The 60948-nt window shown below is 32.3% G+C and overlaps 7 protein-coding genes and 2 pseudogenes across 9 annotated transcripts; 4 read left to right on the top strand and 5 right to left on the bottom strand.

The window, feature by feature from the left end:
- Nucleotides 1-3456: 3456 nt before the first annotated feature.
- On the top strand, nucleotides 3457-8015 carry LOC18099486 (mannose-6-phosphate isomerase 1). Of its 2 annotated transcripts, XM_024588218.2 has the most exons (6): nucleotides 3457-3605; nucleotides 3808-4185; nucleotides 5258-5425; nucleotides 6168-6380; nucleotides 6647-6913; nucleotides 7533-8015. In XM_024588218.2, exons 2-6 carry the CDS (start codon nucleotides 3835-3837, stop codon nucleotides 7845-7847), a joined length of 1314 nt encoding a protein of 437 aa, XP_024443986.1. In that variant the 5' UTR covers nucleotides 3457-3605; nucleotides 3808-3834; the 3' UTR covers nucleotides 7848-8015. The 2 variants fall into 2 exon arrangements, with proteins under 2 accessions (XP_024443986.1, XP_052304337.1); XM_052448377.1 differs by lacking the exons at nucleotides 3457-3605; nucleotides 5258-5425 and having other exon boundaries at nucleotides 3619-4185.
- Nucleotides 8016-9816: 1801 nt separating this feature from the next.
- On the bottom strand, nucleotides 9817-12094 carry LOC18099488 (40S ribosomal protein S7). The gene is made up of 6 exons (XM_006383383.3): nucleotides 11937-12094; nucleotides 11085-11169; nucleotides 10922-10995; nucleotides 10677-10800; nucleotides 10265-10447; nucleotides 9817-10148 (listed from the first exon to the last, which is right to left on the bottom strand). The coding sequence occupies exons 2-6, from the start codon at nucleotides 11157-11159 to the stop codon at nucleotides 10029-10031; spliced, it is 576 nt and encodes a 191-aa protein (XP_006383445.1). The 5' UTR covers nucleotides 11160-11169; nucleotides 11937-12094; the 3' UTR covers nucleotides 9817-10028.
- A 1835-nt stretch (nucleotides 12095-13929) lies between these two features.
- Nucleotides 13930-14836, bottom strand: LOC112324680 (uncharacterized; annotated as a pseudogene).
- Nucleotides 14837-15024: 188 nt separating this feature from the next.
- Nucleotides 15025-17976, top strand: LOC18099489 (transcription factor bHLH75). Its single transcript, XM_006383385.3, has 6 exons — nucleotides 15025-16008; nucleotides 16123-16242; nucleotides 16409-16474; nucleotides 17066-17134; nucleotides 17237-17314; nucleotides 17540-17976. The coding sequence occupies exons 1-6, from the start codon at nucleotides 15637-15639 to the stop codon at nucleotides 17630-17632; spliced, it is 798 nt and encodes a 265-aa protein (XP_006383447.1). The 5' UTR covers nucleotides 15025-15636; the 3' UTR covers nucleotides 17633-17976.
- A 5396-nt stretch (nucleotides 17977-23372) lies between these two features.
- Nucleotides 23373-28132, top strand: LOC18099490 (uncharacterized). The gene is made up of 10 exons (XM_006383386.3): nucleotides 23373-23601; nucleotides 24193-24385; nucleotides 24477-24562; nucleotides 25261-25345; nucleotides 25817-25895; nucleotides 26060-26190; nucleotides 26341-26427; nucleotides 26574-26686; nucleotides 27244-27374; nucleotides 27726-28132. The coding sequence occupies exons 1-10, from the start codon at nucleotides 23543-23545 to the stop codon at nucleotides 27836-27838; spliced, it is 1077 nt and encodes a 358-aa protein (XP_006383448.1). The 5' UTR covers nucleotides 23373-23542; the 3' UTR covers nucleotides 27839-28132.
- Nucleotides 28133-28229: 97 nt separating this feature from the next.
- On the bottom strand, nucleotides 28230-29877 carry LOC18099491 (uncharacterized). Its single transcript, XM_006383387.3, has 4 exons — nucleotides 29587-29877; nucleotides 29145-29460; nucleotides 28905-29064; nucleotides 28230-28761 (listed from the first exon to the last, which is right to left on the bottom strand). The coding sequence occupies exons 1-4, from the start codon at nucleotides 29761-29763 to the stop codon at nucleotides 28293-28295; spliced, it is 1122 nt and encodes a 373-aa protein (XP_006383449.2). The 5' UTR covers nucleotides 29764-29877; the 3' UTR covers nucleotides 28230-28292.
- Nucleotides 29878-33263: 3386 nt separating this feature from the next.
- LOC18099493 (protein ABA DEFICIENT 4, chloroplastic-like) lies at nucleotides 33264-36923 on the bottom strand (annotated as a pseudogene).
- Nucleotides 36924-37022: 99 nt separating this feature from the next.
- LOC18099494 (caffeoylshikimate esterase) lies at nucleotides 37023-41794 on the bottom strand. Its single transcript, XM_006383390.3, has 9 exons — nucleotides 41637-41794; nucleotides 41278-41486; nucleotides 41035-41064; nucleotides 40236-40362; nucleotides 40009-40155; nucleotides 38367-38497; nucleotides 38150-38287; nucleotides 37795-37893; nucleotides 37023-37435 (listed from the first exon to the last, which is right to left on the bottom strand). Exons 1-9 carry the CDS (start codon nucleotides 41683-41685, stop codon nucleotides 37208-37210), a joined length of 1158 nt encoding a protein of 385 aa, XP_006383452.1. The 5' UTR covers nucleotides 41686-41794; the 3' UTR covers nucleotides 37023-37207.
- A 14260-nt stretch (nucleotides 41795-56054) lies between these two features.
- LOC18099495 (uncharacterized) lies at nucleotides 56055-58146 on the top strand. Of its 2 annotated transcripts, none has more exons than XM_006383391.3 (4): nucleotides 56055-56160; nucleotides 56714-56906; nucleotides 57016-57079; nucleotides 57409-58146. In XM_006383391.3, the coding sequence occupies exons 2-4, from the start codon at nucleotides 56746-56748 to the stop codon at nucleotides 57718-57720; spliced, it is 537 nt and encodes a 178-aa protein (XP_006383453.1). In that variant the 5' UTR covers nucleotides 56055-56160; nucleotides 56714-56745; the 3' UTR covers nucleotides 57721-58146. The 2 variants fall into 2 exon arrangements, with proteins under 2 accessions (XP_006383453.1, XP_006383454.1); XM_006383392.3 differs by having other exon boundaries at nucleotides 56085-56246.
- The last annotated feature ends 2802 nt before the right edge of the window (nucleotides 58147-60948 follow it).

Raw genomic sequence — 60948 nt, 5'->3', positions numbered from 1 at the left:
TGAATAAATATTTTTTTATATTTTTTTGTTTGTGTTTAATTTCTAAACTTATAATTCTGACTCATCTATGTATTTTTTGGTTTTGTATAGATGAATTTTATTTTTAAAAATAAAAAATATTTCTAGTATGTTTGTGTGTTTTTTTTTTAAATAATTCCACCAAAAGGCCTTGCATAGTAGTTTTTTTTCATTCAATAAGATTCATGTATGTTTTTATTTATATTATTATTTTTTATTGATTTTAATAAATAAATTTAATAAACATAATCGCGTAAATGTCTCATTTTAAGAGATTAAATATCTCTATCTACATTTATCTCTCAATTTTTCAGTTTTTTTATGATTTTTTTATTTATTTACATAAATAATTATCAATTTATTTAATTAAAGATTTTCAATTTATACCTTGAATAAACACATCAAAATAGCTTATATACTCTCTTTTATATATATATATATATATAAATTAATAAATTAATAAAACTTGATAATAATTGCCCAACAAAAGTGTTATCTCCTTGATTTTTTGCACATAATTTTATTATTTTATTGCTGATTGGTGTCTCGGATGCTCCCTGCTTCCATCATGGCCAATAATAAAACGGTGTAAAGGACAGACTTTTAGAAGAAAAGGAAGGAAAGAGGCATTTTTATAACTTCGTGGGTTCTTTCTCTTCGTTTGGTGGAGTAAACAACACAGAAGTGGATCGATCTTAGCTTCGCTGGCATCAGTGGCACGACGTGTTTGGAATCCATCCACCCGAGTTGCACGTGCGCATTGACAAAAACTTTCTCAGGCGGTATAATTCAAATGGACTAAATTCATTTAAGTCCTCATCTATTGCACAATGTTTCACTTTAGGACACCTTATAATCATAAACTAAATGCTTAGCGCAAGACTTGACTATAAAAGTAAACTTCAAAAAGTTTTTTTTTCTCTAAAATAATGTCATTTGATTTTTTTTTATAAAAATTATATTCAAAACATCGTTATTTTATTTTTAAAATTACAACAAAATTGTTTTAGAGTTGACCCAACAAACCAACAATCTGGTTTTTGAACACATACTAATAACTATGCTCTCCCTTTTGCTTTTGTGAGTAGAAAATAACAAACCCAAAACTTTTAGTTTAAATAAATTAAAAAAATTAATTTAAAGTAAAGAAAAAAAAAATAATTTATTTTTTAAAAAAATAATTTTGAAACGCAAAAATAAATAAAATTTAAGAAAAATCAACAACCCACCTATGAATACTCATGAAAATCAATACTATGGACCAAAAAGTAGACGGGTAGGAATCGGGTTGTCCAACCTGGAGTCATTAGACGGAACACACCAAAGAAATAGTACTAAAGTGAAACATTGCACAATAGAAGGACCTATTTGATCCTTACGAGAATCAAAAAATTAAAAGATTTTCACAAAACACTGTATAATTCAAACCTCATTCGTTTATTAATTAACGTCCAAAGCATCAAAGGATAACTGCAAAATTAATTTAAGAAGAAGAAGAAAACGAGATAAATTGGGGAAGATATATATATATATTCTCATCATAGGAGTCGGAGGGCGGAGCAGTGTCCAATCCACATGGTCCTCCTCCTCCCTCGTCGCTTTTGGTGTCCCCGTGCCCATAAAAGCCGACATAACATAAACCGACGATCTTCACCGACAAATCCTTAATTCTAGCGGTGTGTCCGTCTCCAGCACTTCGAGTGAGTTATCCAATGCTTTGTGGTTTTTTTTTTTACTCTTTTTTTTGTTTTTGTTTTGTAGTCTTCTTTTAGATAAACCATTGAAGTCTACGCTTATGAATGCATGGAACGATAAAATGAAAAATAAAACTTTATATTTATTAGAGAATTACATCATCAATAATTTTAGAATTTGTGAAATTAATCAAGGTATATACAAGTTAGCTCAAACACCCACATTAATAAAAAATTAAAATAAAAAACAAATTTATCTATCAATAAATCGACATCTAAATTTAAGAATGGGATTTGATGGTTAAAAAAGTTTATCAAGATTTCTTTTTTGACTTGTGAGTTCCATCCCGAGTTTAGCATTAACATAAATTTATTTTTCTTGGATGTACTTAGATTTATATAAAAAATGTGTTCATAATTTATTTTAAAAATAAATAAAATCTAGATTTTATAAAAAATACTTCTCATGCCAATTAGTTAACATCTTGATTTTAATTTTTATCGTAAAGAATCTTTTCTAGTTAGTATTTATAGTTCTACCTGAACTACAATTTCTATGATAAGATTAAAACGGTCCCAAGAATTGTATTTTCTTAGATTATACTTGAAGTGGGAAAGTTTTATTTTTATTGTTTTAATTTATAGAAGATCTTGTTTGACATGTGATAAATGTTGTTTTTTTATTTTTTTAAATTTATTTAAACAATAAAAAAATACTAAAAAAGTTTAATTTACAATTAATTTCTTTTTTAAAATCTTCAAAAACACGAAACTGTGCCGAAAACTGCCAATTGTGACGGTAACTACAAGTTTTGCTTCTGGTAAAGGCAGATTTCTTATTAAAGCCTTCTTGCTCTCCTCTTTTCTAAGGTAACTTCGGGCGAGACTTTGAAGGTATAACCTTCAAATTTTGGTGATCTTCAAACAAACTTCCTCGTCAGGTTTACGCATTTGACAGCGCATGCTATCTTGACTAAAAATCTATCACACATTTTTAGACATCGAAATTTGATTTTTCCACATCTCAAATTTTTTTAGTCAAGCATATACTAGGATCAATTTGTATTTTATACGATATTATTTTCTATTAATGATTTTTTTTTATTAACGTGGGTGTTCGGGTCAATTTGCATGCACCTCGATTAATCTCACGGGTCCTGAAGTTAACGACAATATAAGTCTCCAGTAGCCCTGAAGTTTGTGAGACTCGAACTGATAACCTTTAGAAAACAAATCCAAGTTCTCATCAGTTTACCTACACTCTCTCATGATTTTTTTTTGATGATTTTAAACATAGATCTTTACATGATAATATATTTTTTTAAATGTTAACTTCAAAATTTAAATTAAAAGTAAAATCATCCTTGACTACTTTGAGGTTTCGCATTGCTGTTTACCCATGAAATATCAAACCAACAGGAAAAAAAAATGAAAAAGAAAGATATAGAAATAGAAAAATGCAGTCTACATTATATATTTAAGATCGTACACTCATGAATCCATAATTCTCAATTATATACCGCACAGCATATATTGTTTTTTATGACCAGGCCATGTATTATTATTATAATATTTTTTTTTGCATATTAAAATTAAATTACCTCTTAAATGTAATTGAAAACGAAGTCGATCTAAGAATTTTACATTTGATTTGCAAAAAATTATTATAATTTCTAAAGTTAGATTTTAAGAAACTTCCGTATGAACGTGGATGCCGCAGTGCCAGAGGATTTACCAAGTCACAAGAATTTATCTTCTTTGTTTCTACCCACAGGAATGACAAAACAGAAACTATTCTCAGCAACGACGAAAATCACGAAATATTGGGAGATAAGAACTAATCTGGAAAGGAAAATGAAAACTTCATAGTCAGATCAGACCCCACCACATATAGTTTCGTTGCCTCTTTATCTTTTTTCTCAAGTCTCCTTTTCTTTCTCTCTCAACTTGTTTCCCCCTCTCTTATTACGCTTTCAAACATCCAGCAGTATCTATATATACTTGGTTATATATATATATATAGACGCATTCCCTTTTCTTCATGGCCTTTATTATATTCACATCTCTAAAGTCTTCTTGTTTTTGTTTGATATAGTGTAGTAAAGGTCTCGTCTTTGAGTCAATGGAGACTGAATTGAAGAACAACCACCAGGGAGGAGGACTGAAGAGACTTAGATGTTCAGTTCAAAACTATGATTGGGGTAAGAAAGGGACAGAAGGGTCCGAGGTTGCAAGGCTTTATGAATTGAATTCCGGGTATGATATAGCATTTGAAAAGAAGAAGCCTTTTGCTGAGTTTTGGGTGGGTACACATGGTTCTGGGCCTTCTTTTGTGGTGGAAGGTGGTGTGGAGAATGGGGACTCAAATGGGTCTGGGAGTTTGAGTTTGAAAGAATGGATTTGTAAGAATCCTAATGTGCTTGGTGATAAGGTTTTGGATAAGTGGGGTTGTGATCTTCCTTTCTTGTTCAAGGTACAATCTTTTTCATCATTTTTTCTGTTGTAATGTATGATTTCGCTTGTGATGTGTCTCAATTTATGTTTTGGCTGAGTCATGAGTTTTAATTTTTGTAGTTGGTTCTTTTATGATCGGGCTTAATCATCTGTGAATTATGGTTTCTGCGTCGGTGTATCTGATTAACTTTTTTATTTGTGTTTGATTAAAAAAAAACCCCTTCTTTTTGTGTGTTTTGATTGAATGTTGCCCATCCTTCTTCATGTTTAGGAATTGGGCAATTTATGTTTCTGTAGTAGAATTGGCTGCTCTGGGAATCAAGTCTAAAGCTGCTGAGAATTGGAGGGTCCTAATTTATTGGAAAGTAGTGATTTATTATGGTAGTTTTGTTTTTTCTCAGCAAAATGTCGTTATTTAGTGGCAGTTAAAGCTAATTTTCATTTTTACTAGCCTTGTTTTTATCGAAAAGAAAAAGGGTACTTCCTTTCCACTTGTCATTAGCATATAACATTTCCTTTTATATCATCCTTTCAAAATCTGAATTAGAATTCATGGCGACCAGTGATGTGGGTAGTGAGTCAAATGAGGCTTCAAAGGCAGAAAGTTTTTGTTCAAAATTACAATTGGGAGAATTGGTTTAGAATTATTGTTTGCATTATTGTTAGCATTGAATTCTGTGGCTTAGTTGAAAGAGAAAGGGTTTTGTGCGGAGTCCTGGATCGGCATGATGAAGCCTAAGTTTTTATGTCCTGGATTTTGAATAGCCGTATTGGTGCTTGGAGATAAGATCTTAGACAATTGGGGTTGCTTCTTCTTCTTCTGAGGTTGTTTTTATTGCACCCTGACTAGAGATGAGTGATTTTCCCATTTATATTTATTGTTTTTTACTGTTTAAGATATAGATTTGGACCATTATGTATGGCTAGTTGATTTTTCACCAATTCTTTTCTCAATTCTAGCGGGCTGCTCTTTGATCATACATTCAAGGACTTTTTCGTGATAGCTGTGTTTGAGTTTCATAGACTGCAGAAACTTGGATGTTTGAGTATTGAGAAGTTGTGTTTGATTTTCACAGTTTGGTCTCTGATAGGTGCTTTCTGTGGCAAAAGCATTGTCAATTCAGGCTCATCCAGACAAGGAATTGGCGAAAGTTCTACACAAGTTGCATCCAAATCTTTACAAGGATGACAATCATAAGCCCGAGATGGCTTTGGCTGTTACAGAGTTTGAAGCCCTCTGTAGTTTTATCAGCCTTGAGGTGGTCTATCGATCTCTATCTTTCTTGCATATCTCCATCTTGCAAATTCTATGATTTGATTGTTGTTCGTTGGTAGTTTTGTGAATCTTGGCAAAAGTTGAAGGACATTTCGGGTCATACAGATGCTTGTGAAGCAAATAGGTCTCCTTGATTTTTTTTTTATTCCAAGAGAAATCTAAAGATTCAGTTAAATGAATGTGATTCTACCATACCTTAACCCATATCTCCTGTTAATTTTGTTATTAACATTCCTAATTGGCTAGGACTGTGATTTTCACTTGTAGTAGTTATCAGTTTGGAAAAACTTAATATCATGTGAGCATGATTTATTACGATTGCGTTGTCAAGAGGATGAGAAACTTTGAGTTCCTTATCTTTATTGATGCACTTCTGAGTTGCTTAAATTTCTGAGAGAATTAGCTAACCATCAACGAACTGCTCCCTCTTTCTTATAAAGCTTACATTTTTAAAAGAAGCCTTGAAAAGGAAATGGTTATCCGCAGACTGCAGACATATTTGAAAACCCACTACTTTTCAATGTCACATAGGAATGTATTTAATCAAAAGAAAATGCAGGTAAATCTCTTACGTATTGGTGTTTATTCTCAGTCCATCAAGGTCATGATAACTTTCCTCTAACAACCTTGACTTTGCTTATTGTATCTACAAATTTTTACTGATAAACCTTTTGAAATCATATCCATATTTTCATTTACTTGATGTGAATTGATATATTTTCCAGGAGCTTAAAGCTGTGCTTCGAGATGTTCCTGAGATTGTAGAACTGGTTGGCAGTGCAGAAGTAAACCAACTCTTGCAAATCAACGAGCAAGATCATGAGAAAAAAGTAAAATCTGTTCTGAGATCAGCCTTTACCCATCTCATGTCAGCAAGCAAAGAGATGACAGCTGACGTAATATCCAAATTAAAAAGCAGATTGTATACGGAAAGCGAGGTTAGTTGAGCTTTTCTTTATTAAGGCTGCTGTTTTGTAAGGTGATCTGAATGCTGTGATTAACATGTGTAATAGATTTGCTAGTAGGGTTAAAAGCGTTAATGTCAAGTATTTCTTGATTGAATAAGAAGATAGGTAAGACATCTAATAATATCATTGGCACAAAGATTATTTTTTTAATGACTTCTTAAGCAATATCATACTTGATTTTCTGTCATGCTATTGATTTTGCCTTGATTTTACACCTGAACTTTTTTATCTGTCAGACAAGGCAGTTGACTGGAAAGGAACAGCTGGTCTTGCAGTTAGAAAAGCAATATCCAGCTGATATTGGTGTCATATCAGCCTTCTTTCTTAATTATGTGAAGCTCAATCCTGGTGAAGCTTTGTATCTCGGGGCAAATGAACCCCACGCATATCTACATGGCGAGTGTGTTGAATGCATGGCAACCTCAGACAATGTTGTGCGGGCTGGTCTTACGCCCAAGCACCTGGATATCCAAACTCTTTGTTCCATGCTCACATACAAACAGGTAATTAGTTCATACATGTATGTAATGTAGTTCATTTTTTAAAAAATCTCTATGAGTATGTGTTAATGTTTGTTCAAACTTGATAATCATGTTGGGCTTTTTAAATTAAGCAGTCACCTGTAGGGCATAATACTCCTGAAACCATATGCCTTGCATTTTAAAAAAAATCATCTATTGGGAGGGGCCAAAAGAGCAGGATGACCACATTATCTTGGCATAAGAATTCTAATTCCTGGACATTTTTATACCATAGGAATGAATTTCAATGATTAGCATGGAGAAATACTCTTTTTAGTGGCAAAGGAAAATGATTTAGCCATGGTTGATTAGAACCTGGACCAGTGACACTGTTACATAGAGAAGAAGTACTACCATTGACACCCTCTCTGTGATAGAACCTGGACCTTCTTTTTCAAGTGGGAACTCACTGTTGATTAGCCTATGGAAGGTTAGATCATTGGCCGTTGAGTCGTGAATCCTGACCAAATTGTGATGGACTGCGCATAAATTGACATTTGAAGTTTGATTTCTCAAGCTTTTTGAAGGCAGAGGAGATTTCTCCTAAATTTGCTTTCTTTTTGTTGCAAAATCATTAATGATGATTCCGGTTCTGATCCAGGGCTTTCCTGAAATCTTGAAAGGATTTCCACTGAGTCCATATATAACAAGATACCTTCCACCTTTCGATGAATTTGAGGTTGATCGCTGCATACTTCCAAGAGGGGCATCAACAGTGTTTCCTGCGATTCCAGGCCCTTCCATTTTTCTTGTCGTGGTTGGGGAGGGTACAATGTGCACAGAATCATCCAAAGATGTAGTTATGGAAGGAGATGCCCTTTTCGCACCTGCCAACACTGAGATTAGCGTATCAACTCCATCTGAATTGCATCTGTATAGGGCTGGAGTGAATAGCAGATTCTTTCAAATCTTGTGAGTCGTATACACGACAGCTTTCTGTTCTTGGATTGATTCAGTTATCATGCCTTCTACTATTTATTTTCAAGATTATATTTACTCGTGTATTGCATTATATATAACATGGTATTCTAACTTATCGTGTAAATGCAACTAAAATATAGTATAAGTTATAGTCATAATCATATATACTGTTATTTGAGGTTATATATATATATATCAATGAAAAGTTTTTTTTTTTTTAAAAAAAAAACTCTAAATTCTAAAATTCAACAAACTACATAAAAGTATATTTTTCAAATATATATATATTTTTTTTTTGCAATTATAGTTTATGCGCCACATTCTCAAGTAAAGGGAGTTAATTCTAATTTAAATTGAGTTCTACATATTTATTTGATTTATTTCGTGAATAAATATGTAATTTATGAAAGAAGACCTAGATCAAATGTTTATTTTTGTTTGTGCAATACTGTTGAAAATGTACAAATATAACTTCTATGAAAAATATTCATTACTGAATTTGAATGTTTATTAAATAAACATGTTTGATTTTTAAATAATTCTATATAAATTTTGATAATTATGATTAAATTAATTTGTTTAATTCTTGAACCATATAATATAATCTTTAACTAGACTTTAATAATACTTAAGACATGAATTGATCATTATTAATTTAAATAATCATTTTCTATTATATATGACTTTAATATAAATTTACAATACATACACGAATTAAAAAAAAGTATTTTATATATTTTAGATTTTAGTATTTCATGCTTTCTATTGACTTGTTTTTAATACTATTAGAGTTTAGATAGTCAAAATAGTTAATAGTTTAAATTCATAATAGCTCACAACTTCCAGAAAAAAAAAAAAAAAAACTTTGAATTGGGAGGGCGATCCTCCTCGTAATAATAATAATCACTAAAACATTTCACTTAACCTTATATATATATATATATATATATATATTCAATCTAAACATTTTTTTAAATATGTGACATAAATATAATTTAACAATATGTGTGTGAACAAAATAACATAAACAATTGTTTTTGGCTAGGAGATTCACATAAGCCTACATGTCATTGTCTATGGATGAAAAATGGCTATCAAGTGTATTTTGCGGTTAAAAATATTTTAAAAAATTTTTGAATTTTTTTTAAAATTAATATTTTTGATTTTTTGTGGATTCTTCTACGTCTTTCGGCCCGCCCATAAATGATAAATATAAGAGTACTATGCCGACCTAAGAATGATACAGACTTGAAGAATTTCTTTTCCAAACTTGCTTCTGCCCACTGAAACTCCATCGGCCAATCTCCCACCTGTCTTTGCACAATTGAGAATACCCTGCCATACACTCATCGTAACAGGGCAAGAAAAAAGAAGTGATCTCTACATTCTGAAGAACTGTTACAAAATAGACACTTGTCATCACTCGATCTTCCCCATCTAAGCTGCCTTCGCCTTGTAGCCAATCTATCAAATACTGCAAGCCATGGGATAAAGCTATGTCTTCGAATCATAAAGGATCCGCAAACTAGTTTGATAGCCTCCCAGGTGCTTTTAATAGAAAACATGCCTCTCGAGATGCACACCCCATAGAATCAGCAGCTTTGGTGCTAGGGTAGATAGAAGAACCACAAAGACGCTTAAATTTACAAGACTTCCAGATCTGTCAGCAGGCCAAGTCCAATATTCAAACCCATTGAATTGGAGGAGTCAGAACCAACGCTCTTGCCATATTTGTTAACGAGGGCTCCACGAGGATGCCATAAATCCGACCAAACACAATCACAACATGCTTGATCATTCCTCTAGCCATAGGCCTCGGTAAAACAGACATGCATGCAAGAGGAAAGGGGCATCTCATGCATCCATTAATACCCCAAACACTACACAGCTGTTAAGCCAGACTGCAATGGGATGCAAGAACAGCACGCAAAATCACCTACAACCAAACTTCCGAGGAAGTGACATTTTCCACAACCAACAATCCGCATGAATTTTTTGATAAATCCATAGGACATTCAACCAAATTCAAGTGCATAGTAAAAGAAACATCGAAGAAAGTTTTATCCTATTCAAAATGACATTCAACCAAATTCAAGAGTCAAAATTTGAAGTAGGATCCTATCTGCTGCAATTATAGAACTCTTGAATAAAAAAGAAGTACAAATAATCTTCAACTTCAGGCCTCTGTTACGGGGAAATCAAAAACCACATCTTTTCCTGTAAGCTTCCTGTAAACTCCAGCATACGACTCCAGCTTGTACTCAGTGTTGTTGCGCTCCTTGGGATCCAAGAAGATCTGACACAAACAAGAATATAAAAAGAGAATTCATGTGAAGGGCAGAGGTTATGGTTATTGAGATTACAATACCAACTACAATTTTCAGTTCCTTAGACTTAAATTGTCAAGACTACCTTGCTAATTTTGGACCCATCAATCCTGTATCTGGTGCGTTTTCCAACAATCTCAGCAGGATACACTAAATCCTCAAGCATGGCTTCATGCACGGCAGTTAGGGTGCGGGAACGGGGGCGCTGAACAGCAGAGCCTTTCTTGGGTGGACGCACAATCCTTCGGGTAGCAAGCAGAACAACATCCTGCCGGATTATCAGAGGAGCAATTGAAACATAGCTCGGAATTCAGATTCAAACATGTATTGAGCTGAAACTGGGATTGACTTTATATACTCATCATGATAAGGAACCATAAATGCTGAGCAACCTTCCTATAGGGACTTAAGCCTGCAGCCTTGAGGTTGGACCCTCAAGACTTTATACTGCCCCTCCATTACAGATGTAGAAAACTAAGAGTACAAGATAATGTTACCTTCCCACTGAACTTTTTCTCCAGCTCTCTAACAAGGCGAAGATGAACCTTGCGATAAGACTTCCTCAGTCTATAGGGAACATAAATGACAATAGCTTTACGATTTCCAGCAACATCTATTTGACTGCAAAATTTACAAAGTTTAGATTAGAAAATATACTGGCACCAGAAGGAAAATAGAATATTGAAAGAAAAAGACAGAAAAGTTTCACTAGGAACAAGCAAGCATACAATTATTTACGTACACTGCAGAATTTATGAAGAGATCTTTTAGCTCACTTTTCAGGTCTGAATTGCTATTTTCCAAATCAAATAAAGCCTGCAGAGGAAAAGCATATAGAATACATCATAGACAACTCAGTTAATCCAAGAATCCAAAGTACTTGAATAGAAACCTAAGGATCTAACCTGGGCAACTGTCTCCTCAAACTCGGTGGGTTCAGCATCCTTGTCCTTTTGGATCTTCTTCTTTGTGGTGTACATCTTCGCAGATCTAAATAGTAACAGCAAGAGATTATATTCAATAACGAACAAGAATTGTCAAGTCAAATTCATCACAATTGACATCTGCACATTCTTTTGTGAGTTGTCTACCTAATGGGACCTAATTTCGAGTCATACATCCACAATAAGTTTCCTTCTACATTTTTCAATAAATAAACTACAAGTTGGAGAACAAAACTTCCATGAATGATGAATCCATCAAGTGGTATAACGACAAAAGGTAGACCAAACTCCAAACTTGTCTTCTTTTTTTATCATAATTCCAAACTCGATCAATACAAGTCATTCGCTGTAGAAAAACGACTTCTCTTTTCATCATCCTAACAGCCCACTCACATTTTATCTTCGTTCAATTTATAAACAAAACGATGACATTGCATCAAATCTAAGCACACACATACGCAAATGGCAAGGTTTATGAATCAGCCTAATCTAGGGTTTCTACACAGTAGATGACCACAAAAGTACACACCAGACAGCAGCTTTAAGCTCTCAAATAAGAGCCAAGTAAGAGAAAATAAAAACAACCCATTTCCTTTTGGAGACAAAAGGAGCCATATAACAAAACAGATGTCAAGATTCAATCTTTAACGAGAAAGCAGTTGATGAACAAGAATAAAAAAACAGCCCATATGATCTAGAAGCTAAAATAGTCACAGCAAGCAAATACATAGCAAGTAAAGTCTCTGATTAGAAGGCTTGGCATTTAATAAGAAGGGAATTTAAAGAGAACCCATTAGTGTTTATGAAGTTTACCAAATAGAAGGCGCCCAGGTTGCTGCCGATGCTGCTGGTGAGAGACGACGACAGTGATGAAAGGAAGTGGCTGTCTTTTGGGTTTAATAAGAGGGAGATCTAGGGTTTTAGTTTGGCTATGCTTTGAACGGTTAGGATTAGTTGAGGGAATTTTACATGGCTTCTTATTTTTAATTTGGGCCGGCAAAGTCATACGGCAATGCCCATTGTTACTTTTCTATTATTGTAGATTAGTTTTTCTTGAAATTTATATTGAATTATATATAATAGTTTAATTAAGATCTGATTTATAGGATAGGTAATAGTTTTTAAACCTGGGTTGGTGGCTGGCTTGGTCTAAGACTTGGATTCCAGGTTTTGATCGGGTCACTAGGTTACCCGAGTTATTTTTTTAAAAAATCAAAATGAAGATGTTTTAGTAAAAAAAAATCAATGGGTTGCAACCGGGTTTTTGACCTGGTCAACCGGGTCACCAGGTCAACCCTCCGTGTCACACTGGGTTTTTTCTTCCCCTGTTTTTTTTAACCCGGCTCGGTTTCAGCCCCCGGGTCCCGGATCGACCCGCCGGGCCGGGTTTTAAAAACTATGGGATAGATGAAGTTTAATAATAGTATTTTTTTTTCATTTGCAATATTTTCTTAAGTTTTTTTTATTAATTCAAATATTTAATCGCTGCTCATTCTTTCCTTTTATTTTGTTGGGAAAAATGTTGGCCTAGCTTGGGAAAAAATTATTATTTGCATCAGCATGGCTATCGTTTTTGTAGAATTAAATAAATTATGTAAAACATCTTGAGCTTTCTTTCATTAATTATTGGTGGTTGAAAGAGACAAGAATTATTCATATTTTTTTAAAAAGCAAATCAACTTTTTTTTAATTTTAAATTAATATTTTTATTTTTTTATCATTTTAACATGTTAATATAAAAAATAAAAAAATAATAATTTTAATATATTTTCACATGAAAAAAACTTTTAAAATTAATTTTTTTCATACTTTAAATGGGTGGGTTTCCAAGGTTGGCATCTTGATATTTCGACCCAGTAATTCTTTTGTTCAAAATATGTTTTTAATTGCTTAATATCTGTACTAATCAAACACAAAGTGTAAAGCGTATAGCATAAAAAACTCTAAAAGTTAGTACCTAAGGGCATGACTTTTGATGGGCAATTTTCAAAATTGTATGTATTTTTTATTTATTATAAACTGCCCCAAAAAAATGAATAAATGTTAAATATAGTCATGACTAATGAAATTCTAAATGGTACTTCAGTGTTTTGCTTGTTTAGAAGTGTAATTAAAATTTTATTTTAAATAATTTTTGTTTGAAACTATATTAAAATAATAAAAAATTTTTAAAAAATAGTTTTTAACATCAAACATTAAAAACAAAAACATTAAAAATACTTAATTTAATTTTTTTAACATTTTTTAAAAAATATCCCATTCTAAAACTAGAAATTCCATGGATGAATTTTGAGTTTGCCAACTTTTTGGTACCATATCCACGTCAAAGGGATAATATTGAACATCCTGAAAGGACTTCCAGGAGGAAGTCATTATCTTTAAGGCTAAGTAATTTAGTTTTGAAAAAGAAATAGAAATTCTTGACATAAAGTAAGCTTCCTGCTCTAGCGAGGTCGTGCATGAAGTATTTTTGAACACCAAGGAGCTCAATTCCGGGTCTGATACCATATTTTGTTAGGGCAACATATGCTTAAATCAACAGAGCCATGGACACATGAAACCACATGGATATATATATTGTTCATTGTCCATTTGTCATTTCGAACAACATGAACAGTAAACCAGGTTTTAAGGATATGGAGAAGAACTATATAAACTAACCGTCACCAGATGATCCTCCATCGTTGATGAGAAGAATGTTTCCTTACAGAGTGAAAGATCTGTTTGAAAAGCCTTAATGCAAAGCTGCGCGTCACCTGCTCATGGGTTCAAATAAGATAACTATCACTTGAATAGTCTTGTTTGATCAGCCAATCTTACTCTTTGGGACTAGAAAATTAGAACAAGAAATTCTGATGTCATGTTTTAGATGAAAATGTAAATTGTAAGAACATGAAACCCTTAATACTGAAATCATAACAATAATTAAGAAACCAAGAATTCAAAAATCAAACTTCAGGAAACATAAACGGTCGTGGGTAAGAGAGGGGAATGACAGAGACGTGACCTGACCCAACAAGCTAACAGAATAGCAGTCAAAGCCGAACCATGAAAAGAAAGGCAACCAGTGCTCATCCCAGCACCGAGCAGATGATAACTTCCATGAACAAAAACCAAAGGTGGGTTCTTTTCGCTGCTTCTTGGGTCTCTATTATTTTTTTATCTGCGAAAACAAGACCCTTTTGCTCAATCACTTCCATGTTCAGACCAGAAGGGAGTTGTCGAAAAAGACGTGTCTGCTCCTTCTTCATCTCATAAGGGACCCGCATTTTGTAGGATTTGTTGAGGACAGCAAGGGATTTTACGGTCATTTTGGGGGTGTTGAGGCTTGGTTGGGATAGAAAGAGAGGAGAAAATACAGCCATTGCTATCAAGCTTAGGTAACTAATAGAAAACCTCAGTTTTTCACTCACTGATAAGCGTTTGTAATCACATCTCATTTGACCTATTTTCTTTTCAAATCTTCGTTTACCACATTAAATTTTGAACCTTCACAGCTTTCTCTCAATATTATATGGCTTGTTTAGCCTTTCCGTTAGTCCTTGCCCCTGCAATCCTTGGTTTCTTACAGTTACATGTGAGTGACAGATCAATTAATTAGAAGTTTGTTGTAAATGACAACAGAGATTACAAACAAACAAATCTTCACTGCTGAGTTTTATGATCATTAGCTACAAAAGATTGTTTTATAAAACATGATTTTAGTGCATAACATACAGTAGTTCTATTGTAGACAGAATTGTCATTGGATAGTTTTGTTACTGCTTATGCGTGATATCTGGAAGGCAGTTGTCTTGTGGTGTTTGCTCACTGTTTGTTGTTACCGGGTTGTCTGGTTTTTCAGAAACTTGCAACTCTATCAGCATAAATATATTTTCCTTTGCCAGCTTATATTGCTGTTTTTGCCAGCACATATACTTGTTTGATGCTGAGTTATGTTCTGGAATTATTGATTGCAACAAGTTACTGTCAGCATTACACAGTAGAGCTGGTGGCGGATTGTGTGCTGAAATAGTGCATGCTCCTAATCTGCTGCTCAAAAGATTGCCTATATCACTTCTTTAGTAAATGATGAAGGGTCTCAAGTTGATCTCAAGCTAGCTAGAAAGGAAGTTCTCCTTCTGCTTTAACTTTTTTCTTTTCTTTTCTTTTTTGGCGAAGGAAAAAAGAAGTGTTGTACTTCTATCATAGTTCTTTTAATATTTAAGGCCCACTTTAGAAACATATATGACCTACACTTCTGGATATACATGTGTATATCCTTTGCATGGACCTACCAATAAAATCCAGATTCAGTTTCCACTTGTAATTCTCCTGTGCTTTCAATTTTTACTTGCTTAGCTGTAAAGCAAAACACAATTCCATTGATATCATATTTTAATGGCCAAGATCCAAGTTACTAACAATTATGCACTAATAATACAAACTGTTAAGCTAATAATACACCATGTTGGCATCTTATAAATTCTATTCCAAAACTCTTTTATAAGCAAAATTAGGCCCTTTAAGCTTCATGGCTGAGTTTGCAGAATATCAGCAGAGGTTTAGGCCTTCTCAGCCTTTGACAGAGATGATGGACATGAACATGGAAATGCTCAAGCATCTTCCAGAGATGAATCCAAGCATCTTGGAGAGTTTCAGCATCACTGACTTCTCAGCAGACTCTTTGTTGGCCCGCCAACAACCTGAATTTACAGCAACATATGATCACAACAACCTTTCAAGTACTTTCCATCCTGACATCTTGAGTACAGCAACAGTTGTTCATACTGTTACCTTGAATCAAAATGATTCCCATGACAGCAAGAAGCGAAAATCAATGGAACAATCAACCAGCAGCTACATTTCTCCTACAGCCTCTACAAACGAAACAAAGAAAAAGAACGTATGTATCTGTCTGTTTCTTGAAGTTTTTACCATTTGTTTTCTAATTTCAGCTTTGAACTTCTAGCCTTTGTTTAACATAAAGTTGAGTGGTACCTTTTCTTGGTGTTTTTAGAACCTAGGAGGAAGTAAGAAAGGTGAAAACAAAGAGAAAGAAGGGGACAAAGCAGAGGAAGTTATTCATGTTAGAGCTAAAAGAGGCCAAGCAACAGACAGTCACAGTATAGCAGAAAGGGTAAATTTATATGTTTTTGACTGAATAGATTTTGCTTCGTCAATAAAGCCTCATTGTAACCATTGGTTAGGCTTACTGTTTCTTCTAACAAATAAGAACAGGAATGGACTAATAAAAGTCATGAACTGAAGAATCTGACTGTATATGTTTCTATTTGTTGTCTCAGGTAAGAAGAGAGAAAATCAATAACAAGTTAAGGTGCTTGCAAGATCTTGTTCCTGGATGCCACAGGGTAAGAACCTTTGCACAAGTTTAATTTTGATTATAATTCATGCATGTATTAATATTGAATAACTCTTAAAAACATGTACTCCTGCATATTTGGAGTTCAAGTTTAAATAAGTTTAAATTAGTTGATTAAAATCATAAGTGTTAAAAAATAATATAAATTATATCTTGGAGTGTTACCTAATAACTTGACACGAGGGATGTTAGAATCTCACATTAAATAAGAACACAAATACCAAGATTCTTATAAGCCCTTGGAAAAAAAAGAAAAAGAGAAAGTAAAAAACAGATTTTTAATATCATTTTTCCTACATTAGATTAGCTGAAATTTCAAGAGACTTTTAGATTAAAAAAAAAAGATTAAAAAAGGTTTAATTTCTTAATAACTTTTCAATAATATGTTATGGATTCATTTAGATTAGATAATGAAGATATAGTTTTAGATTATACAGGTCCATTTAATCTGGACTTTTCAATAAAATCTAATATTATTAAAGCTTTAACTAGCTGGTCACGAGTTTGAATCTCATCATTCTATTTTATTCATATCATTTTATTCGGTAAAATTAGCTGATATGAGTCCATGAATGTACAGTCAATGGGGATGGCAGTTATGCTAGAGGAGATAATCAATTATGTACATTCATTGCAGAATCAAGTTGAGGTAATTTCCCACGACAGAATCTGGTACTAATATTTTTACAGTTTCATCTTATAATTCCATACCCTAACATGTTTTGATTAACCTTGTTCTGTCAAAATTCAGTTTCTTTCCATGGAGCTTGCAGCTGCAAGTAGTTCTAATGACCTGAACAATTTAACAGAATCTTCAAAGAGGGCTCAGGTGCTCTTACAATAACTTATTGAATCTTGAGTAGCTAGGAGGCTGCCTTATTTATTTATTTTTACCCGAAGTATTAATATGTTGACCTGCAGTTGATTACATAATTTGGTCGCTATGTGCTGCAAATTCCATCTCAAATAAGTCTGCAATGTATCTCTAACTGTGGTGACCTGAAAGGCTGAGTGCTTGTATAAAATGACTGAAGCTGGAATATTAATTGTGCAGGGAACAGACTCAACTGAAGCACAGAAGACACAGAAATGGTTGAGAGAAAGATATGGAGAAATCACTTGCTTCCACTCTGCATGGTCCATTTGACTGCATTTTTGGCAATTACTCTTTGTCGCTATAAAGCACATGGATATGCTCCCTAGCTATCATCCTTTGCCATAAATCAAATATGTCTGTATTTATGTGGCAGACACGCTAAAGATATTTGCATTACATCACAGAAAATGTCTAGAAATAAAGTACAAAAAAAGAAGATTATATTGCTATTTACTTGTCCAATTTGGGGGCTGATTTTTCTTCTTATTTTTTTTTAATATATCAAATTTGACTTTCTTTAGTGATCTGTGGTGTGTAACATCCTATGTATTGATATGCCCTGTCGGCATGAGCAGTTAAGCATCAATTTGATTCAGGAGGTTCTCTTGGCTTTATGTATTGCTTGTACATTCATTGTCCATTCTGTGACAAAATTATACATGCACCCACTTGATGATTTGAAATTTGGAGTTTGGGCCAGTTGGCGAGTCTGTCACACCCTTTAACCAGACACTTTCATGTGGTTCATGATTCTCTTGGTGTGCAAGAGACAAAGAAACAGGAAGAGAAAGAGTGTATTTTGCACCTGTCAACAGAATCTAATTAATGATCTTAAGGGAACATGCATATCAGATACGCAATCTCTATACTCCTACCATATACCAGGGATATGCAGGCAAATTCACGATCGCAATCATACTTACAGAGCAACATGTGAACGTAATTGGTGTTTGTTTCCCTATGGATCAGATCAAGTAGACTTCCCCTTGACTACCACCTGCATAAATCAATCTTATCCACAAATTACTAGTAGCTAAAGCAAAACCTGCTATGATGATCAAAATCCTTAAGATAAAAACAGTTCCAAGTAGCTAGAGATGATTCAAAGATAAGTCCAATGTAATAAATATACTTTACAAGCAATGTTCCATAATTCTCTTGTTAGCTCTCTGGTGTCTGTTCTTTTAGGTGGCAGGCTTCTGTCATGCCATTGCCCTCCATCATACTTCTTAACCAAGCAACAATCATAGTTGCATGCATTATGTAAACAACAATAGTTCAAAAGCTAATCAATCGGAAATGCATCGCCATATAATCAATTGCTTCATCATCAAGGCTCAATAACATTGAAATCATGGCAACATATAGCGGCCTCTACCCCGGATAAAATGAGAGCACAAGTTCGATCTCCTGGAAATGTATTTGTTGGGAGGGCATAACCTTCGCACTCCCGACCATTAGTCTCAGGCCCAATAGGGCTGGAGATACCCTTGGTAAAGACCGGGAAAAAAAAGAGATTATTAGATAAATCTTTGCAGGAAAACACATGTTATTTGGATAATAATTACTTGACCTTAAGCACTGTTTTCTTCCATTATCGATGAGTTTCTATCAGATGAAAAGCGCGGTTTGCGTTGAAGGGACAAGCAGACTTCAAACAGAATCATACAATAGACTTTGTGACATACAACAATAACGATAAATGGACACAGACAATGTAACGGATTATCAGAATTATAGGTCCTACAAGCATATGGATGAGCAGAATCTCATAGATGTTGCCAATTCATAGAATTGGATGAGTGTAATGAAAAAGTTGGAGAATAATTTTATGGCACTGAAGAAAGCGAATAAATTCACAGATGCATTGCATCCAAAGATATAAGATAGAAGACAGCTTGAATGGGCCATATCATGCTCACAAGATGATACAGCAACATGGGTTCTCAGATTTCTTAAAGGAAAATGACCTTAAGAATCTTAAAAGCTTCTACTATCTGAAATACCCTTGTTTTCTTTGACTCCCTTTTGAAAAAAATTTCATCACTTGGCTTTTTGTTGGTGCATGCACGATGAACACAGGCAAATTGCCTGTGTCGACAACGTGTCCATTGAGCCGAATGAACAAGGATCAGCACAGTAGCATTGATCATCAACGTCTCCCATACCTAACGTACAGCAAACAGAGAAGAAAACTATCTTAAAGAAATCAAGAACAGCAGATAAAACATCTTATCTACACTCTATATAAGTAGATCAACAAAGCAAACCAAACAATCACGAGTCTACTTTATTTCCTTTCTCCGAAACGTGACCCAGAATACCATTCTAAGATGACTTGATAGTTGATAAAGGTGCTGTCTCCAAAGACCAAGAGTCCATATCATAATTTCTTATGAATATTTTAAGGTGTATTGCAATTCAATAATTTAAGGTGCATTATACCAGGGGACAAGAAGATGATATAAATATATCTCCAAAGTTTCCTGATTTGAAATCCCACAGTGCCTCTTGTGAGAGTTACTCTCGGATGTGAAAGAACAAACAACAGTAATTAACCCTGTTTCTATGAATTTGCTAATGCTGCGTGCAAAATCAGAAGTGGAGTGGTGGGACAGTTTCTAGTGAAGGCTACTGATGTTGATTAAAATAGTATCAACACTGTTCTTATTAAGAAGCAAAATAATGATAATAATCACTATTATTAAATTCAATCTGTTCTACCCAGCAGTGGATCAAATTAGGATTCAATTGATTTAATCCTGGTTAAGTCTAAATAAATCAATCCAGAATTGATCCAATTTAATTTGATTAATTTGATGAGTTCAATCTTCAACTAGTTAAAATTTATTTATTTTAATACTGTTTTAATTATTTTTTTTCAAACGAATCTTGTTTTAATGTTTTAATTTTGTTTTATTAGTTTAGATTGATTTGAGCCTTGATATAAAGTGATTATTATTATTATTATTATTTATTAACATGGATATCCAGATCAGTATATCTTAATTAATTTCATATATTTTAAAAATAATAATCATATAAATTTTTTACGAATAAAAAATAATTATCATAGTTAGAGTTAGTAACAACCTTTTTTTAAAAAAAAAAAATCTGAATAATGAGGTACCGAAATCAATAATATATATAAGAAGGAGAAATCTTAATTGCTTGAAACTAGCTGAACCAGAGTCAGCATAGCTCATAGGTCAACAAGGGCCGACTATAAAACAACAATTCTAAGGATAGACATATATTAGATAGGGCCCGCATTATGCCGTTGGCCACAAGCATTTCTAAAAAGTAAGGTAACACAAGCATTTCTAAAAAGTAAAAAATTATTGAGAATCGGGTTATTGATTCACTGAATTTAATAAGTTTGATTAATTTAAATAATATAAATAAAAAAATACAATAATTTCTAATAAAAAGAATTGATAATATAAAAAAGGTAAAAAAAAAAAATTCAGATATGAGTTGATCCATGTTAACATATCAAATATGTGATCTAGTTGTGATATCAAGGTAACCCTATCAAAAGCAAATTCAATAAAACTATGAACATCAATTATAAAAAAACTCAATGTTTAAGGTCGAAACTAAAAAAAATTAAAAAATAAAGCAACAAAAAAAAATCTAAATCAACCAAGTTTAACTCCTTATGTGGGCAAGATAACATCATGGAAAGGAAAATGAAAGAAAAAAAACCACGAAAATCAATTCCTATAAATCAAATGTTGATGGACAAATTTAAAAAAAAGAAATTCAATTAGAAAATGATAAAAAAAAACAATAAAAATAATGAGGATCAAATTTGATATAAAAATAAAATAAAACCAAATGATGAGGGACAAAATTGAAGAAAAAAAACAATAAAAAAGACAAATAACAATCAAAAGAATAAGGACTAAATTGAATAAAAAAACAAACACAAATGACACATTTATATTTTGGCAAGAGAAGAGAAAGAAAAGAGGAAGGAGAAGAAAAGTTCTACAAGAACCCAACCATTGCGGCTTTGCATACTTGTGCCACACCACTATAAAGATCATAACGAGACACTTTCAAAGTCGTCGTGGAAGGCGGTGTTTGGATATGGAATGTCAGCGTATGCGCCGCTCAAAGGTTGCGGATGTCGCCCTCTTGCTGACACGTGTAAGGCACGCACCATCCACTTTTTGTTCAAAAAGTTAATATTTATATTTATAAAAAGATGAAATCACCCCTAAGTCAACTTGTTAATTACTAAAAATCAGTTTGAAAATACCAAAATGTTCATGGTTACAAGTCTGAAAGTTTTAGTTTTTAAGAGTATTATAGTCTTTACACTATGCTTCTGAAATACAAAAAATACCAAATTGCTCTCAATCAATCTTAAACAAAAAAGAGAATTAAAATCAAATGATTAGGGATTAAATTGAAAAATAAAATCAATAAAAAAAAGATTAAAAACAAAATAAATAGGAATAAAAAAATAAAGATTAAATTTGATAAAAAAAACATAAAAAAATCAAATGTTAAGGGATGAAACTAAAAGATAAATAAATAAATAAAATTCGATACAAGTAAATGATTGAGGGCCACTTTGCAATGTCGACATACCTTTTGAGGTGGATGAGAGAGAAAAGAGGGGGTGAAGAAAAATTATCATCAGAACTCCTCCATGCCATGGAGATCAACACGCATGCGACCCATCGTGTAGAGGGCGGCGTGATACCAACAACAATCGGGAGGCATCACACACGTCGCCTAAAGAATACTAGCGTCTCACCTTTGCCAGCGCGTGCTCCGCACATACCAACCACTTTTTTTAATTTTAAAAAGACTAGAACACTCTTGATTCCATGAGATAATTTTAAGAAAACCGAGATTAAAAAACCTAAAATGCATCTTGATTTTAGTTAAAAAAAAGTTGATCATAAGAGCTATGCGGTAATTATTTAATACAAAAAAATAAAAAATAAAAAACACTCCTCAGACGTAGACATTAGATGTGTTTTTTTTTTAAGGAAATGAGAGCAATTACATTGCAATAAATATATGAAAAATATAATTTTATCCCTAAGTGTATATTTATATTTTTTTTTATATAGTTGAAGGATTTATTAGTTGTTTTATTGTGAATTATACTATGCACAATCCACACCAAAGTCCAAAACACTGATAAGACTTGGTTTTATTTGTAACGATGGTGAAGAGTGAACTCACGTTGCCTCTTAAAGTTTTATTTTTATTTTTATTTTTTAATGTGCTTTAACAAGAAAGAGTGATATTGAAGTGACTACCAAGATATGTTTGTGCTCCTTACATCGGATCCCTTTTCAATTGTCCACATTTGTTGTGCATGAAATACCTCTAATTTCTATAGTTATTAAATGTCACACATATATATATATATATATATATAAAGCTTGCCTCCCCCCTTGTAATATGGTTAATTGCTATAGTTATTGGTTAATTTAAAAATACATATATGATACAAATCTAGTAAAACTTTGCACATTAATCCAACGCCTGTTTTAAGTTGGTTTTTAAAAAATAAATTAAATGAGAGTTAACATGACCAAGCGAGCTAACATGTAAATTCAAGATTTTATTTACCAATTAAAATTTAATTTAATTTTTTAAAATAAATTAAGAAAAATCTTAACATGATACTATTTCGTTTTAAATTAATTCGAGTTAATTTATTCAATTCATAACTCGAACCAAGTTTAATATCTTTCATTTCAGCTTCTTACAAAAAAAAAAAAAAAAAAAGTTCATTTTTATACAACATTCCAGTCAACTGCAAAGGCAATGCTCAAATGGGAGAGTTAGTCATAATTTTAATGACTATACTTTATAATACTGTTTGTTTAAGTTTCTTGGATGGAGTCCGCCAAAGTCCATAGAAGCCCTAACTAATTATTGGGCCTATGATAAGTGGGCCAAGAAGAGGAAGAGGTCAAAGCCCAACAACTGATTGAGCCCAAAATTCTCAACTTCAAGAGGAAGAAATCGAAGAGTGAAGACTGGAGAAGAGAGTAGAGACAGATTCAACTTTGGATTTATTTATTTATTTATTTATTTATTTTTGTGAAAAAACACTGACGAGAAGAAAAACACTATTCACCCAGATTCTTTTCCCTGTTAAATTAATTTGGCATTGGATCACATTATCTAGTAATTTGATTAAAAATGATGACCCCAAGACAAATTAGTGAAGATCGAGGAGTAGGATCTTCTCCTCATTTTAGGTATGCAAAATCGCTTTCACTCTCTAAAACCCTAACCCTAATGATGTCTCTCTTTGCCTCTTTATTTTGGTTTTGATTGAATGATTTTTTTTAGTGTAAGCTGCTAAGAAAGATTGTTTGTTTTTTTGAGTTTTCGAGGTTGTTATTAAGGTGGGTTTATTGGGAAATCTTGTAAGGTCAGTTCTGTTTGGGGTTTTAAGGTAATTTTGAGGATAAAGAACAAAGTAATGGTTGTAACAAGTGCTTGATTTAGTGCTGTGATAGCTGTTTGGAGCTTACTTAAGGAAATCTATAGTTTAGTAATAACTGTATTAGGTTTGAATGATGGGATTTTATTGGAGGGACGGCAATTTATGATTTTGGTGCATTTCTGGTGGGGTTGAGATGGTTTCGGTTTCAGTTTCTTGTGAATTGATGCGAAATTGTCTGGCTAATGGGTTGTTTTAAGTTTAACATGGAAGCATGTTTGATTACCCATTGAGTGCTCAAGCTGTTTTGTTTATGCTTTATGCTTTCTTTTTCAATGTGTTTATGCTTGATATAGTGGAAGCGGTTTGTATCAATGATTTTGTTTTTGGTATTTCGGTGTAGTCACACTCCATTGCAGATCATCCATGTTATTGGCAACTTCTTGAGAATATGGTCAGTTTATTCGATGTACCGCTATTTGTCTCAGACTGGAGCTTCGGTGGTACTTTTTATATTCAGTTGTTTGATTCCATCGTCAATCCTATTTTTAGTTTTGCAAAAGCCTTGGAAGGGGAGAGCACTCTCTAATCAGCAGGTGAATGACTAGAAATGTGTCCTTTTCATTTCAGATATTGATGTGGGAGTATGCACTAGCTGATTCTTAAATGGTGTTAACTGTTGTTCAGGTAGTTCCATCTGTTATAAATGGTGTGATAACAGCTTTGTACTTCATCTTGTGGGGAAAGGGACTTAAGTCGTGTGGACCAGTTAGGTATGCTTGTACAACTTGAAGAATCTGAAATTAGTATTCTGGAGTTTCAAGTGGCTTGTTCGATTGTAAATGTTCTTTTTCTCTGCGCTGGGGGGCGGGGGGTGCTCTAGGAGATTCAACTTTGGCAATTTGAGAAATGACCACCTATTTACTGATGATTATAGGTGTATATACACTTGTAAATTGTCTTGAATAGAGCACAAGATACTAGAGGCTTCTGAAAAATTAAGCTTAAATGCCAAATCATTTTAAAACGTGCTCCAAAATTAATTTATGGTTGCCTGGGACTATCTCCTGTCTTGTCAAGGTAGTAAAGAGTCTTCTTACAGGATTTATCTTTAATTGATATGTTGTGAATTTGTTCATTCTTCCAAAGTTTTTTGTAGTTTCACTGACTAGTGGTGTTTTGCTTATTTCTAGGTCTAAAATTACTTGAAACTTGTATATATTTATGCAATCTCTTTCAATAGGACTTGAGGATAATTTTATCCAAATTTTTAGAAGCTCTCTAGCTCACAGATTCCAGGATGCCTAAGGAATTTGCACCTAGAATCTCTTATTAATACCAATTTGAAGGGATAGTGCCCTATTCTTCTGTTTTCTTTGTTTTCTGTGATTGCCTTTTCTTTTTCTGTGTATTCTTCTACTTATTTGTAGTTATAGACTTGTAGTAAATTAATTCTTTGTTATGACTCCAGAGCTATCTTGGCGGAGTATTCTGGTGCTGTTCTGGGAGTATTATCTGCTGCATTATATGGACGGAAGGGCCATATCTGGAAAAAGGTTATGGTCTCTGTGCTTTTGAGCACATCAGTTTTTAAGTGACATGCTTCTCATTTTCCGAGTCAAAATCATTTCCCACTGGTTACTTAAAAAAAGAGGTCATTAACTAGTATGTGATGCCTGATAACATAGATGCTACTGTGGTTCTTTTATATTCATGTATGCTTGAACAGAGCCCATTGAACTTGTAGCGGCGAGAGATTCATTATGGTTGGATTCTAAATGCAATTAATATATACTTGTCAAGGGAGATCTTTATGACATCAGAGAGATTAGATAACTGAGTTGTACTAACTTGGGGGATGCCTTATTCTCCTTATTGTATTCCATCTCCTCTTCTTTCTCAATAGCATCTTCATTTAACATGTGGTTTTGAATTTTATAGCAATCTGATGACCACATGCACTATATCATTTAATTGCAATCAGTGTAAGATCTAGAAGATAATGGGTGCTTCCTCATTTTCTTCAGGTTGGTGGGCTCATTGCGATGTTGGCGTCTTTCTACTTCTTGTCTCAAGGGTGGGCCATGGCCACATATTCACCCTTTAATATCCTTGTGTAGATCCAATTTTTCTCATTGAATTTGTAGTAATAAGGTTTAGTGATTTACTAGCATTAGTTTCCTTGTTTGGGTTTTTTTCCTCTTTCTTTTTATGCCTTCTATTCTTATTGTGAGAATTCTTCAAGCTTGTTTTGTCTTAATGGGAAATACCATTCAAAGATAGTCCTACTACTGAGGATCAGACAGAGGAAGTTTTAGGTATGGGAGAAATGGTAGTTCCAATTCTTGCTGGAATCTTATCAGCTCTAAGAAGGGTTATTGCACGCCGTGTTTCACTCAAGGTGTTAAAATTCATCCATTTACATTATTGTTTGGTACCCTGTTGGCAAATGATTGCAGCTAAGCTTTGTTCTCTTAATTAGCTCTCTGCCTTTTTCCTTTGGGCATTGTGTGAAACTCTAATATTAATTCTGGCCATTCCTTGTTGCCAGAATCAACTTAAAAGGAGGCTTAATGCAATAACCATTACTTCTGCGACCTGTTTTCTTTTTCCTGTGGCCATGTGGGACTTCATCATTGTAAGATATAAATCTGAAATTTTTAGTCCCATTTTTAATTTTACTGTATCAAGCTTTGGAAATTATTTCTTTATTTAAATCCCCATGGAGCTCTGGCCTGATTAAAAATTTTCTGCTTTTTATTTTTTATTTTTTGAGTACTTCAGGGATCAACTTCTGGCAGCAGTGTACAACTGCCGTTTTCAACCTGGGCATTTCTCAGCACTACTCTTTTTGGAGTTATCCTGATATTCTATGTTGACAGTATTGCAGAGGAGAGGTACCTTTTTCTGGGTCAATTCTCAAGTGATGCTGAGCCTTTCAGTATACTCATGTTTTGACTAGCTTTTGTTGAATTAGTTTGTTAAAATATGTTTTAATGCATGCAATAGCTGACTACTTCAGCTTTGGCATAATTACAAGGCCCCTTTGGTAGGGTACATTTACTAAATACACTTGGAGCATTTTTGTTATAAGATTTTAAGCTGGTTCTCATTTTCTTGAGGTCCATGAAGATGAGGCCACTTAGTTATATTACAGTTGCTTATACTAGTGCAGAGGCCTAAATGCATCAATAAAGGGGACCATTTTGTTATTGTGACACGTAAATTTTATCTATCATGCTTATGCTTGTTCATGACTGTGTTCTATGCACTCGCTGATTTCTTTTATGGAATCTGTTGTCTTTTGTATTAAATTCAAGAATTAAGTGGATTTTTTTCATTTTCTTAATGGAACATTTATGTAGATGCTGGTTGTTTGCAAGTAAATGTAAGTTGCATGTTTGACAATTATTTAGAACACTCTTGTGATCAAAAGAACTATATTTGTTTGCAGACTGCACATGGTGTTCTCTTCACCAAGGCACCTAATGGCAGCTGGAGGATGCATCATTGTCATGGAAATTGTCTACAATATGGATTTTTCTCTTCCAGGCTTCATAATATGTTCCTTGATCTTGGGCTTTGGTATGTTTAAAAGTCTTTCATTTATGTTTCTCCATTCATTGTTTATGGGAAATTCCTTGCAATTCATAAATAAGTTATCGAGTCTGCAATAGAGAGACAAATCCTTTGTTTTTTATGGTCAGACTGGTGGATAAGCTGACTAGAATATGTAAAAGATTTTGATAGATGTCATATTCGAGAAGCTTATTATTTCCCTCAAAAACTGGAGTAGAAGAAAAGGAAAAGCATGCCACATAAATGTTTATTACCACTAACCAAACCATTTGAACATAGATACAATGAAGAACAAAAACTAGCACATTGGTAGAAATAAACACCCCTCATGGTCTCCTCGTTTGTGTCATGCTGTAGGGATTTACGAGGCAACTGCTTTGGAGCGTGGTAAAAAGGGTTCTTTTCAGCAATCTGAACCATTGGATGGGGTGTTGGAAGATCAAGGTCAGATGTCCCCACTTCCTACTTGAAGTATGCTGTATTTCTTTTGCAAGTTTTTCACGTGTACACAACAGCTAGAGCAAGTGTTTACAGCTAGGAGACAATTACCATTTCTTATATATTTATCTCCTTTTTCGACGCCAGTGAAACATTTCACGGTATACTGAGTAAGAATGAGTGGAATTGTAACGTCTGAAATCTCACATTTTTGCTTTTGTTGTCTAACAAGTGGCTGATTAATTTTTGTATTGATGTGTATATAAATGATGTAAACGCATATCAAAACTGACATATGCCCAGATGTTGAACAGTTCTCGCTCCCAGATTGACTTTGCTCATTGTTTGTTAGACGAAATAATAGCATGTGCGAGATTGATTGAAAAGAGTATCAAATTCTTCTCAAGTGTAGATGATCTGATATGTCTTGAAACTTCATCAATTTTGTATTCATAAATGGAACAATGATTAAAGACCTTTCTGATATCAAATGTTAAATTCAAAATTTTCTTGCAAAAATTGGTAAAGCTCCTCTGCAATCATAGTGGGATACTCTTCCTGTGGCAAAAGAGCGCCTGGAACCTCAACAAATTTACTGACCCCTTTGGCTCCTTTGAGTGCTTGCATTACTGCTTTTGACCTCTTTGGAGAACTTTTGGTTGACACAACAAGAACCGGTACTTTTCCATCCAAATCTGCGAAGAGCTCAAGGAATTCCTCCTGGGATTTAACTGGGTCAAGGAGACCTGTCAAGAAAGAAGCAGGAGCGTAACGAGCTCCCTTTCGTTTTGTCAGTGCAATTCTACTATCAACAACATCAGGAGTCACATTGTCAGGATTTGCATAGACATGGGATCTGTACTGTGATGCAATTGCCTTCTCGTTGCTTACAAGCACGTTATACATCATCCAACCAACGCCTGGGGTCCTTAAGGTGTCCCTTAGCAGCCCATACCTGGCAAGTCATACATGAGCAGTGAAGTGGAGAGATCAGTTTTATAATCTTAGAACTATAATAGAATACAGAGAAGCAGCTGACAGCATTTCCTGATTAAAAGCTACAAGGATAAGTAAAAGCTACACTGAAATTTGTGATACCTCATTTCCATGGTTGAATCTCGACCAAACACAATAGGAAGAGGACCAGCCCAGGTGGGTGCAACAGCAGCAATGGCTGCTAGCTTCACCAAACCCTTCTTTGCAGCACAAAGAGTAATTGTGGGTGCATGCCCTCCACCAAAGATGACTAAATCATTTCCTGAATTAATTGCAGAAACTCATTTAAGTATGAGTGAAGCACCATATTACTAACAATAATCAAAGAAAATCATAACTCACCAAAGTGCTTCATTGGACCATCTGGAGCACTTATGAAGTCTGTCAGAAATTTCTCCATGACATCAACATTGTAGTCTAGTTTAGGCCTATCAGAATAGCCCAAACCAGGCCAGTCAACAATTACAGCCCTCCAATTGATTTTACTGGCTCGTTGAACAATGTTCCCAGCTACCGATCTCCATTCTTCAACAGTGCTAACATCAGAAATACTTGGCAGCATTAAAATGTTTTTGGTTGGTTCAGGGCTTTCCTTCCCATGTTCTTCATAATAGATAGTTAAAACCTTGTCCTGGAATTTCCATTGCCAGCTATTTGCCTGAAAAAAGATGAAGAAAAATGTGTTGTCAGAGGAATGTAACTAAAACAAGCAACAAGAATCCATAGTCGAAAATTCAGAAATTTCTTGAAGCTAATTGTAAACCAGGACAGGGTTTGCTCTTACCTTAAAGGGGGAGGGCTGTTTATCGGCTAAAGAGATTGTGGGTTGTTGATCAACAGATGTGGAAGCAGCTTTGAGAGAAAAGGGTTTTAAAAAGTAAGCTGTTTGATATTTTGTGTAAGTTTTAGGAGGGAGAGTAAAAGATGGTGAAGAAGAGATAAACAACGAGGCCATGGCCATGGTTCTGGGTTACTAACTTACTGATGAGGATGAAGAAGGGGGAGATTTTTCTAAGGAGTTCGAGAGGGCTATGAGAGGAACTTACAGTACACGCCATGAAAAACATAAAAAAAAAATATATAGTAAAAGAAATACATGATTTTGAGTGGTCATCGAGAATTTAGACGTAGAAATAAAATCTCTTGTCGGTGTCAGCTTTGACTTCAAGGGATATTTTTCCTTTTTTGGGGAAATAAGAAACTCACGGACATCATTGCATACATACGTGAATGGTATAAATTATATTTAGAAATATTTTTTATTTAAAAATATATTAAAATATATTTCTTTTAATTTTTAATACTATTTTTTAAAAAAATACATTTAAAAATAAAAACTATAGCATTTTTAAATATTTAATACTCACAAGTCACAGGAAGCTTTCGCTTTGGACTTATAATCATCAACGAAGTGGCAATCCCAACATTTTTACCGCTTCAAATCCTGCTATTTATTATTATTATTATTATTATATTATTAGCATGTTTTATTTTTGAAAATATTAATAAAATAACACAATTTTTTTAAAAAAATACAAATTGTAATTGAAAAGTATGACTTTCATGTTTATCACTATTTATAATCATAATATTAAATTTTAATATAGAGAAATGAGTTGTACATGAAAAGAGAGAGAGAAAAATAAAATAAAAATAGTGATCATGAAAACATACCGAAGCTCCGATTATTATATTATTGTTACTATTAAAAAAATCTCAACGAGACGAATCCAATAAAATCAAGAAAAGTCACAAACGATGACCCGAGTGTATCACACTTGCCACTCAAAGACAGCAAGTGACTCATTTATCTTTGACGACAAGTGTAACTCACTCGTTCATCTTTGGTGAACTTTATTAATGTCATTGGATTCGTTTCGTAAAGATCTTTTCAATGATACTGATAATATAATAGTTGGAGTTTCAATGTGAGTCCATGGTCTTCTTTTTTTCTCCTCTCTTCATTATAATTTTTAAAGAGAGAGAGGAGAGAGAGAGAAATAAAAAAAGGAAAAATAAAAAGACACAAGAGATGCACCAAAGCTTCGATTATGATACCATCGGTACCATAAAAAAATCTCGATGAGATAAATCTAACGCACCAAACGATTACTCGAGTGGGACACACATGCCACCAAAGGCAAGAGAGCCACTCACCTTCTCTGGACGTGAAGTGTAACACACTTGGATCATTGTTGATGATATTTATTGGTGTCGTTGGATTCTTCTCGTTAAGATCTTTTTTATAGTACCAGTAATGTTATAATTCGAGTTTCAATGTGTCTTTAGGTTTTTTTTATCCCTCTTCTCTCCTCTTGTGTATCTCCATTCACATTTTTTTTAATAAAAATAACGTGATTATGAATAGCGACAAGCTTGAATATCGTGTTTTTCAATCGCAACATATATAAACTGTGTTATTTTACTATTTCTTTTTAAAACCATGTTTTTTTTCTAATATTAAAAAAACATGCAATTTTGTTTTTTAAAATCTTCAAATCCATAGTTAGAAGATCCAACTCATGATGGAGCTGATTCAAGATCTAGGATGTGGGTCGAGTAAGATGACTTAGGTCGATATAATTTTTTTTAAAATAAAAAAATATAAAACTATATTTTAAAAAAAAAATAGATTATCTCTCTGACTTAGACCATGTTATATCCCACATCAGTGGGCTCCCAAGTTTAACTTATCTAGCAATACCGGATTCTATAACTATGCCTCAATCAGCCCTGACAGGTGGCACTACCAAAAGAAATTAATAAGATAGCCTAATGACGTGAAATTGATCGAGAAGAAAGACTGAGCAAATGGAAGCAGCCTTGACTACACAATGCTACCGGTGACAGTACCACATTACAAATAGTGAGAAGCTTGTGCTTTACAATGGGTCACCACTAGATCGCCTGCCTGTGCTTCGCCGGCCTGTTTTTTTTTTAAGCATAAAAGGATGATTGGCTAAACGATATAAGTGTATTTAAAATAATAATAATAATAATAACGGCTCCACATCATAGGTAAAAAATGGGAAAAAAGAATACTGACTGTCCATCTCTAGAAAAGGATGAAAAAAAATTAGAAAAAAAATTAATGAACAAAAAAAATATAAAAAAATATCAGTAAACCGGAGTGATAAAATTAAAAAAAAAATTAAAATTATGAATTCAATAATAAAATTAGAAATAAATTAAAATTTGATAAAGATATCAAGAATAAAAATTTAAAACTAAAATATTAAGGGCCAAAACTTGAATTATCATCAAATATTGAATTGAAGGACTAAATTAAAAAAATTTAAGTTCATAAATTTATATAAAAAAATCTAAAATAAAAATAAAAAACAAGTAAATGAGAATTAAAATCATAAAAAAAATAAAAATTGTTGAAGGATCTCAGCACCTGGGGGCAATGGTGGCCCTTGTAACTACTTTGTTGAAGTTTTTTACCATAACCAGCTTGCTTCTGCTCTCAGGTCTCTTTCTTTATCTCTATCTCTCAACTGCCATATGATCTTTATTTCTCGTGCAACAGTATATACTTTCTTAATGGTTAGAAGAGTGCAGATACTGTCATCAACATTCCATCAGACAGTTTATTATTGGTAAAGGTTCAATCTGTCTCTTTGACGATCTGGGGTTTGATGGTTGTGTCGTATAGAATCGGATTGAGTTCTTGGACAAGATAGAGCATGAAGTTTATAGTGTTGGAAGCGGATTTTGATTCATTCGACAATGTTGCAACGAAGGTTTTACAGGTCTTGAATTTGCAGGAGCAATTCCTAGGACTGTAGGTGGAGCTGCTTGCATGAATACTGGAGCTATTGGGCAGGTAATTCCATAGCTCTAATCTTTAACTACTTTTACATGCCTTTGTGAAAGTAACTGAAGAGGTTGACATTTTTTATTTTTTTTTTGCCAAACGAAGAAGATTGCTGGTGCCATTGAAATTGTTGACATTGTTACAGCTGAAGGGAAGTGTCAGACTCTTAAAGAGGATTGATCTGAAGTTTGGCTGCCATGTTCTCCGTTTCAAGACATGAAGGACTATGCACCTATTGCTGCAGTAACTTTCCAACTGCAGGGCTCAAGAACAGCAAGAATAAGGCAACAAGAAGACTCTGATAGGTAGCCATGACAAGAAATTGTCGTGTTTTGTATTTGCTTAATAAATGATGCTTAGCATGGTTTCATTTGCAGGAGGAGAACTCAACCACTAAGCGAGTGTAGTGCTGGCTCGGTGTTTACAAATGCATCTGAATTTGGAGTTGCAGCAGCTGAGTTGATTGAGAAAAAGGTTTCAGAGTAGGTGGAGCAATGATTTCGAACTTCTTCAAAAATGCTTGTGGTTCAACTTCTCAAGACATGCTAGCCCTCATTGCTTTGGCTAAAGAGAAGATGGATCAAAAGTTTGGGGTGCAACTTAAGGAAGAAATAATATATGTTCATCCATATTGTGATAGCTTGATCCCCGGTAGAGACAAATACCAAGTCATGTAATATTTGATGATAAAAGAAAACGAAAGTTTGGCAGAGAACAAGTTCATGAAAGGCTGATTTGATCCGTAGTATTTTTTTTCACATAGGGAAATCCATTTTTTTTCCAGCACCCTACAAATTGATTTGATTATTTCAGCACCAGTCAATCATGAATTACATGCCATGTCTACTAGTTCCGGCACTTTTGGTTAGTGCTTTAGTGATGACATGAGTGACGATTCCAATCGGGCAAAAGAGCAGGCAAAGAGAAACTGAATGCCGAGTCTCAACTTCGTTTTCTAGTCCATCATCAAACACCTGCCTGGATAATCACAATGGCAGAAGTGTTAGAAGTGCAAAAGAGAAAGAAGGAGAGGGGGAATCAAGAGATAGACCTTGCAGCAAATAGATCTACAACTAACAAATGAATCCATGCTGAAGCTAATGTCATCTCACTGGAGAAAATCTTTTCTATACCAGGCAGCTACATGCAGAAATCAGATAGAAGTTTCCATTAACCTTTCACAACAAACACACATCTGCTTCATTTTTTTTTAAATGCATGAATATTTCATACCTCTGGCAACCAGTATTTGCTCGCAAAAATCAGATGTATTGTCTCAGGTCTCAGGTGTCCAAGACAGGTATAATAGAAATGCATACAGAAGTCCCAGGACAACATATGGAATGCTACTTTCCATAGACTTTCTAGTCTGCAGTGTGAACAAATTTAACAAGTTATGTTGATTGTTTGAAAAAAAGGCGTGTGATCAACGAGCTTACAAGGAAAATCACATGCAGACAGAAGTTAAAGGTCAACACGGGATTCAGCAACTCCAGAGAGAAAAAAAACCTTGACTTGTAATTTATCAGAAGTGCTAGTTGCAAGAAAAGAAAAAAGACTCAACAAAAGCGTTGTGACTGATAGTGGACGATATTTATTAAGAGTACATAATTTAAGAATAAAAACCCCCAACATCTTAAAAATCAGGATTCAAAACAGAATATAATTGTAGCAACAACTAAGTCAAACGTAAGATTTCTGTGCAAAATCAGTGAAATTAAGGAAGTTGAATATTCATACACAATGAACAGATACTATGTGACTTAAAAGAGAGATAAGGGAGAGCATACATATGACATCCCTAACAAGCACAGAAAGCATACCACTTCAGCTTTAGGAGCTACAACCATAAGTGTGTAAAATGGGAGAACAGCTGCTGTTCCCAAAGTAAAAACACTGCTTGCGATCTGAGAACTTGTCAACCCTACAATATAAAGCAAGAAAATAATAAGAAATGACATCTACAAGACAGAGACTTAAAGTTCATAGATGTTGCTAGCGGCACCGCATTTGAAAGAAATAAGTTGTGGACTCTTAGCAGTGACAGACAGAAAAACCTGGTTTTATCCATGCGTCACCCAGAAAATATCCAAGAGGAGATACAAAACTATTGCTACCTGACCATAAGTCTCCATTTGGTATTTGTGATAGATTATGAACCAACAAAGTCCCTCATTTCTGAGGCTATGATAACAACTAATTCTAGAGGAGATCAAGTACAGGCATAATCAGTCAGTCATAACAAAACAAAAATGCTAAAGAATTGGGATGCTCTATAAGTTGACTGTCATGAGCCAAATCACCATTTGACAACAGCTTATCTATGTTTTCTAAATAATTCGAACCAAGTAATCGACCTCAAACATCTTAAAGCAGCACATAATTCAAGCATCTGACCCTGATAGCCAGAAATGTTTTTCATAGAAAACAGCAGGGAGTCGAGCTAAAATTAGGTTACATTCAGAAATGAGCAGGAACAGAGTCCAAGCACAATAGGAGGGAAAAGATGAGTTACAATAAGATAATTTCTTAAAAAATAGATTTCTATTTCTCTTCCTTCCTTCCTTTCTTTTTTTTTTGAAAAAAGGAAAGGCAGTCCCAAATTCATCTTGGGGAAGAAAAGAAAACCAGAAAGTTTGCACAGTTAAAATGTACACAAACCAGACAAATCTTCAAGCATTTAAATATTGGAGACCTTCAGCAATGTATCATATAGAATCCAAATAAGCAAATAAAAAATGGAAGAAAAGAAATGCTCGAAACTTCTCATGAAATATAAACATCATATATGTTGAATAACTAGGACAACTGGCTAAAACAAAGAATGACATGATGCATTTACTCCTGAGCTTTTTCGATAGACGAGGAAATTAGTAAGTTTTGGATGGATGACAATTCTTGAACCTCCTAGAAAACTCCAGTCTCTATGCAAGTCAGATCCCACTCTTGCAACCCGTCGACCAAAGATTTCGGTGCTATTACTTCTGAGGGAAGAAATAACTTTCGATCTTTCCCAACAATGTGATGAGATCTTATAGTCTTCCCCAATTAATCATTCTACAAGAAATCAAAATAAACCTTGAGAAAAACAAACCCTCAAGCTCGTCAACATAATCTGAGCGCTTCACTTTCATGGCGCCCTCTTAGAGGCTATTCAAACACAAATTCAGTGCATGCAACACTTCTACTGGAGGGACAGGAAATTTCATACAATCTGAACCCATTTAATCTAGTTGAGAGGCATAGCATGAATAATTGATCGTATTCTGATATTACCAGCATCATAACATGACAATAACTTTGGCTCGTTCACAAGATAGAGAGAGCTAAACAATGTGCTGCTGTAAACTTAGCAATAACAACCCAAGTGTCTGATACGCCAACAAAATCAAATGAGAAGAAGGGATGAAATGGAAAAGGAAAAGAACCACAGTCCACATAGAGGATGTGAAGAGTAAACATAAATAGTGCAGCAGTGCAACTGCTAATTTACCGTTTACCATTGAGGTGCAAATCCTCACTGCATCAGTGAAATCACCATATTCCTCAACTAATGGAGTGGCCTAATTACCCGAACATGATTAAATTCATGTAAAAGCATATTTCTAGCAGACAATTTTATATGTACTTATAACATAAGGTAAAGTTTCATGATGGCAGCCCCAAAATAATAATCTCTCCAAAATCAAATCAAAAGCCATCTTTTTTTTTTTTTTACTGGGTTGCAAAAGCCATCTTGGACTTGCAGAAACTCAACAGATATGTAAAAAGTCTAATTCCAGCTAGGCCAACTTTCCATTTGCAATCAAAGAGAAATCCATCCAAAACCAGTAAAATTGAGCGTTGCATTTTAGAAACATGAAATAAAAAGTAACCTGGACCTGATGTTGAAGAGTTTTTTTTTTTTTTTTGAATTTGTATCAAATCCATAGACAGCATCATTCAAGAAAAGAAAAGCCATTCAATTCAATTAATGTATTGCATAAAGTTTCCAAATAAGTTGGTGATCCGCCATTGAAAAGCCTGCATTGAACCTGCAAAGATCTGTCTTCGATGTTACCTAAGTTAATTACATATCAAAATTGGTTAAAGCTAATAGAATGCATGGCAGATTTAGTAATGGTGATCATGAATCATCATGACCAATGAGAGAGCAACCACAAGTCTACCTAGAAAGATCCATTAAAGATGTTAGTTTTTCCAACAAGAAGTCAAAGTCTAAGAAGATCAATTTAAAATGTTAGGTTTATATCAATTCTTATACTGTCTATAATGATGAATTTAGTTTAGAAATTTCATAGAACATGCGTCGTCAATTTAAATGATGGGACAATTGATAAAATGTTTTACATAATAAACTACATGTCAAAACTTAAAAGGTTAATAAGAAAGCAAACATATAAAAAACAATTGTGTAATAATTAAGTGAAATTAATGAATTAATACAATAGAGATTTTGCGCAAATATAATGGCAGCCCTTTGTTATTTATTTATTTATTTATTTATTCTCATTTAAAACAATCAAAATACCCTCCCTCCCTTTTCTCTTATTTGTGTACAAACGCGAGGGGCAAGACAATACCCTCAGCAAGAATTAGTTTCTCTGCTACGTTCATCAAGCCAAGAAATGATATCATTGAAAACTTGAATTATCATTTCATCTGGCTCGCCTTCCAGGAGAGCATGATAAGCATCCTTGTATAACTTTAGTTTCTTGTCCGAGCAGCATGCTTTCTCATGCAAAGTCTTGCTCACGGATGGATCGGTTACGATATCAGCCTCTCCATGAAGAATTAATAGTGGTAGAGAGACCTGCAATCATAACATTATCCAGTTAAGTGGTAGAGATTCTGAACACTATCAGAGAAATATCCATGAGGATTTTTTACAATTGTAGACTGCATAGGTGATATGGCATTAATATTTCCCAAACAACTCCTAATGGTCCGCTGTCAGGTCCCGCAGGTAGGCTATTGAAGTCTACTCTGATCACATCCTCAAAATGTTCTTGATGAAAACAATAAACAGAAATACAAGTGGGGAGGGTTAAGGGAGGTTGAGCATGCCGCCATAATGCTAGCAAGAAGATACAATGAAACCAAATATAAAATAGTGGCTCATGCGTTTAAATTTCATGACATAATAAAAAAGGGCAGAGGAAATTGGCATACTTCTTCTAGTCGACGTTCTATTTCTTGAGTGGTTCTGAGCATCTCTAGTGCAGTCTTCAAGCGGGGCTTGTCCTTGTATGCAATGACATTATAGGCTGCCTGCATTAGATGAAAAGATCAATTCAAGGAATAAATAAAAGACTCGGCATAAATTTATCTGATCGAAGACATCCGAAGTATATAGTAATGAGAGGATGCTGTATGAAAAAGAAAGAGGGAGATAGCTAGGGAAGAAGAAAAGGATGTCAATAATACAAAATACCAAAGCATCCTACAAGCAATTACCATATAGAAGCCTAAAATACAACATGTGTAATGCTTATGGTTTTAGAAGTAATCTAAGTAAGAAATAAACCAGTTTTCTGTTCTTTGGATCCCTAAAAGCAGCCTCAGCCAAATCCTTTTGGGGAACTAACTTGTGCTTTGGAAGTAAATTGGCCACACCGATCAAAATTTGTGTCACTAACCATGGTGGAGTCATGTCATCTGCAATCTACAAAAAGTGTTCGAATTAACAGGCAAAGGAACTACAGCCAAGCAGAGCAGGAACTAACTAAGTTGGGAAAACAAACTTTGCACATAGGAGCTACAAGAATGGCACCATTCCATGCATTGGGTTGCTTTAAATGCACCTTCAGAGCAACAGCCCCACCCAACGACTCTCCAAATAGGAAGCTAGGTAGAGTACGAAACTCTGGCTTCTCTGCGATCCAAAAGAATCAGAAATTTGAAGTGAGAGCATAGCATATTTTGATTCCATTGTTGTTTGGATGACATTCAGCTTATCCATATCATTGCTTGCGTATAGATCAACAATTTTGAGAATAAATTTGAAATTGAAGAGGAGAAATCATTTTTGCCAAGAGCAAGTTTCAGACAGTCATTTCCCATCTGATTAGTCTGGATTGTCTCATCTTGGTGTTTTTTCTTCTTCTTTGGCTGGATAAGATCATACTCGAACAAGGGGAATAACTGCAAGCGGATACTGTTCTTACCATTCAACACAATAGCCATTGCCTGTTCTTATCCTTTCTTTCACGTAAAATTAGTTTTCACATAAGGGGATGCACCTCAGGGATTTTTAATAACTGAAGGGCACTACAAAAGATCCTTCAGATACTAACACTAAAAGATTATATAAAACTGAGATTTTCAGATTATGGTTTTCTACCTTGTTTTATATAATTAATTTTGAGCCAGGTAAAAGGACATGTTTGATGTACCAAGACATCATTGTCGATCCATGCCAAGAAAGAATATGTTATCTATATAGGAGCAGACAAGCAACTCATTGAGAAAAGCAAATTCACAGCACAAGGATATATTAGAACATCAGAAACAATAAACCCAAACAAATTTAAAGTATATTTAGCACGCAACTATGCGTAACTTGTCTCAAACTCACAACAAACAACAGAGAATTTACTGAATAAGATAAGCATTGTAGAGCTGCGCCTACACAAAGATGAATGCTTAAGCAACTAGCCCCTGGTTAAACAAAATGGATGCATGCAGAACCACCTCTAACAGAAGATGCTGAACTAGCAGCCTCAAGCCATGCTTTTGGATCAAAACACTAAAATCTGAATTCTGATTACATAGAAAAACTCCTTTCGACAGATGATAAGTGTTATAAACAGTCAGCTCTTCCACATGAGGATCCCAAAATTTGAACTCCCGAAAAAATCAGGGCAATTCAATGAGACACAACATGGCAAAAATGGTTTTGAGAATCACAATAAAATGCTACACTTTTCGCAAAGCATATATATGCATTGATTTGTTGAATGTAGTGATCAGTTTCAATCAACAGGAATGACATGTTGCTTCTTACTTGGTGGAGACACCGGACCTAAAACATAGTTGATGAAGGGTAGCCCAAACAGTTGAAAGATTTATAGTTTAATTTATTTGAACATTTATTTGAGGTTTATTAATTAAGCTTTATTTGTTGGGCTTAATTTAATTATTGTTGGTTTTTTTTTTATTTAGTGGGCATCAAACCCAATTGTTTGTTCTAGTTGATGATGCCTGCTGATTAGTCAATGAAGTCAATTTGAACGCGTGGATACCAACTAAAACATGAAAAATGGCAATAACTACGTGGAGAGTTTAATACTCTTTGACAAGATCAATGATTCTTCTATACTTCTCAAAACAAGACTTTGCCACGCACATGAGAGTTTTACAGAAAGCTTAAAACAGCTGACTCACCTTTGACCTTGGAGTAATGTTCTATAACATCGTCAACTAGCCTGTCAAAGCTGGGGATATAGCCATGGAGACCTTCAGAAAGACCATATCCTGGATAATCCATAGCAAAAAAACCATATCCAGATGATGCCAACTTTCTTGCAATTCCTGAAAACAATGCCAAGAATCAGTCAAGTCCCATCATAAGCTTATAAATTGATCACTACTACTGGACGATAGCTACATGCCTTCAACAAAAAATGTGCATGTGTCTCCATAACCATGACAGAAACACACCACTGCTTTCGGGGAGGAAGACTTAGGAAGCCAACTCTTTGTGAAAATTTCCAGTCCTCTAGAATTCACCTCATACGACTGTAAAGATAAAAAAAAATAAAAAAAGGTCTACTGTCACAACTTAGCAGAACCGCAAAGCAATAGTTAATTAGATAGCATTTAGTTCAAGCGTTCTGCCAACAGCATTTCTGTTCTACATTCAAAGATGTATGGAATCGAACCGAATGCCTGAGTCAAAAGACACAGTGAAGAAAAAGAGTAAAAGTACTTTCAAGATCCATGTAGTTTCTTATTGAGGCAGCACCTAACCTACACAAATCAATATGTCTCTAAACGCAATTTAAATTGAGCACCTTTTCTTCAACAAAGAAAAACACACTCAGAACCAATATTGTAAATGAGGAAAAGAAAAGATGGGGGTTTTTTAAAAAATAAAAAAAATTGGAAGAACCCTTTTTCCGCACCTTAATTACTACAGCAGCTAAAAAGGGGCACAACCCAGTTAAACATCTTCCACAAAACATACAGTTGAAGCCTTAATTAAAAACTATCACCAACCATCGTCCCTCCTCTTTCACCCCACACACTATGCCATTTAAATTCCTAGCATAGACAATATAAAAATCTTCAACTTCCCAGCCTTCAAATGCCTCTAAGTAATTAAACCAAAACAAAACAAACAGCCCCACCTACCAACATAAATTAAAACTCAAAATATCAATGCAAAAGGTTCCCTTTTTTTCCTCTTACCTCCTCCATTTTCAACCCATCACATGGCGTCTGCAACAAAACGAATAACCCTCATCACTAAAATGAAAAATATAGTACTCCACTCAACGTAAAATAACTACCTCAGTAGTAATTCTCATAATAATAATAATAATAATAATAATAATAATAATAATAATAATAATAATAGCAACGTGCCCAAAACAATCAGTATTGAAAAAATGATGATAAATTCCTTTTTTTTTGTTTTTCAAAAAATAGAACCTTGAACAAGATATGGTCAATTCCAAGCTGGATATCTTTAAAGGCCTCTCGAGCACGTTTTCTTGCAGGCACTTCATCCATGTTAGCATCGATGATCTTTCTCAATTCATCGTCGATTTCTGGAAACCTCACCGGACGTGACGCCATTGCTGCTGCTGCTTTTTCCCTTCCTTGCCTCCTCCACCCCTTTCCTTGGAACCAAGCACATCCTAACACACAAAATATATATAATTAAATGTAAAAGATGCCTTTTTTTTGTTTTTTACAGAAAAGGAAAGCGAGAAAAAAAAGAAGCGTAGATTGCATAATTAAAAACTAAAAGAAAAAATAAATAAATTAACGAATGGTTGATTTTTAACCTTCGAAGAAGCTGCGGCCACTGGAGAGTTTTGCGGGTGGGAGAGACATCTGTTATTATTTTTACTATTTAATTAATTGTATTTATATATATATTATGATAAAAGTAATTACTGTTAAAGAGTGGACTAATCAAATCTGAGTTGGTTTTAAATTTCAATTTTAATTTTGCTGGACATATTATTGATTTTTTGTTTGAATTATGGAGCCGTTGATTTTTTGTTTTTGGAATCTAGGGGAAGATGGAAGGGGGCACCGTCAGACAATACGTCATCTGGGAGAATGGGTTGGATTCCATAATTGTCGTGAGACTGGGAAAGGGGCAAGCTACAGAGAGTCAGCGGAGGTGTGCTTCATTTCTTACGCTGCCACGTTTTAACTTTTGATCAGCCTTATTTGGTAGACCCGAACTCAAAATTGACTCGGAAAAACAAAATCTAGATATCAGATTATTGGCAAAGCTATAAGCGTAGCCTAGAACTCAAGAGTGAATCAACCCAATCAAATAAAATAATATTATTTTAAGTTTTTTAAAATAAATAAAAACGACATAGTTTTAAAGGAAAAGAAAAATCAAACAAGGGTTTTGAATTACTTAACTAGGTTGTAGATAGTCTCTCATTAGATTGCCCAAATTTGACCTGGTTAACCCCATATGGGTTTTTTAAAATTCAGCTTAAACCAAGTTTGAGGTCAACCTGCATAGATCAAGTTAGGTTTGATAATACTAGTTATTGGTAATTTTATTAAACATGGGTCGGTCCAGCAGGTCAGTCTGAGACTTAGATGACCTACCCCTAAGTCTCTTAAAAGTTTAACTCGGAGTTGATTTGGTTTGACTTGGATATTCGGTCTAAACTCTTTAATTTTTTAAAAATAAATAAATGATTGATCTAATTAACATACTTGATTGGTGACCCGGTCCTTATTCCAAGTCAACCTCCTTATCAAATAAACAAAAAAAAAGAGGCAAATTTACTATTGCTATATACATATTTTACTATTTATCATTCAATATAATTCATGTTTTTCTCTTCCCAAAAAAAAAAATCAAATACCTTTGAGTTGAGGAATTTTAAACTTTTCACATTACCCATTAATCATTAAATGATTTACTAGGGGTATAAGTATTTTTTTAATATAGTAAAATAACTTAATTATCCTCTAAGTAAAAAAAAATTAAAACTAGCATACAATTTGTCTTTTTATTTTTTAAATATAATAAAATAACAAGTTTATCCTTTAAATAAATAAAAAATAAACCATGTATCTAGAGACTTTTTTATCTTTTCACTTAGGCTTTTTTTTATTACCAAGTTAATCGAGGAGAACATGGTCTTTTAATAAGGATTAATAATTATTTAAGGGAAAAGGGTTGTTAGCATGTTTGGTGCCTCTCGATGGCAAAAAATGCATTTTTATTATGTCGTTAAAAGTGTTACCGAGTCTTTTTTTTATTGGTGTGGCGCGTGTCAACAATAATGGAGCAGTTTGTTTTTGGTTGGGCTATTTTTTTTCTTCTTCTTTTCTCTCCCCTCCCCTAAAAATTGCAGACTAGTCCTCTTATTTGTTGATATTTTTAACTTCAGTCCTTATTTTTTTATTTATAGTTTTTATTTTTAGCCATTTATAAAAAGTTTTATTTGTTTTCAATTTTATCTTTCAATCTCAGTTTGTCACATATTATTTTTTTAATTTGACCCTTATTATTTTGATTTCTATTTTTTTTCTTGGATCTTTTGTAAAAGTTTTATTGGTTTTTAAATTCATCATTCGATCCAAATTTATGGTATACTATTTTTTTCAATCTGGTCCTTATTTTTTAAATTTTTTTATCCTTATATTAAAGTTATTTTTCTTTTCAATTTCACACTCTAGTCAAAAATTTATAATTGCCTTCTAATTTTTTTTTATTTCAATTTTTATCCTCCTCCTTTTAATTGTTACCTTTTATTTTGAATCCTTTCATGTGATTTTTTTTCCTGATTTCATTTTTCAGCATTTGATTTGTTGGAGATTGTGCTTCACGGTTTTTCCATGTATGGTGCGCCCAGTCTAATGACTCGTGTTATGGATTTGAAAAGTTAACGAGGATTTACATCTTTTTTTTGCTTATATTTTTTTCTAACTTTATTGTACGACATTATTTCTTTTTTAAAAAAAATATTGCTTTGTGGTTTTCTTTAAAAAAATTCTATCAGGTTATCCTGACTTCATAATTTGGGAGACAGGTTTGACTGGTTAACCTAAGCTGATTCACCTTTTCCCCCCAAGTTATATAAGTTGACTTGCGCTGGTTTTTTATTCATTTTTACTCGATTTCGTCCTTTCATATTTAAATGACTGAAAATTGAACAACATTGTTTTTCCACTCATGAAAAAAGTTTTTTACCAAATTATCATGGTTGCTTTTTTTAAAAAAAAATTATATGTTTATTGTTGTTGCTTATTTTTTTCATCTAATTAAAATAAAATCAACTTATTTGATCATCTGAAATTATAATCCAATTCATAAAGTTTTTTTTTTTAATCCAAGTTTATGATATCTAAATATTATTTTTTATAGAAAAAAATAATAAGACCTGTGACGTAACTCAAGACTATATCCAGCTTAATAACTATTGTAATTGAATTAATATGTAGGTCATCAAATCAATATGTGAGTCACCGAATCACCCTATAACTCAACTATTAGGAAAAAAATATATGAACATTGTCGTTTTGCAAATGAAAATCTTTTATTCATCCCTCTTTAAGAAAAGAAAATATCCATCTTTAACATCAAAATCCCTAATTCATAGTCACCAACTCTGTAACTCTTCTTCTTTTCTTCTTTTAAAGTTCGAGTTGGTTTTCTTTCTTCATGGATGGTCATCTTTGTAACTCCTTTTCTTTCTTCACAACCATAAGTCACCACTATAATTTCTTCCTCTCAATCTTCAAGTTTTTGTCTCTGTAAAACCTCTTGAATTATAGCTTTGACAGTGTTGAACATTGAACCTTCTTGGAAGATCAATGAATTTGGTTTAACATTGAACCTGTTTTGGAAGATGAATGAATTTAGTTGAACAATGAACTAATTTTGGAAGATAAATGAATCTTTGAATAGAAGAATGAACTTGCGTTCCTTGAATAAACTCATGAATAGTTAAAAAGAATTGAAGTTTTTCTTAGATCATGCATGCATGATTTAGCTTTTAATTATTTTCAATACTTTGTAATTTTTTATCTCTTCAAGAGGCATATATGTAATGATATTTTAGTAAAGAACATGATTTGATGCATAAAAAGATTTGTTTTCCTCCACATATCTCTCCCTCCTTTTGAATGGGTTGGAAGATTGAACTATTTATTGCTTTTAAACCCTAACCATTGGTATCAGAGTTGATTTTTCTTAATTTAAAATACAAGCACAGTACCACAAAAAACCAGCAAAACTAATTATGAGATGAAAAGTGGTAGCAGAGAAGCACACTGCTAAAATGAGCAGCGAGCTCATTTTTACTTATTGATAAACTAAACAACCATATATATCACACAGAGATGTGAGGATCCAGAATAATACCATTGAATTCTTCTCTTGCTCTAACGCTCAGCTCAGCTCAGCTAAGAAAACGTAACGCGTTGACTATATACGAATGAATTTTACTCTTGCTTTAACTTTTTAACCTTTTCACCTAACCTGACCATCTGCTCCGCTGTAATGTGAACAAACCTCTGTGAAACGAGTATAACAGCCATGTGTAGCTTTATAACAACTCTAATGCCATGGCAAGCTACTTATATGAAATATTTTTATGATCAACAACAAGATAGAGATATAAAGAAGTGTAGAAATGTTATCCATGTATGGTTGAGGAAGAAAGAGTTGTTGTTAGTTGTTGAGCAGTTGCTGAAAATTACCTTGGTTGGTTTAATTACTTTTGATGCAATCCGGTGATTATGGTTAAGGTTTTTAGGGTTTAGAGGAGAGGGATCAAGAATTCTGGAAGAGACATAGGGAATGGAGAGGGTGAGTGTTGACTGTGGGTGTTTTTGAATTTTTATTTTACTCGAGATGTAAAATGTAATTTCACATAAAAAGTAAAAACATGTTGAAATTGATTTTTTCTTTGTAATTTTTCTTGTTATAAGTTATGAATGAATATTTATTAGTTTTTCATGGTTGAATAATGGACATTAATACATTAGATTTATAAAGCATGACCTCATTTTTATTGTTTATGCAGAATTAAGTATCGTTGAGCTAAAAATGCCTAGGTTTGTTCTTTGAATTTTAGGAATTGGGGCCTTTTTTCCCTTTATTTCAAAAGTTTTTTTAAAAAATATATATATTTTTTTACTTTGAATTAATTCTTTTATATATTTTTAGATTATTTTAATATATTAATATTAAAAATAAATTTTAAAAATAAAAAAAAATATTATTTTAAAAAATATATTAAAAAAATCACTATTATAATTTTAAATACCCTCTCCCTTTCATCAAACGTAACAATAATGTCTGGACAAAAAAAAGTAGGTCGGAAGAAGGCCCAGAAGAAACAATTCATCATGTGCCTGAACCCAAAAAGTCATCAAATCATTTCCATTCACTCAGTACACTTTAGATCTGTAGGCATGATCAATTAATATCCAGGCTTCAAATTCAATATAACTATGGTTCATCAGTTGTCCTGAGGCATCTTTGAGCAATCTGACGAGGAAATGGGAGTCTGGTACAGAAAATTCTTTGTGAATGATGGTGGATATGAGTGATTATTTGGTTTGGTTTTTATTAAAATAATAATAATAATTAAATCAGTTTTTTTTTTTTTAACTAAAACTGGTTCAAACCAATCAATTTTAGTTTGGTTCGGTTATTTTAGAACAAAAACCGGTTCAAACCGATTTGTTCCGGTTTGGCTCGGTTTTTCTGGTTTGGCTTGTTTTTTTGGTTTGGCTCGGTTCGGTTAGGTTTTTTTGATTTCAGATTTATAAAACCGAAACCAAACCGTTTTTTTTTTAATTCTAATCAGTTTTTTTTACAGTTCAGTTTTTTCGGTTATTTTTTTTCATGTTTTCTTGGTTTAATTAGTTTTTTGGTTTTTTAGCTTACCCCTAATCATGAATTTTGATGATGTTTTAAAAAAAAGTTGATGGGATTAAAATAATTTATTTTAAATTTAAAAAATTTAAAAAATTAAAATCAATTTGTTCAAGATTCATTTGAGTTTGGCCAGATCAATTTGAATTGATTTATAAACTAATCAAATTTAATTTTATAATATTTACTTTGATTTAAAATAAATTTCATCTTTAATCAAATTCTAGATAATTAGTTACAGATAAATAGGATTAGGTTTATAACTATGCTCTTTACATTAATAATGTTAAAAGGCAAAAATAAATTTAAAATTTAGAAAATTCAATTTCCTCAAACTATACTATTTTTAGGTAACATAACTTCATAATATATATATATATATTTAATGACAGAAATATCCAAGGCAACAAAACTTTTTTTTAACGTGTCTTGATCATCTAGATGCCTAAATTTTAAACTTGAAATTATCTAACCAAGTAATAAAACCTTTACTAAGGTTCATTTAGCATTATAATCTAACTATATTTTAAAAAAAAATTAGTTTAAAATTAATTTTTTTAATGTTTTTTATTGTTTTGTTGTGTCAATACTAATATTAAAAATATATTTTTTTAAATTTTTAAATAAAAAATAATTATAAAAAAAAACAATATTTCCTACTCTCCCCTGCTTTATAACCTAAGATAATTAGTTCATTTGCATAGAGATTCACAAGACACGCGTTCAAAAAGCTGTTCTAAAAAAAATCTCCAAACAGTGCCACAACGTGGTGCTCGTGCTTGCTTGAATTCCCTCAAAACAGAATCTTTAATCAGGAGCAGGACACGTATCTGAATAAGACTTGTGAAGTCAAAGTAATAGACGTCTATGATTCTTACACGACTGGAATGGGACCCGTGGTTTGTTCTTACACGGTTCCTCATTTTCCGGTGCGTAAATGCCGCCCGTGCAAACAACAGAAGCGCACGCTGTCTCTCTCTCTCTCCTCTCCCTCTAGTCTCTGTCTATCTTTTCCCACAAAACAATAATAATTTTCTGTGCCTAGGTTTCCTGAAAAAGTCGAATTGGATGGTAGGTAGAATAATAAATATTGTTTTTTTAAAGTTGTATTTAAAAAAATATTAATATTTTTTATTTTTTTATTTTTAATACTAATATATTAAAATAATTTAAAAATTAAAACAATTTAAAAATACTACCAGATTGAACCTCAGTTACAAACTGGTCGAAGAGTTCATGGGAGCCAGCTTGATGGGAACTAAGACCCAGTTGGGGTAATGATTTTCTTTCATGTGATCTTGTCCAACGTCAAATCATTTACTGCATTGTTAAAACAAAAGATTTTTTTAAAAAAAATAAAAGCACGCTTGGATGATAAGCAATTTGGGCTGATTGTTTGTTGAAAAAAAATATTTTTTTAAAAGAGATTTTTATATAAAATAAATTATTTTTTAATATTTAATAGTATTATAAAAAATAAGATTAAAAATATTTTTAAATATTTGATTATGTCATGTAAAATGAGTTAAATATTTTCATTTTTTTTCAAGTTTATTAAAAAAAATAGACCAAACATGACACGTAAAAAAACAAAGGATAATGAAATTTAAAAATAATCATAAATTATTTCAAATATATAAATGGAAATAAAAAAAATAGAGACCAAATCTAACAAATAAAAAAAATTAAAAGATTATGAAATTAAATTTTTAAAATTAAATTTTATGAATTATTTCAAATAAAATAAATAGAATTAAAAAAATAAAAATCAAATATGATAGATAGAATATTTCAATTAAGAAAATGATAAAAAAATAATAATAATTTATAGAATGAAGATCAAAGTTAGTATAAAAATCAAATTATAAAAGATGAAATTGAAGAACAAAATTTAAAATAAAATATATAGCAAACAAAAGATTGAGGATCAAACTTGATTTAATTAATAAATAACAATATATGTTTTAATTTCCCACAACTTTTGAAAAATGTTTTTCAAAATACTTTTCTCAAAACTAAACTAAATTTTTCTTTAAATAGAGTGTATTTTTTATTAATTAATTTTTTAAAAGTAAATAAACATATACAAAATTACAAAATTATTTTTTAAAAATTAGTTTTTATAAAACAAATGAGGCTTTATTGTGTTTTCATTTCTATAAGTTCACAGGCAGTAGTTCTCCTTTAATTTTTTTTTCTTTAACGTGAAACCAGGGAGCAAGTAGATTGTTTGATCACACTTGTGGACAGTGGTATCCAGCTAGATTTGTAACATTGTTTTCTTATTAAGTAATAATATTTTTATTATTAGTTAAATATGTATTTGGTAGTGTGATATATGTTTTTTTTTTTAAAAAAAATTTATACATATATATCGGTATAATAAGAACTCTAAAACGCGTAGGTTTTTAACTGTAGCAAAGGTTTTTCACTGTAGCAGCAGTTTTTTTGTTTTTTTTTTTTCGGTTTTGTTTTTTGCTTTTGTTTTTTTTTTTAACATGTTTTTTTATGGTTTTTTTTTACCCAAAATTGATTTCTTCTTCTTTTTTTTGTTTTGTTTTTTTTCTTAACTTTTTTGTTTCAAAATTATCTTTGCTAAATTTTTTTAAATATTGAGCTGATTGAAAATTTAACTATGTAGTTTTCTTCTTTAAAACATTATGGATTACTATAATATTCTCATACATTGTTTTCTTTTTTTAATGATTTCTTTATTCTTTTTTTTTTTCAAAATGGTCTTTGTAGATTTTATTTTTTTTATATTAAGTTGGTTGAGAATTTAGCTTTATAGTTTTTTTTTAAAAAAAATTCCCCAATATATTTTTTTAAAAAATTATCTTTATCGAATTTATTTCTTCAATATTGAGCTGGCTGATAATCTAGCTTTGTAGTTTTTTTTTTTCCAAAATTGTCATTTTTTACATATTTTATTATTATTATTATTATCATTATTTGTCTTTTTCTTTAAAACACTGTAGCTTTCCCCACGTGTTTTTTTTCCGCTTTTGTTTCCTTTTTTGTACATTTTTTTTTCATTTCTTTTACCCAAAATTGACTTTTTCGTTTTTTTTAAGATAGCCTTTGTCGGTTTTTTTTATATATTAAGCTGGTTGAGAGATTAGCTTTGTAGCTTTTTTTTTTAAAAAAAAAAACACTATGGATTACTACAGTGTTTCCCTTACATGATTTTTGTTTGGCTACAGTGTTTTTCCCACATGTTTTTTTCAAAAAATTATCTTTGTTAAATTTATTTTTTTTAATATTAAGTTGGTTGAAAATTTAGCTTTAGCTTTAGCTTTCCTCACTTTTTTTTTCATTTTTTGAAATTTTCCCCACGTTTTTTCATTATAATTATAATAATTATTATTATTATATTGTATTATATTATATAATTGTTTTTTCCTTTTGTTTTTTCTTTTTAATTTTTTTATGAATTTTTTTTTTGATTTAGTTTGTTAATGTTAATTTTTTTTTATTTAGTTATTAGATTTTCATGATACGAATCTCGGGTTTGATGGGTAAACCTGATTTGACGAGTTATTTTTTTCATTTAGTTTAGTTTGTTAAAGTTAATTTTCTTTCTATTTAATTATCAGACTTTCATACTTTCATGACACGTATCCTGGGCTTGACGGGTTAACTTGGTTTGATGGGTTAACCCGGTTAATTCTAGGTAAACCCGTCATTTTTTTTTCTATTTAGTTATCAAACTTTCATAACGCAAATCTTAGGTTTTACGAGATAACCTGGTTTAAAAGGTTGACCCAATTAATTCATTTTTTTTTTCATTTTCTTCATTAGTTTTTTCCTTCCTGTTAATTTTTGTTCTTTGTTTTTTTAATTAATCTATTTAATTATCACACTTTTATGACACGACCTTATAGCCAGACCCACATTCAGTATTCTTGGGTCCGGTGTTACAGCCAGACTCACTTAAACTTGGGTTATACAAGTTTAATTTTATTATTAATATTATAAATATTACTCTTAGGTCAGGCGTTGTAGCCAAACCAAAGATTCTTGGGTATAACTTTGCAGAAAAACCCAATATTTTTTAATTTTTATTTTTTTTAATATTTTTTATGCAAAAAAAAAAGACCCGCGGCATCGCGCAGGTATCAAAGCTAGTATTAAAGTAGATTGTGTGAAGTTTGAGAACAAACAGTAGTGATGTTAAAATTTTGAATATGGGGCTCCTGAATAATAAATTTCCTCTCTTTTTTATTTTTTATTTTTCATCAGTCGAGGATATGACATGTTATTCAACAGAACTATCCTAATTTTGTTATCCATGGAGTTCTATATAATCCAAATGAACATCTAACTTCGTGATTAAGAGCTAGATGACATTAACATTAACCAAAAAAATAAAATCTAGGCATTTGACTGTTTCTTCCACTCTATTATACACATAGATACAAATGCATCGTGCATTTACACAATGAAATTGATTTAGTCCTTCAACATTGATTTTATTTGACCCTGAACTCGATGATTTGTGTCAATAAGCTCGATGTGTGTTCCTTGTGAAGTCAAGAAAATACCTCGGTATTTAATTGATGCTCGATTATATAAAAAATTATTTCAATTTTCATTTTTCAAAGGGGTTAAAATTGACAAGGCTAAAATTGAATTTTTTTAAAAAATACAGCCCTTTACAAGTAAAAAACAAATCAAGCAAGAAAACCGAGGGGATGAGAGAGAGACAGAGGACAAAAAGAAAGAGAAAAAAAAAATTGATTGTCGAATTCACACTGAAGATCAGACGACGACATGTGTCACCTTGGGAGGAAGCCCCCGTTGAAACAATTCTAGAGACACCAAGAAAGACCTCTAATTAAGGCTTGAGTGAGCCTCACGCACCACTCCAAGGCAGTGACTCCCTTTAAAAGCCGCGGACATCGAACACATTTTTCCCCTTGTTCAAACTAGTCCTAATTCTATAATAACTCTTAAATTGAGTCCCAAATTACATCCAATCTGAGCCTAAGACCTTTTCTTTCAATTTAGTCTTTTATTCTCTAATAAATCTTCATTTTAGTTCTAAAAAATCCAGCAACCTCTTCATCATCAACCCCATCATATCCTTTTTTCTTTTTCACCATAATTCCATCAAATAAACATGTCAAAAAATCCACAAACCTCCCCATCACCAACCCCACTAATTTTGATAGGGTCTCTCTGTCTTAAATTCTCCCGTTAATCTTATTTTCATTCTCTTCAAGTCTAACACAAAGTGTTGATGCTACTCGATGATCTTGACAACAATGGAGGCACAAATCATACAAGTATTTTGCACAATATCGATGATAATCGATGGATTGCTAATATGTGAAAAAATCATATAAATGGATTACTAATCTAAAATCTAGCAAATGTCAAATTAAATAAAGATATCAAATTCATCAGATATTGCAGGTCAAGATAGCATTTCATGAATCTCAAATTTCAGGCCATAGATTAGAATCTGATTCTGTTGGTTCCTTTTGTTCTCGTTTGGTCTTTATAAAAAAAATTCATTGCAATGCCTATGTCTATTTATTTATTAAAATATTGGTTTTGAACTAGTATTCATTAGCCCTAAATTACATTCTACATTGGGCACTATAAAACATGATTGAAGGCTAACAACTATCTAAAATTGCATTAAAAAAGGCAGGGGAAAACAATAAAACTCTATCTGCTTATAGGTTTTTGCAACATCTAAAGAGCATATGGCAATAGTAGTAAGACTTCTTGTGGCAAAAGAAATAAAAAACTTTGCTCCAAAGACTTTAAAAGCATTAGGGTCTTAGCCAAACCAACTTTGAAGCCTTCTCCTAGTCATAATCAACAGGAAAAATAAAAAAGAATTTGCCATTTGTTAGAAAAACATACAACATATAAACAATGAATATGTCTAAAGTCTATTAGCCAAAAAAATCTTTTTTTATTGAAAAGCAAGAAAATTGCTACTTACTAGCTCAATGGTTAACCAATTAACCAACAAATTATTGAGTATGGAACAACACGAGCAAGTTGTGCTTCCAATCCTATCAATAAGATGTGATAGCCTCTCACTATTGCAAGAAACTGTGTTAGTCATCACAATTAGCCATTCCAAAAAAGCAAGTTGATAATTATATTGTTAGTTTAACATGCTCTGTAGTCAATCAGTTAGTTACACGTAACATTATTATATTCATGTAAATACATATTTATTATTAATAAAGGTTTAATTTATATTTAATATTCATATAATGTTATATTAATGAATCTAGAGTAAAGATAAAGTCCATGAGACAAAAATGCTTGCAAAAGAAATTATAAAGTTGTTATCATTATGTGATTCCTATTACATCAAAGAATTGTTTCTAAAATGTTCTTGGTCGATGCTCTCTTAAATACTAGATATTCATTAGAGCTGTAAAGATCGGTACATGTTATGTTCTTTCCTTTATGAAATGAAGCAACTATTCTTATAAGCTAAGGTATAAGAGATACCTAGAACTAATATGTAAGTGATTGTCATAAGACATGTACACTGAATTAACCTGCATGAGAATTCCATATGAAGAGATCACCTATATCTATAGAAAGATTCACGTGACAGTTGTGCAAATGATCATTAGACTTGAGATCACCAAATCATCTTATATAAAAAATGTTATGTTTTGATCATATTATATGTTATCTTAATTGAGGTATTGAAAGGGCAGACATTAAGTATAGCATGAACTATATGAAGTTACTTATGTGATCAATAGAGGATTTATCACCCTAGGTGAATTAGGAAAAATATTCAATATGTTCTCAAATAATATTGATTGAGAAATCCTTGGCCAAGGTGGAATGAGATTTGAAAAGAGTTTCAAATCTTATTCAAATGATCAATGAGTATTATGTAGTGAACAAACATGATTTAACATGGCAGAGATACTTTATGCTTTAATTTTAAATCGAAACATTATTGATGAAAGGATATTAATTACATTGGAAAACCGGTCATTGAAAAGTTAAGTCAAACCACTAATAACTTTTCTAAATAAGGATTTATGAGATTTCTCACGGGTGGTTCGTGTGGATTACCGTTAGAGGCCAAACAATTGGACGACTTATATTTGCGACAACCCAACCTTTAAAGAATTATTCAAAGCCAAAAAAGATCAGATCTTCATGTAATAAATCCCTAAATAACTCTAGATGTATCTAACGGAATCCTAAGGACCTCCGAATAATTTTGTTTTGTAGTTTCTGTGTGATATTCAGGAACCCAACATAAATATTATATATTAAGCCCTTGTTTGAGAGTGCAGTCTAAACGGAGGTTTGGAAAAATTTAATTTAATTTTTTGTTTAAATTAAGTTTTTTATATTTTCATATCGTTTTGATTTGCTGATGTTAAAAATAAATTTTAAAAATTAAAAAAATTATTTTTTATATATTTCTAAGCGAAAAACATTTTGAAAAGCAATCACTATCATACTTCTAAACACCTTCTACAATGGACACACTTTGAGTTTTGAGCTCAAGACCTTCACTTTTAGCCTTTTTTATCTTCCAAAATGGAATTTTACATTGTCATTTTATTATTTGAGATATTTTCATAGATTTCATATAAGTGGATTAAAATCTTATCATTCACACAATACACCATATCATGGATTGCTAATCTTAGGCTTAGAATGTGACCAATTTTAAAAAGATTTAATCAATAATTACACATGAATTGAAAAATGATTTGAAAATCAGGGTTATGTGAATAGTAACCCTAATTTGAGAATTTTGATAAAATTTTAGTTAATAATTTTTCCACTCTCCAAAACGTGTTTGAGAGTCTAAAATTTATTAACTAAACATAAAAAAATCTAATTGTTTAAGGTATTGTACCTTCAGGATTCCTATTTTTAATTTTAAGTAATTTATTTGTAAAGTCAAGGAAACAAAACTTATATTCTAATGATTTAACAATACAAAAACACACTAGCAATAGATTTCAAAATCTCAATTCAAGGAAAGAATTGGAACGTATCTTTTATTGTTGAGTTCCATACTTGAAACCACCACCAACACAAAAGCACGAGAAGAGAAAATGTCAGAGAAGGCAAATTTGGTTTGATTTTGTCTAAAATAATAGATTTTTGTTTGATTTCTTTCTTCTAGATTTATCTTTGACAAGAGAGCGTGAGATAGGAGAGAATGTGATATGAAAGAGAGAGAATGATTAATGTGATAATTATTAGCTTTCATGTTTTAATATATATGAGGTCATTATTGTCATTTCGTTAACTTTTTAAATATGTTTTGATATAAGATCAACAATGTAATATTTAAGAAATTAGTTGCAAAGTGAAATAAAGACTAAATTATAGGATGATTACAGTAATTTTTCTTGTAAATTACTATTTTTTAAAAAATATGAAATAATAGTCAAATAAGAGATACCCATATGGATATTAAAAACTCGATAAACAGATTATAAATACTTAAATTTTTTACTTGAAAAATAATAATAAAAATATAAATATAAAAAAATCTATTCGTAACATCCATTAACATTCTTATCAATTCATATCTTTAGTTATTGCTACCATGTAGTTATTGTTAATTTCCTGGTAAATACATCAGTTTGATATAATATTTTTTTAATAATTTTAAAAATACATCTCTTATGAAAATAAAAAAGTTAATATCAAGTCCAACGAAACCTAACTTCTTTAATTTTTTTTTATAATTATTTTATAATTATTTTTTTAACATGAATTTTTTAACATATATTAAAATTAATACCTCTTCTCTGATTTTTTTTATTTTGTTTATTTAGTCTTTTTAAAATAATAATTGTTTTTAATCATTTTGTATGTGTTTAATTTTCAAAGAGATTATTCTAATTCATCTATAATTTTGTTTTATATTTTATATAAATGAAATTTATTTTTAAAAATAAGAAATATTTATTTTTTTGATAATATTTTTAACATGTATAACATTGCATAATATTGTTTTTCCTTTAATTTTATTCAATCAATTTTGTATATGTGTTTATTTCTATTATTATTTTATTAAAAAAATATTTTTTAATAAATAAAGTCATTGAATATAACTGATTATATGACTGGTATTGTGAGATTTTATATATATCTTTTAATTTTTACTTTTAGTTATTATTAATAATATTTTTTAATTTACTGATGTTTTTATTAAAAAAAATATTTAATCCTGCGGTTGAAATAACTAGCTAATATTAAATGCTGACCATGTTTATTCTTTTAACCCTTTCTTCATTTTGACCGTTTCTCCAATGAAGTAAGAGTATAGATTTTTATAATATTTTACCAAAAGTCAGTCGACAAGGACAACTACTTTTTTTTCGTTTTATAAATCCCAACCCCGCTCCGGTCTTTGCTTTTCTCCCTCGTGGCAGGCACCCCCCTTTTCTCCCCTCCCCCCTCTTCTTCAGGTACCCGTCTCTCTCTCTGCCTCTATTCATACCGTATATACTTACGTTTATACGGTTGTAAATTAAGCAGATCTGGCCATGCTAATGTAAGTTTTGATCGGATCTGGTTTTGGCTTACTCAGCTGTTTTTTATTTTTTTTAATAATTCTTATATATCCTTGTGGAATCGGTATTTACCTTTTTTATAAATGGAATTTTGTTAATTTTTCATTTTTTTTAGGGGGAATAAGAGGGATTTCTGGGTTTTTTGTTCATTTTGGTCTTGATTTTATTGGTTTTTTTCTATTGGTTTTCGTCTAGATCTGTGATTCCTTCTTGTTTGGTCGCTTAGAAAGTAGAAGAAAATTAAAGAATTTTAAACGGATTTGGAAATTCTTCTTGTTTTTTTTTCTTGTCAAAATTTTATTTTTAATTAATTTTATTTGCGGTTCTGATTAGATCAGAGTTATTTGATTTATGGTGATTTAGATGGGGATTAATTGATTTTTTATCTGGAAAAATATGATTTTTGAGTCTAAAATTATTGTGTTGTGGTTGTTGTGGTTTTTTTAAGGACTGTTGTGGATATTTTGTACAAATTTGAGGATGAATCAAGTTAGTCTTCAGCAGAACGCAATTACCTTTTGCGACGAGAGAAGAGGTTTGGTTTCGATTTCTGATTACAAGGGTCCTGTTGTTTGTCCGAAGCCTCGGCGAGTGGGAATTTTGGCTAATAGTCCCATTAGGCCTTTGAGATGGCCCGTGAGGTATGCTGTTTTTTTATTGTTTTCATCATTGTTAATTTCTGCTTCTGGGGTAAGGTTATCAGGTTGTTTTGCAACTCTGGAGGATTTTAATGATTGTTTTGAATGACAGTCATCAAGCCGAAATGTGTGATTCAAAAGCTGGGGCAGAGCTTCTGGACATTATTCTCATGAAGGTAAACTGGTGCTGTCTTTTTTGTTTGGACGTTAGTTAGGACGACGTTGCAGTTTTTACGCAGGAAGTATTCGAAACTGATAGTTTTGATGTATGGAAGTGATATTGTTGATGCATAATCTTTGTTAAGCCTCAATTGTATTTGGGATGCATCTGAACTGGAATTATTTTCTTTTGCTGAGGATATTTTGTTGTTATATTTGATACCGATTTAATTATATCCAGCTTGTTTGCTGGTCATTCAATGTTTCTGTGCTTGGATAGGATTCTGCAGGCTGAATTTCATGTTAAGGGTTTGTGCTGACTTGACTATGATCCTGGTGTTAACAGGAGGGGCATGGGGCAGATTATCCTGCAAACCAGGCGGCCTCATCACCACCACCATTTTTTTGTGGGTCACCCCCAACCAGGGTTGGCAACCCATTAATTCAAGATGCCAGATTTGGGGATGAAAAATTCACTCCAATTTCTCCACTGTCAATCCCATCTCCTTCGGGTTTATCATCCCCATCAACTTCTGCGTGCAAGGGAGGAGGGTGTGTAAGAATGAAGTTTGGGCTTAAGCCAGCTGAAGTTAGAGTAGAAGGATTTGATTGCCTCAACAGGGATCGCCAAAATTCCAGCATCCCTGCTGTGGCTTAGAACTCACAATATTAAGTGTATATAAAAGGGAGCTAAATCGCCGCCAGAGTCACAGATACAGCAGATTTAACAAGAGGAGTTTTGAATCTTTTTGCCGGGAGTCTTGAGAGAAATGCCCTTAGTATTGTATATATAATATGTCTTCGTTGGTGATCATTGCTAATATCATGCAAGTAGTTGATTGAACAAAGAAGAGAGGTCAAAACCTTGCGTTCTCAAGCAAGGTTTTTTGAGTATATGTTTTGAGAGCACAGGTCATTGTAATATATGGTAAGCTGGGTTAGTATTGGGAGGGTCGTTGGATTTTCATCGGATGATCACCATGAAAAACAATTCCTGTATAGAGCCATTTGGTGATTGAATTTTGATCATCTACCCTGTAAATGTATATTGGAAAATTGTTAATGTATTTGGTCTGTTCTTGTATCTCAAGTCTTTTCCTCGTAACTTACTCAGATGCTTATTTTATTTGATGTTATGATGTCAGCTATAAACTGGGAGAAAAACTAAACTGGATATGTTGCTTCTCTCATCGAAACTCCCATGGTTTCGGTCTTTCAGAGACAAATATCTTATTCTAGTTTGTTAGTAGTTGCATCGTCAAGCTGTGGATTGATAGCAGTTGCTATGGGACAGGACATTGACATTCATTTCAACCACCCGCATGGTAGCCTCAAATTTGGTTTGGCCGGCGACTGGTATTTATCCCCAACAAAAGATGAACTCATTAAACCTCCAAATCCACACTAATTCAAATTTGTTTTGTTCACGAATAATATATATCTACAAATGATGAATAATCTTTGAGAGAATTTTAAAACAAAACTTCATTTTTAGATATGAAACGTTTCCGACTTTCTCGTGCGATTTATCAAAAATGGCCAGCCATTGTAGTGAGAATGGCTGACACATCTCCTTGTCATCGAGTGCTTATATCGTATCATTGATGGAGGCGTGTTCATTGAAGTAACGAGAAGCATAAGAGGAAAGTGGAAGTTTGTGTTGGATTGGCTTTATGTTCTTACATTCTGGCTTAACTGTCACTCCTGATCCGATTTCTTGCCGTACATGAATTAAGCGGTGGCTTAGATTAGTAATCAAGTCATCAAAGTCTGTTAAGGATGTAATCATGGTGGGATCTGAAGGCCATTTACAGCTCAAATTTGACTTCCGTCTCAATTTGTTGTGTATAAAAATTGTATTACCATCTGCTTCTTCTCTTGATTATAGTTTTTAGGAAATGTAACAGCTTCTCATCAGCTTGTTTAGGAAAGTGCTGGATCTGTTCAACTCTACACTCTTCCATTTTGATGATTCTCTTGTAATTTTATCCTTAATTTCTATAAAATAGTTTAATGGTCCTGTAACAGGTCGAGCTCTCCTACTGTGTTCCTTTGATGAAGAAAAGTTTGCTTCAATTATCTAAATATTTAAGACAGGTTCATAATTGTTAATGTTGAATTAGTCAGACATCTTCCAGGGTTGCTTGAAGTACATCCAACACGCTTCCAAGTAATTGATTCCTCTAAAAATATATTTCGTGTCTTCTAATTTCTCTCTTCTCTGTCTGTCATCGATGACAATAGCAATGCATTGATGAGCCTTTACATTTTATATAACAAACAAAAATGGTTAATTGCTAGAAAATATGAGTAATCCTAGAAAACTATTTATAATTTGATGCCGATCTACTTCACTTATTCATACGAAAAACATAAAGAGTTTTGATGTTTTTAGGAACACGGTTGAAACCATGTTTTTTAAAAACATAATTTTTTTATTTAAAATTAAATTTTTTTTTATGTTTTCATATTGTTTTGATGTGCTAATATCAAAATTAATTTTTTTAAAATAAAAAAAATATATATTATTTTAATATATTTATAGGCTAAAAACATTTTAAACCACCATCGTTATCATATTTCTAAATATATTTTTTACCGAGTTTCATTGATAAAAAAAAAAAAAAAAAAACAAAATAAAAATAATTTCTACGTGGAGACAAGTCCAAACAACCAACCATATAGAGTTTCCCCCTCACTCTCACCGAGACCAAACATGTTGTCCATGATGTTTTTTCATGGTAAGGATATATTGAAGATGTTTGGAAGTGTAGTTGCGGTTATTTGTTAAAATATTGTTTTTTAAAAATACATCAAAATAATATTTTTTTATTTTTAAAAAATTATTTTTACATCAACACATCAAAATGATTTAAAAACACCACAAAAATATTAAATTGAAGCAAAAAAAATTAAATTTATTTAAAAATACTTTTAAAATATAAAAATAAACATGCTAAATTCTACGCAGGAAAACACCTACTTTTCCATCCACCATTACTTTAAGTTCATATATGATCTCAAAGGATACCACCCAACCACTTATCTTTGAGGCACCACAACTAGTAATGAGCATTAACTTTTTTACAAATAAATTGATAAGACACAACAATTAATAATTCAATTTTTCCAATATTTTTTATTGTTACACTACGCTAAGATCTTAATAAAATAAGTTGATATGAACAAGATTTATAAATATTTTATATCATCAAATAAGTAAACAAGGAACAGAAAATTATTCAATAACAACAAATTCATTAACGACACACATTGCTCTTTCCCTGCTCATGCTCCCCTCTCCATGCACTTTTCTCTTAGTTCTCGTATTATTTCATGCTCCATGTACTCTTTTATCATACACTTCCAAAATTAAGTATAACAAGATCTAATTTTAAGAAGGGGTGTAGTTCAACTGGTCAAGTTTTAAATTTATTCTTTAAAGGTCACCAGTTCGAGTCTCAGAAACCTCAGAGCCACTAGAAACTTACATGGTTGTTAATTTCAGGGCCCGTGGAATTAGTCGAGGTATGCGCAAGCTGACTCGGATATCTATATTAATAAAAAAAATATATAAGAGGATCTTCCAAAAATATATTTTATTTTAGTATTAAATAAAATAATACTTAGATAAAATTCAATTAAGTAAACTCCAATTATTTATTTATTAATTTTTATCTAGAAAATTTTTATTTTAATTTTTTTTCAAACAGTATTATTTTATTTAAACTAAAATAATACAATTTTAAAATAAACACGGGTTAACTCGATTATTATTGTGCCGATAACTGGTCATAATCCCATCAAAATGAAAGCGATTTTGTTCATGTATGATTCGTGGTAAATAATGTTTGGAGCCTCATGAAAAAACATCTTGTGGTGGTGG

The sequence above is a fragment of the Populus trichocarpa genome, chromosome 17 (genome assembly GCF_000002775.5).
Source record: "Populus trichocarpa isolate Nisqually-1 chromosome 17, P.trichocarpa_v4.1, whole genome shotgun sequence".
NCBI lineage: Eukaryota > Viridiplantae > Streptophyta > Magnoliopsida > Malpighiales > Salicaceae > Populus > Populus trichocarpa.
The sequence above is the reverse complement of the archived record's forward strand: the minus strand, read 5'-3'. Positions and strand labels throughout refer to the sequence as shown.

Excerpts from the sequence above, each read along its gene's own strand:
- LOC18099486 (XM_024588218.2), top strand. The coding sequence starts at position 3,835 with ATGGAGACTGAATTGAAGAACAACCACCAGGGAGGAGGACTGAAGAGA. Across the intron at positions 5,426-6,167 it reads GTAGTTTTATCAGCCTTGAG|GAGCTTAAAGCTGTGCTTCG; the intron begins GTGGTCTATCGA and ends TATATTTTCCAG. Across the intron at positions 6,914-7,532 it reads CCATGCTCACATACAAACAG|GGCTTTCCTGAAATCTTGAA; the intron begins GTAATTAGTTCA and ends GTTCTGATCCAG.
- LOC18099488 (XM_006383383.3), bottom strand. The coding sequence starts at position 11,159 with ATGTACACCACAAAGAAGAAGATCCAAAAGGACAAGGATGCTGAACCC. Across the intron at positions 10,996-11,084 it reads TTGAGGAGACAGTTGCCCAG|GCTTTATTTGATTTGGAAAA; the intron begins GTTAGATCCTTA and ends TTTCCTCTGCAG. Across the intron at positions 10,149-10,264 it reads ATGGGTCCAAAATTAGCAAG|ATCTTCTTGGATCCCAAGGA; the intron begins GTAGTCTTGACA and ends TGTTTGTGTCAG.
- LOC18099489 (XM_006383385.3), top strand. The coding sequence starts at position 15,637 with ATGGCTGAGTTTGCAGAATATCAGCAGAGGTTTAGGCCTTCTCAGCCT. Across the intron at positions 16,243-16,408 it reads GTCACAGTATAGCAGAAAGG|GTAAGAAGAGAGAAAATCAA; the intron begins GTAAATTTATAT and ends TTGTTGTCTCAG. Across the intron at positions 17,315-17,539 it reads AATCTTCAAAGAGGGCTCAG|GGAACAGACTCAACTGAAGC; the intron begins GTGCTCTTACAA and ends TTAATTGTGCAG.
- LOC18099490 (XM_006383386.3), top strand. The coding sequence starts at position 23,543 with ATGATGACCCCAAGACAAATTAGTGAAGATCGAGGAGTAGGATCTTCT. Across the intron at positions 26,687-27,243 it reads GACAGTATTGCAGAGGAGAG|ACTGCACATGGTGTTCTCTT; the intron begins GTACCTTTTTCT and ends ATTTGTTTGCAG. Across the intron at positions 27,375-27,725 it reads TTCCTTGATCTTGGGCTTTG|GGATTTACGAGGCAACTGCT; the intron begins GTATGTTTAAAA and ends GTCATGCTGTAG.
- LOC18099491 (XM_006383387.3), bottom strand. The coding sequence starts at position 29,763 with ATGGCCATGGCCTCGTTGTTTATCTCTTCTTCACCATCTTTTACTCTC. Across the intron at positions 29,065-29,144 it reads TGGTCCAATGAAGCACTTTG|GAAATGATTTAGTCATCTTT; the intron begins GTGAGTTATGAT and ends CAATTAATTCAG. Across the intron at positions 28,762-28,904 it reads GATTCAACCATGGAAATGAG|GTATGGGCTGCTAAGGGACA; the intron begins GTATCACAAATT and ends ATGACTTGCCAG.
- LOC18099494 (XM_006383390.3), bottom strand. The coding sequence starts at position 41,685 with ATGTCTCTCCCACCCGCAAAACTCTCCAGTGGCCGCAGCTTCTTCGAA. Across the intron at positions 38,288-38,366 it reads TTGTAGCTCCTATGTGCAAA|ATTGCAGATGACATGACTCC; the intron begins GTTTGTTTTCCC and ends CACTTTTTGTAG. Across the intron at positions 37,436-37,794 it reads TAGAACGTCGACTAGAAGAA|GTCTCTCTACCACTATTAAT; the intron begins GTATGCCAATTT and ends TTATGATTGCAG.
- LOC18099495 (XM_006383391.3), top strand. The coding sequence starts at position 56,746 with ATGAATCAAGTTAGTCTTCAGCAGAACGCAATTACCTTTTGCGACGAG. Across the intron at positions 56,907-57,015 it reads CCTTTGAGATGGCCCGTGAG|TCATCAAGCCGAAATGTGTG; the intron begins GTATGCTGTTTT and ends TTTGAATGACAG. Across the intron at positions 57,080-57,408 it reads TGGACATTATTCTCATGAAG|GAGGGGCATGGGGCAGATTA; the intron begins GTAAACTGGTGC and ends TGGTGTTAACAG.